This window comes from Haemaphysalis longicornis, unplaced genomic scaffold (genome assembly GCF_048455015.1).
Source record: "Haemaphysalis longicornis isolate Haplotype H1 unplaced genomic scaffold, Haemaphysalis longicornis Haplotype H1 scaffold_1, whole genome shotgun sequence".
In the NCBI taxonomy this organism is placed as follows: Eukaryota; Metazoa; Arthropoda; class Arachnida; order Ixodida; family Ixodidae; genus Haemaphysalis; species Haemaphysalis longicornis.
In genome coordinates, this window is record NW_027526203.1 from 235,286,572 (window position 1) to 235,355,635 (window position 69,064).

Below are 69,064 nucleotides of genomic sequence, written 5' to 3' on the forward strand. Positions count from 1 at the left end.
CGCCCAGGGCCATGCTATCGGTGCGATTTACTTTCCCAAGCTTTATTTTCTGTTTTTGCTGAAATCGCAATCTTCTCTCTGGAATCTCCAATAACTCTGAGCGTTAAACCCTTAGAGGTACGCCTGCGCAGCGGCGGGTCACTTCCGCACATTAGCAGGTGCAATCTTCTCTCTGGAATAGCCCATAAACCTGAACGTTAAACGCTTAGAGGTACGCCTGCGTAGCGGCGGGTCACTTCCACACATCAGCAGGGGACGTAAATACATAGCAGCCGTGTACATTTTTTTTCATCAGTTGTAACATAAGAACAAATACTGGACAGCCTTGTAAATGCTACCTACAAATTCGATTGTTTGGCTACCTAAGATTATTTTCGCGCAGTCACTTTCTTGATGGTGTGAGCCAAAATTTTGTTCGAAGTGAGCTTTAGTTAACGTCATTACTGCTCTCATCACTGGAATTCATTTTGTGATAGCTACTACAGTCTGCGCGTCACCATGGATACTACGTCTTCGTTCCGCCGAACCACAGCCTTTGTTCAGTCCACAGAGTTGTGGAATCTTTTACAGACTATGCTATTACAAACGGAAAGCGGGAGTGGACGCCTGAAGCACGAAGTGAATCTTTTGTGAAGACGCTCTTTAGTTTATCGACAACAGTACTTCCCTTTGGAACGTGTAGAAGGAGCAGCAGAGTAGCAAGTTAGACTAGTCAGTGAAAGTGTATCTCCTAAGAGGAATCAGTGCTGAAATAGACGAAACAACTGAACAAGCAGGAAAAATCAGCGCTGAGCAGATGGGAGAGCACAGGACGGGACTACCTTTCCGCACGTGTCATCTACTACAGTGGTGTTTGTTATTCATCCGAGACAGAACACGTAGTGCTTGCAAAGTTGGGGGATACAGTTTCTCGAGAAAGGACAAAGCGTGTACCATAGCTTGAGATAATTGAGATACGGCAAAATGTAGATAAAAAAGACTGGAAATACGCATGTAGAACCCGGTGTCACACTCAGTAGAATACGTACTCCAAAATGATTGAAAGACGTAAATTGCACACGACAACACGCTTTTGCGTCAGATGTGCTAACAACTCCCACGTGTCGAGGAAGCGTGCACAATACGCTTATTCTTTGCCCAAGCAACACAAGGGGCTGAAAGTGTCAAGCTAGTTAAATGGCACACGTGCACACGCTCTGCTTTCTTTTTCCTCGTCAGTGTGCGTCGTATGATGGCTGTTTCTACTGATGTTGGCGCACATATATACAGGAGTAAATAGTCAAAAGGGTAAGATTAATAACAGGGTAAGATTAAGAGTAAGAGTAATGAGTAAATAGAGTAAGAGTAAATAGTCAAACGGCAAGAGTAATAACAAGGATGTTTACTGCCGTACCGGAATGAGACTTGCCTTCATCAGAGTAAGGTTGACCTCAGTAATATGATGTAAACCTTACTTTGGTGAAGCCAAGTCCCTTTCATATGCGTGAGTTAACATCCGGATTATTGTTAAGCCGTGTGTGCAGCTATTTACTCATACAATTTTTAAGTTATTCCGAGGAAGAAAAAGTTAGGAGATGGCGCCTATCATGTAAAGTGAAATTAAAGCTGTCCCAGACGTCACTATACTACGAGACCCTGCCATGTGACAGCGCGCGGATGGATGTATTGGTCGCCGTACGCTGCTGACACACTGCTAGAGCTGAACGCGCATTCTGGTTTTTGGGACAGCGTACCTGATCGTGAATCACATTGGCCAGTAATCAAATCTCCTCTATGCTCGTTTGAGAACTAGGTATAATATATCGCAAATCGCGCGTGCGCCGGCAGGCACGCACGGGCGCCCAAGACACGAGCGCCGAGCACACGAGTAGATAGAGGTGTGCTTGAAGCTACCTCCTGCTAAACAACTACAGGCATTCCATACCCTCTGGCGGATTCATGGCCATGTGGTATGGAATCGCATGGAATCAATTACATGGTACGACGTCTAACGACTTGTAACGCTGGTGTAGTCGCTGGCCTTAGTGATTTGTCACTAAAAGGCGAACACGTTACTAAGTATTCACCGCGGCTCGTCGCCCAAGCAGCGAGACAGCGATTATCTTCTTTGACCTCTATAGCGCTCCTGCTGCGAGTTGCGTCCCGTTTCCTGCTCAGATCCCAAAGGTGACCATGGTGCTGCTGGAGTTCTTCATCAAGCGAGAGAGCAAGGTGTCCCTGTTCCGCGACCCCCTGTCGCACTTCTGCCAAGAACAGGTGGTGCTGGCCGCACAAGACTGCATGCAGAAGCTGAACCGACAGGTTATAACGTTCCAGGACATTCGCGACATGATCGAGAACCTCATCGGACTCCACAGCTTGGTGCGTAAGTTTGCCGAATAGGAGGCGGTGGTGACAGCTCGGTTGTGTTCCGCATTTTCTCGCTAAGCACTTTAATAACCAATCGTGTGGATATGTTCTGGATTCCGTTACATTCCCTTCTTTAACGCCTTCGGGCCTTAAGGTACAATAAAGTAAAACGAAATCAAATAAAACCACCAAACTAAAAATTACAAGGGCTCATATACATTGTCTTCACCAAAGTCAGCCTCACTACGTTAGACTAGACATTCACAAAACAAATTTTAGAGCATTTTATACAACTCACGTACAGCTCCAAAAGAGCATGTTTTCGTGCCACCTGTACATTTGGTCCCAAATAGCGTAAACAAGAAAGCGCTACTACGCAAAATATTTCGGCATGAACTGAGTAAAAATATAGAAGCTACACAAGAATAAACATATAGATATAGAATATAGAATATAGAATAAATATAGAAGGTCCGCAAGAACTTCTAATGTATGCGGATGACACTAACGTTTTCTTCACATCTGATATTATACTTAAACTTCACTCAATGGTAAATGTTTACATGGAACAATTATCAAATTGGTTATTAGATAATACATTGCAACTTATCGCTATAAAGACAACTTACATGATATTTAGGCCGTACAATAAAAATGTCGAGAAATAAATCCCCATTATATTCAACGGAACCAAGTTAAACCGAGTGACAGAACAGAAGTTTTTAGGTGTTTGGTTTCAAGAACAACTTTCGTGGAATACGCATATTGCTCACCTGTCCACCGAACTCTCTAAAAGTATAGGTATCATATATAGAATTGGCCATTTCATACCGCTATGGTTAAAACAAAACTTATACAATGCTCTCATTTATTCCAAACTATGCTACGGGATTTTGGTGTGGGGGACCACAACTAAAACTAATTAGAACAGGCTCATTGTATTGCAAAAAAGATTTTTGCCCATATATTTAGATTATCGTGGCTGTTACGCAGATTTCAGGACAAGTCCTTTATTTACTGAATATTCAATGCTTCGAGCTGACCAAATATACTACATGAAGGTTCTGCACACCATTTATAAGCAATAAACCCACAATCAAGTTAACAATAAATCTTCTGACTACCATCTCAGGCATACAATACGGCACACTCCAAAAGTAAGAACGAGCTATGGTGAGCAATCTTTCCTGTACCAGTCAACTGAAATATTAAATAAATTGGGAGAAAAATTAAACTTCCACGCCAGTGAACTTACGTTTAAAGAACAGGTCAAAGCAGTGTTACTTAAGCAAAACGCTTGCAGTACTGATATATAATTAACGGTTTGAAATATATGTCTACATGCCCCCCTAAAGGTAGAAATTAAAAAAATTACAAACAAAAATACATTAATGCGTAATTGCGACAAAGTAGTGTAACTGATGAAAGGTCATGCGTATGAACTGCGTTTATGTGTACATTGGGATACCTTTGTAAATTTGAGACCTATGCTTTGTATAATACATAAGAAATGTAGAAATGACTTTGCTTTGTGCTATTCCTCTATTACGATTGTGCTATCATGCTTAAATTTGTGAACAGACGTGTTGTTATGTACGCTGTAAATCGGGTGGCTGAGGCCTCTGTCAGGCCACGTTCGCCTTTAGTCTCCGCCTCCCCTTGCTTTTTGCCAATAAATAAAAAAAAATCAAATGAAATCAAAATATACTGTAAAAATTACGCAAGCACCTCGACTACCTGGCTCAGCTCGATCCAGGAGCTGTAAGAAGGCTCTGGCAGCTCAACGATGTATCTAAACTGTAAAGGTGGGCGAGGCGCAGAGTGAGGGCGGCCATATTCCCGTACCGTCTTAAAACTCTCGTCGTTCGACTCTCTCCTTTGCACCATTTAACAACACTCGCTTGACAAACAATAGGAAGGAATACTACGTTTATCGTTATCAGCCCAGCATTAGGCTATGCGAACAGTGCCTTCGCTGGTATCAAGATGTGCATGGGGTTATGTCTTGTTGGCGCGGTTAGCCCAGCGGCGAATGTAAAACCTGTGCCAGTAAGTTTCCGCTTCTGGTGACTGCTCGCGAATACGCATTCGACTCCCACACACAGGGTAAATGAAAACGGAAACACCGTCACGGTGTGCAAAAGCTTTGCAAGACCGGGTTCGGACTGTTGCCGCAACTGTGGTAATAAACTTTAAAAATTGACGTCATTTCACGTCTCAGCCAACCGAACTGCGTGACATGCCGTTTTTTTACGTGAATAGATCACAATATGGCTTTCATGTCGGTAATCTGAACATAGCCTAATACGACCTAATACACTCAAGCACGTGGGGCTGCGCTCAGCAAGTTCGGGCAGTGGCCCCGGTCTGTCCGATACGCCTGAACGAAACGAAAAGGTTTCTGCCGTCGTTTCTTTTGACTGCTACATAGTTCTGAACACGGCAATCCCACGTACAATCTCAGTCACGTAGAAGAAACATATTAATAAAATGAAGGAAGCTCAGCCTTATGCGCAAGGCTTGAAGGCAGCGAAGCTGTACGCAACGGTAGCGATTTTCCTCTTTTTCACCTCACAGCGTTGTTTAAGCCTCACCGCTGTACGAGGGACCACAGCTGGATGTTCGTCTTCCTCTGTCGCACATGGTTCTGTGCCGCACGTGGCCTCGTGGCCTGCCTTCGTGGCGCGTGGTTATCGCTGCTGCGGCAGCCTCCTCACCTAATCTCCGCCATGTCCCGCGCACGGGTCCCACGCAAGCCTCCTTTCCCTCCCCGCCTATCTCTGCCCTGCCGCCTATCTCTCTGGCGCCGCTGCTCCACGCCGGGCGCTTGCGGAAGGGGTGTGGTTTTACCTCCAGCGCTCAAGGGCAAAACTGGTCACCCCGTGAAGACTGCCCGAGGTAGCGTAGTGTAGCTTGCGCCACAAAACAGGATGCGCTACTTCGCTTAGCCTCTCCTAGACGGCAGCACTATCTGAATGAGTCATAGGTAAGGGCATAAGGCGCGTAGGTAAGGATATATGGCGTATAAATGTCCCATGCACTCTGTACACATGGTTAACCAGTGAAGCTCTGACGAGCGGCCGGTGTTTTATGTACGACGTATGGCCTACCTATTTCGAAGTAACGTGCGGCCAGTGTTTGCCTTGCCCCGTTGACGCGGCTCCACCCACACCACCGGCGCCCCTGCCCGCCGTTGTCGCTTGAACTGTGCTGCACGCAGTGGATCGCTGCGTGCACGCTGTGCTACTATAAACTCGGCCAAACTCCCTCCCCTTACTTCTAACTAATGTAGCGTTTTCGCACATGTGCATGGGGTTATGCCGGAGGCGTTGTCTGTGCACGCGGGACCGTCTGATTTTCTTTTTGCCTACCTGTATAAAGCACAGCTTTAATAGGCCCACGCAGGTGCTTCCCAAATGCGAGAAAGGTGTCCTATAGCTTTTATGTGGTCCTGAACATGACAATATGTCTCCGTTCGCTAAAACATCGCATTTCGTCCTCTACTGCAGGCAAAACGATGTTCGGTAACCGCATTGTTACGCCAATAACCTTTGCATGAACTGAGTACGTCTTGTAACGCAGTGCATGAAGCGGGCACCGGAGACGGCCAAGGAATTGGGCACTACGGTACGCAAGCTCACCATCATCATTGGCGAGCTCGCTACATCCCTTGAGAAGATCTGCGAAGTGAGCGTTACCGACTGGATGGCCATCGGCGACAGCGTTGTCAGCAAAACAGAAAGAGTGAGCACGTTCCTATTTTCAAGTAACCAGTGTCATGACAAATCGTATCCCGAAAATTCGAAGCCCAATGACGTCGTCCAGTATTGTCGTACTGGGATGAATTTGGTGGCGCCTATACTGGATCGAATAGGGGATCCCATTTGTAGCGCCAGGAACCTCACTAGAAACATTTTAATTCACATTTCGCTCCTTATTTACGACTTCCTTAGTCGTTCGACGTGCATATGGTCCCGTTCTTCACAAAGGACTTTATCGAGATCGGTATCGCTTTGTAAAAGTCATCGACCTTCTTTTTTATAAGGCGCCAGAGCGACATCGGAACTTGGTTTCGTGTTGTAATGAAACGTTTGTAATATAAAAACGGCACATTACACGGCCTTGTCACTCGATTGGAAACACGGAAGCAGTCCCGTAATTATGTGACTTCAAGATGTGCACGCTTAAAGCTCATTAATATACCCACAGCAACTGTATATTGAAAGCGTGTGCGTCTAGCCTACCCTGTTGTATCCCTGGTAGCTAGCTTCACCTGTCTGAGGAGAACAACATTCTGAATAAGAGTTTTTGTTTTTGTTTTTACGCTGTGGATTGCTTATTGGGTGGAACGTTCAGGTTTATTATCGCCATCAGTGCGGGTAAGCCGGCATTTGTCGGCAGAACGGCATCAGTGTTGTTGCAAAATACTGGAGCACCTGCAGACCCCAAATGTCTTTTCCAAATGATGAAAATCACTCATTTTATGATGGCTCTCAACAGACCTGCCGATTGAGCACCACCGCAACAGGTCTAGAAAGGTAACATGAGCAACGCGAGTGAATAATTGGATGCTTTAATATATCGTGGGTGCAGTGGAGCGTCTCTAAAAAGACGTGGCTTTAAGATGCTGAACTTTTTTTTCCAGATTAACCTGGAGAACATCCCTCCATACACCACTTTCATACCGAGAATGAAAGACTTCAAGTCGTTGAAGCTGCTGGGCGCTGGTGGATTTGGGTATGAAACAGTTCCGTCACAGTAAAATGCACGTTGCCTCCATACACCGTTGTCTACTACTACTAGAAGATTTGGTGAAATGCGCTGCGCCATGTTGCAGAAATAAGTGAGTGGACTGCGGTGAAACGACCCTCCGTTGAGGACCTGCGTCGTGGTAGCGTGACTGGGGAGCTTCTTGCAGACGAGTAGACTCCGTTCGGACGACGATGAGCGAGAGGCCAACCTAAAACTGTTCCTTACTTGATGATGAACACTATAATAAAGTTGCAACAGGATGGAAACAGGAAATGAAGATACTAACAGGCTGGAAAGCTGGGCGAGTTGGTGTTGATTCATCTTGAAAACAGCCGCGGAAAGACGTTGACCAAGGCGCGCGCCGTCCTGTCCTTTTCTCGGTCAACATCTTTCCACGCCTGTTTTCAAGATGACGATTCTAACATCAGTACTCAGTCCTACAGCCCAACAGAACTCCAGCACTGCTCAGCACACAAACTTTACACACGCACTGCATTTGCTTCAATAGGCATCAAACCATCATTCCTAAACTGCCAAGCGCGTTTTAACAGATTATCAGTAAAAACAAATCTATAGCTCCTAGGCAGTCGTGGTCAGTCAGCCACCGTTGAGAGGCCCACAGTCAGACGCCGTTTAGAAGCGCCGTGCATACGCAGAAGGTTCTCGGACGAATGCCGTTCTGGGATCGCAGCGGAAGTTTCAACGTCTAGGGACGAAACCACTCGGATTTCTCTATGAGGCACTTAGCAGCTGATCCGTAATGACTTCCGAATTGTGTGTGTGTGTTTTTTTTTCGCAGAGAGCCTGTCTGAATATCTCGGGGCAATGTACGAGTAGTTTTGCGTAGCCACAGCCTGGGTCCTCTTGTTGCGCTACTTCCGCTCAAAAATGTAATTCCGACTTCTCAGCTTGGATTCGGGGATCCTTTCGGGAAGCCTTCAACGCGACTAAGATCGCGTGCAGCGTACTGCCGCGGCACCGCTGACGGGCCCGGTCTCCCCTCTCTCAACGTTCTACACTCCATGGTAAATATATATTTGCACGCCCCTCGATCTCTCTCCTGACAAGACCGCTCGCTCTTCCTCTTCGTCGGACTCTATCCCCATGTGGTGGCCGTTAGGACATCCGGTGCGAGCAGGCGCGGCTTTTCTCGGAATGCGCGGCATTTGCAAGCGCCGCGCGACACGTTCTTTCCATTTCCACGCTGCTCTTACCAGGGACCGCACCAGTTAGTGCGTTGAAATGCCCGACACCTCAGCACACTTCAAAACGAGATCACTCAGACACTTAACCTCCTTCACCTGGCGGGCCTTCTTGAACTACTTGTGTCTCAGTCCCACCCAAGTCTCTACTCTCGCCGGCACTTCGTGCAAGCTGTACCGGCTCGTCTGTAGTGTCCCGCTCTCCCCTACCACTTCCCATCTTTTCAGCTTTATTTTCAGTTTCAGTTTATTGTTGCTATTGAAATGTTGCACAATAAATAACTCTAGGAGGTTCCATAGTCATACATTTGGGAGGGACCTCCTACAAATAAGTACATACAAAAAGTACATTTAATGCTGTTAACAGCAGTAACAATCCTAAAAAAACACCAACAAAGGACATGTTCACATGCAAAGAAGCCAACTATTGTTAATGATAGAATCAAATTATTGCACAAAACGGTAGATAAAGGTGATATTTATCCACATATGCAGGTATAATATTAACACTCATTTTACCAAAATGATATGTCAAAGCTGCCTCTTAAATAGATGAACTGAAGGATATGATTTAATGGTAGGGGGTATGGAATTCCAGAATGATGTCGGCAAAAAGTTCTAAGTTTGCCGTAGTTAGTCCTAGGTTTTGAGAAAAGATAGTTGTTATGGTGTGAAAATCGAGTGGCAGCGAAATGCGGGGGTTGGTTTCTTGATAATAACGAAATGGGTAAATTTCCTTGAAAAAATTCATACGTTAGGACGCAAAGAGAATATTTATTTAAATTACCTATTGACAAAATCTTAAATGTGCGAAGTAATGCAAACTCATTAGGTGAAAAACGGCTGTAGGAGATTATTCTTAAAGCTTTGTTTTGTGTCTGCTGTAAAGATGCCAAGTGAGTTCAATCTTGGGTTCTTCAAACCGCCAAGGAGAGTACAGCCACGCAACGCTAACCTCTCCTCAAACTCCTCGCCCCCCCGCCCGGGAACAATTCCACCTATTGCCGTTTTAGCGCGAGGCCCTAACAAACTTTTGCGTCCTACTGGACTCGCAATCCCCTACTCCGCACCCGGCTCTGCACACCCACCCACTCCGCGCCCAGCCTCCAACCCCTGTTCCCACGTCCTGTACCCTTTACACTGCTCCCTTGCTGTGCGCACCTAACGCGAAACGCCGCGTGCCTAGTACTCTAAACGCATAACTTTGATTTTCCTGTTATATTTTATCCCGGATCTACTGCCTGCCAGGTCATCCCTCAGGTACCACGGACTCCCCGTACGCTTCTCTCCCACATTTATAACAAGACCACGTCGCCCATCCCTCACAGCTTCCTTGCCCACCACATTTCCTATTATCAATGGCGGCGACCCCTCCAGCGAAAGTTGACTGCCACGCATTGCAGAAGACACCGTGCAAACCACCGTGTGGTCCAAGAGGCCATGAACGCCAGCTGCATGGAGGTGGGCTCGGGGGCGCCACGAACGTCCATGCAGATGTGGGCCGAGGCATCCAAGTTATGAAGCTTCCATCTCTTTCTCCCTCCGCAGTGCCGTATACAAGGCCCAGTTCGTGCCGGCAGCCTACACGTGCACAGTGAAGCTAGTGGCTATGGATCGCTTCACACGCCACAAGCAGGCCTGCATCGACAAGGTGGTCGCGTCAGTCATCCGCAGCCCGTTCCTTGTAAAATACTACTGCTGCTTCTGCGCGAAGGTGAGAATTAAGCTATGCCTTCAGGGCTCACTGTGTGCCGCAGTGAACTTTTTGAAAACCCTGGGCAACGTTTTTGAAAATTGCCGTCGAAACCTGCCAATCTTAAGCCCCGCTCTTGTTGGGTTCCATCCCTTCGATCTAGGTGGAACCACATCCTGAACATAACATTACACAAACCGCAAGCTTTAACCTTGCATACTGTAACATCAAAATCCATTTACAACGAACTGCAAGGTGCGCCTTGATTTGTTCGACATCGTAAGTTCTATAAAACGGAACAAGCATTTAGGAGACTTCTGTCCTGAATTCGGCATTTGCGGGATTATTCTGCAGCTGCGGTGTTTGCGGGAAACAAAAACGTTTTAAATAAAACACCCGAAATTGCAATGAACAGGACCAATAACACCTCGGGCACCACAGATGCCACTGCTTCCCAAGCGCTAAAATGTTATTGGCCACGTCTCAGTAAATCTACAGGAAAGCCTAGCCGCGGCGTCAAAGCATAGCGCGCCTTACACATTGATTGGTGCGGTTTCATTCTAACGGACGCGTTTTTCCCACTCCAGTAAAACAAAATCGTTAGAGCCCGTTTATGGCCACGGACGACGAAACCTGGGCTGATGTAACCCAACAATGGGCGCACGAATATCGAGACGATAGATGAGGCTGGGTTGCGCGTGCATCTTATAAGTGGGTGAAAAGGAAGCGAAACGTTCATGCTCACCTATTGGCCGGCGATCTAAAGGCTGTCCGAAAGCTCCTGCCCGTTGTGGCCTATCCGGAGAAAGGCGTAGTTGAAACGATACAGCCGGCTTATATTTCTGCGATGATGACCTGCAGAGAAGCCTGCCACCAAGGAACTTCAGACGTTCTGGCAACAGTCGTAGGCGCTCATGACTCAATGTACCCGAGTTGTACCTCGTCGTCAAGAATATGGTGCGCGTATATTTTAACGGGGAATTTCCTGAGTTCAATATATGGCGCTGTCTCTGAGTTCATAATGATCGGGTTTGACTCAGGGGGTGGGGAGGGGGGGAGAGAAGGGGAAGGGGGGTGCTATGCAATACATTCGAAAACATCCGTATACTTCGTTATTTTAGGCCACAGCCCAAAAAATAATACCACTCTCTCTCGCTTTCGTCTCTCCTAAACGTAACCTTTCACGTTCAGGAAACGTTTACGCACAGTATAAATTGCGCAGGAAAGCCATACATTACCCACCTCAGTACACTTTTACGCGAAAAGCCGTAAAAAGTAGCTGCTCATAGACTTACGCCCTCGTCGGCTTCCATCTCTCCGAAACTGAGGTGAGCCATTTCCGAAACACAGGGTTTCATCGGGCAGAGAGTTCGACTACCCGGTAAAACCAGGTAACAGAACGTTCGGGATAGATGCGCCCATAAATGTTCCGGGGGTCGTTCACAACCCAAGCGGCAGCGACTTCCCGACGCTGCTGTCAGTGCAGCATTGCGTTGTCTGTGTGCTCCGCGCAGGACTCGTACGTGACCATGATGGAGTACATCTCTGGCGTGGACCTGATGCGGGTGGTGACCAAGGCAGCGTACATGAACATTGACCACGTTCAGGTCATCATGGCGCAGCTCATCCTGGCGTTGGAGCACCTCCACCTGCGGGGCTTCCTGCATCGCGACGTCAAGGTGTCCAAGTAAGTCCGCTCACCGCAGCCCCGGGAGCTGTGGAGACACGTCTTAATAAAAAGTATTGCAGCATGCTCATCATTCCTGGCGGCCGAGTCAAGCTCATCGACTTCGACACCAACAAGGTCTGCCTCGGCCACTGTGAGTTCGCTTAGCAGCAGAGGGAACTGTAAGCCGCCGTTGTATACGCATAGTAAAAATAGAGTAACCGCTGCCGGAAACGCAAAACTGCAGTTACGTCAAGAAGCAGCTCGTTCTATTTTGACAAGAAATTTAATATTTCCCGTTCTAATATATACCGTTACGCCGTGATCTGACGGTATAAAATAAAAGATGTTGTGGAAAATATTGTTTATTTTAAAACTTGCTTCTATGGAATACTTTACGATCCACGTATCGTCGTAATCTGCAGAAGAAAAAGAGCGTGTGTTTTAACTACCAGTACTAATAAAACACTATTTTCTATAACGTATTTGCGTATATATCCGTTACGTGTTGACGGAAGGGAGTTGCAGGTCTAGGAAATGGTCAAGGTCATGAAATTGAATTTAAAAGAAAGCATGTTCACGTGTTCGTGCGTTTTACTCTCGGCCCCAGAAATTGTACACAGTTCGAATGTAGGTGGAGGAAAAAGGTGTTCGTGATAGAGAGATCTGTGGTAACATTAAGAAAACCCCGGCTGATCTAAGTCGTCATCGATGGTAGCCCTCACATGACAGTTACATCCGATCCCTATAAGCGGAAAGGCGAAGGCACGAATACTAAAAGGAAGAACAACATCTTGGTATACGTTATCCCTTACCCCTGCACGTGGCTAAACGAAGAATAGGACAAAGCATCTAATGAATCCTTTCCATTAGTGTCAATCATTAAAGCCGAAAAAGACGGCAAGCCTTCAAGAGAAGTGGCGCAGTTAAAATGCTAAACCAAAATGCCATGAATTACTAACATCTTATGTTTATTCTTCGATGTAGACAACCCGCCGCGGTGGCTCAGTGGCTAAGGCGTTGCGCTGCTGAGCACGAGGTCGCGGGCTCGATTCCCGGCCGTGGTGGCCGCTTTTCTGATGGAGGCGAAAAGCAAAAACGCCCGTGTGTACGAGATTTCGGCGCACGTTAAAGACCCCCAGGTGGTCAAAATTAATCTGGAGCCCTCCACTACGGCGCGCCTCATCGCCTGCGTTGCGTCGGCGCGTTAAACCCTACAATCAATCTTCGATGTAGACAAAACTTACGCTGAAACTTGTTTGTACGTAAAAGTTCCACTGTATAAATTTTCCGTTACTCTACATTGCAGCTGTATAACTGATCAGCGTTCGCGCTGAAAGTAAAACACCTAAAAGATTTCGGAGAAATAAAATTCCAATGCATTTTTGTGTCAAAATAGGCATGCCCAAGTCCTGTTCGCTTTAGACTCGGAAGACCATGCAGCAGCCTAGAATAACGCGCAAAAAGGTTGTTCATGACAAGAAAGCGTGTCGCTTGAACTCCGCAAAGGTAGCGATTCACCCTTGCGACTGTAGTATCATTGTTGCTCTTGGGAAGGGATGGAGAGCTTACATCGCCATTATTGACACACCGCGTTTTCTATTTGACAGTTTCGAAGCGCCTAGTAAAGGGATACTTCGCTCGGACAGCATTTGAATTCCACGACGGCGAATCTGCGGGCACAATTCCATACATGGCGCCTGAAATCCTTAAACGGAGGCCGTACGGTAAGTGCACGATCCGACCGCGCTTCGAGAATGCTGGCTGAACCGGTTTCGAACTCCCACTGCAGGACGGGCTTGCGACTGGTGGTCTTCCGGCATCGTCTTTTACAAGCTGATGACTGGCAGGGTACCGTTCAGAGGGAGGACAAAACAACTTCTGCGGGACAGGATCATCGGAGGTGACGCACGTCTACGCAGAGGCCACAGCCCCTGCCTGGGACGCGAACTGAGCGAAAAGTGATATTTTGCATTATCAGAAGCAAGCATGATCAATTGGCCTATATCGCAGACATTGGATCAAGGATAGGAGCAGCAGACTGTTGGATGATTAAAAAGTAGATGAAAAGTCAGATTCACGGTAATTCATCGTACAACTAATGCTACCTGTCGCTGTAAAATCTAATATCTTCGCATGCTTTCGCACAACGCAGTGCCGTGAATTCGCCACGTCCTCTTCTACGTAGACGAAGCATGAACGATCCGCAACGTATGCACGTAAAGCTCTAACGAAGCACCTATTAGTTTGACGGTTGGCTTGCGACAATTCCCACAATGCCATCTAACACCGCACACAAAAAATTATCAAAACGCCTCCACGTATGCATAAAATACTGGATAAACTTTTCCAAAAACAATTTTTTAGCTAAAATGGAGGTGGAAAACATAAATCGAGATCACGACGTTGACAGAACATGCTAGAGAACGGCAAGTGTTGCACTGAAACGCATCATGCTATCTCTGAAATTGTGAAGGCCAAGGCGCTTGAAATAGCAAACGCTTTCATTGTTCTGGAGGGGAATAAGCAAGTTTACTAAGCTTAAGATATTTTCGCTGCCACACTTGCATGCATCAAATAGAATGTTGTCTGCCTGATAAGTGATGCCGTGTCTGTGGCATCTGCGCGGTAGAATTGCGTCAAATTATTTGTACAAATTCGTTTTCCTAAAATTACCTGTGCGCTGCAATAGGTATACGTTATAATCTTGCACATACGGTATGCCGTGTAACGGCGTAGAAATTGATGTTGTTCCGGTTTTCGGGTGATGGAAGTTACCAAAATAGGACGGCGTGAGCTCACCTGGACCTTTAGTGCCTTCTCAGAAAACGTCGGCCGCGATTCGTACGCAATTTTTTTCGGCTCCAAAAGATGTCATACTGTTGCCAAACTCATTCGAGAGGTGTCACAGTGCTCCCGATGCTTGTAAAGTTGCTCGTAGCGTTCGCGTTTGATTCGGTCACAAAACTATTTATATGTTAGCCATCAGCCAGTCGTACCTATTAGGGCTATAGCATCACAAGTTAAGAGCGGAAAATGAGCATGTGCGTAGGCATCTTTTAAGGTTTTCTCATAATATAATCTATTTAATTGAATTAGAAGTTAGAAGTAGCCTCATTGTCAATCCGGCGAAGCAATAGCCTGATTACAGGCAAGTTGTCTTTTCATGGTCGGCATACCAGGAGATATCACATGAGGTTCGCTAGTAAATGCAAAGAATTTGAGTTATTCACAGACAATCTAGGAAAATTCAGCGCGATAAGGAAGCTATGCGTTTATTTAGATAAATAATTTTGACTGTCTCGCTCGCATAAAATTGTAAGATTTATTGGTTGATTGTGGTGTTTAATGCGACGAAGCTACACCTGGGCTGTGAGGCGTGCCGTAGTGCAGCTCTCCAGATTAATCTTGACCACCTGGGGATCTTTAACTTCCGACCTTCATCAGAAAAGCAGCCACCGCGGCCTAGATCGAACCCGCGTCCTTAGGATTAGCAGTAAAATAGGCAGACTTCTTTTTCCTCGAATATATTACCATTGCTTGTTTAGGTTTGCATATACACACCCTATACGAAAATTGCCCCTGACCAGAGCTTTAATGAGTGTTACTAGTTATTACTCAATTGTGCAATAATTATTTACACAAGTAATCGTGTGATTGCTTGATTAATTAGCTAAATTATTATGGTAAATAAATACAAAAAATTTCACCATCTTCCCGTAGGGCAACCCTGAGTAGTATGAGAAGCAGCCATGGGGTCTACTCAAGTTCCCATTAGTTTTCAGTTCGATCGCGGCGTTGCGAGAGGAGAATGAGGGGAGCGGAGCGTGCGCGCGCGCGCGTCATTTATACCGCGGAGCTACAGTGGCGCCCCCAGCGGAGTATGTAGCGGCTACCGTCGCGTCTCTAACCCTAAGCTGCTTCGCATTATCGCGCGCGGAGCGGCAGGTGTTGCCATTCTTTGCGCAATCCCGGAGAGGAGAGGAGCTTCGGAGAGGAGAGGAGTATCGGAGAGGAGAGGAGGAATGCCTCGCATACTACTCAGGGTTCCCCTACGGGAAGATGACGACGGTGGTTGAACGCGAAGCTATCTCGTGATGGATTCTTTGGTTGGCCAATCCCCAGGGGCATCCTGCCACAATCATCATCAGCGGTGCCAAGCCAGGCATGCGCAGTGGGTGTGCGGATGGCGGACAACAACGACATGGGAGGGAGGGGCACAGCCCCGAGCATGAGATGCTTCGCATCTAAAAAATTGCCGCAGCTTGCACTAGTCATGCAGGGCTGGAGAAACAGCAGAGCTGGCGGCCCCTCTCCCTTCGTTTGAGACCCGGCTGTTGCATCATCTTCAGCAGCAGCAGCAGCTGATGATGATGATGAACACTGCTGCTGATGAATGGGCACTAGGCCCACTGCAGGACGAAGGCCTCTCCCATCGACCTCCAACGGCTGCTGTCCCGCGCCGCTCGAGTCCATTCTTTGCCTCAAAATTTGCTCATTTCGTTCCTCCATCGAGTAATTGGCCTTCCTCTTTCTCTTTACCCGTCTCTCGTTGTCCACTCTGTCACCCTGGTAGTCCACCGATTGCCATTTCGCCTAATTATGTGACCAGCCCTAGTCCATTTCTTTTTCTTTATTTGAACTATGATATATTCTACTGTAGTTTGCTCCCGGATTGAGGAAGCTCGTTTGGTGTCTTTAAGTGTTACTCTGACCAATGCTCGTTCTGTGACCCGTTGAGCCATCTAAGTTTGCTTTCAAGTTGTTTAGTAAGGCGCCAAGTTTCCGCTATCTATGTCATCACCTCCCATTTATTTTGGAACTTGCCGCTGAAAGTTCTCCATGACTGGCAGGCACGGATCGGTTCGTCCGCAGGCTTTCACATCTCTCCCAAAGTGAACCGCGTTAGCACGCGCTAAACCGGCGGCCAAGTCCAAAGCCAACGTCCGCGCTACAAACCCAAAGGAAACGCTGTGCACTCGGGATGCGATAAATGTTTCGGGATTTTGGCACGGGAACTGGTAGGATTTTGGCACTGCAACCCCTCCTGTCTTTGAATTCATATAATGGACCACTGTACCAACAAAATATCTGGGGGTGCCGCTGGTGCATTGTAGGTATAAGGGGGACTATTGGAGTAACGAGACCGAAAAGTTGCCGGACAAAACAGGAAACTGGCAAGGGCGCAATTTTTCCATGTTTGCCCGTGCCACTATATGCAACTTCTTTTTTTGTTAACCAAGGTGTGGTACGTGCTGTAAGTGCTGTGTATGTCCCGTGCGAATGTCCAAAAAACCCACAGAGTATTTGCTGTTTTTATTTGCTCTTCCAGCTGGGCAATGACCAGTCGCTCTAATATTTTTCGGCAAGTGAAAAAGGGAGGACTTGGTCTTGGTCTTTGTCATTTATTTTCACGACTAGTTGCCGAAACCTTTTGTTTCGTTCAGGATCAAAAAAACGCTTTCTTGCGCACTGTAAATCGATTGAAAAACGTGCTACCTGACTTTGTTGTGTCCTCAAGTGATATTATTTGCAGGAAGTTTACAAGATATTTGAGAGAAGTGGCTCTGTCTGTTGAATTTTTGGAAAGTACGGTTTTCTTTCGACTACCTGTGTAGTGTTTCCAGGAAGCGCGTGTACAAAGACTTAGTGGATGTTTGTTTACCGATGCCACTGTATAGGACTTTACATGGTACAGGCACTGTAACTGACGTTTTAGGGAGGGTAAAAAGTATGCCGGTGAAACTTGCAATGAAGTGCTTTTTTTTTTCAAACTATACAGCGAAACCCTTGGTTGGAAAACAGCGTGGTTGGAAGAAAGAGGCATTTTTATGCCGTGGTCAACAAATTGCAGTCTGTGCAACAAGCCGGAAACTACCAATCATGTGTCTATCGACTGCTGGGACCCAGTGTTCCACTGGGACGTACGTTAAAGAAGTATTTACCCGTAAAAACTCACGGAAAGCGGTTCCTAGCAGTGAAACATGAGGGCGGTGTGCCGTACGATTTGATCATGGTCCTCAGTCTTCATAGTATATGGAGGACGAGAATGGCGGTGCGGAATGCGAACATAGATGCCCGACCTGTGAGGGAAAACTTTATCGAAAGGGTGCAGTATATAGGGACGGGCAGCTGGACGGGTGGCGCCACCACTCGGCGCTACCCTCGTTAGTGGAATGCGCGGGTGCATTGGACTACGCAGCCCCCCGCTGTTTTTGCCGTGTTTGCTTCGGTGCTTTGAATGTTTTGGTGGTGTTGTGAGCGAATATGTGCGGTGAAACGAAGTGTAGACAGATGTGGTGGGTTCTTAGATGCAATAACGGCTACTTAAACTTGTCGGACGTTTTTTTTCTAAAGTTGGGTATGGGCTACAATGACATCTGCGCTTTTTGCAGCGAGTTACGCTTGGCTGCACCAGTCCTGAGTACGAATAAAACTACTATTTATATTATTCATTACTTCTTACATGCATTAACGACTACGCAAACTTATTTGACTCTTCTAAGTTAGGGAATCGGCTACATTGACATGAGCGCTTTTTTGCCGCACTCTGCGCCTGGCTCCGCGCGATCTGAGTAGGAATAAAACTATTAATATATTAATATTAGTATTCATTTCTACCACTTCCAATCATTTTCACTGGTTTGAATGGCTACGGTTTCCATGACAGCCTTAACGCTGGGATGCCTCGATACGGGCAGTTAGAAGAGAAAGGCACCTACGTACGAGATCGATTACCGTGTGGCCGTGGAAACATCGTGCGTTTACACCTTCTTTCTGTACCTGTGAGCATTGTGGCTTCGGTTGTGGTGAGCGACACTGTGACAGCATGGGAACCTGAGAGCCGAAGCGGAACTGCCACGTTTGTAGTGGTCATTTTATCAAGAGGCAAAGTTATTCAGCCACCCAACAGCCCAAGCTACAAACACCCCCCCCCCCCTCCTCTTCCCATTTGACCAACTGCGTGAAATAAAGGCTTGAACCGATAGTTAAAAAGACGTGACAGTGTTAACGTCAGCATTTTTTTAATGCTTAAGTATCCTTTATACCGAGTGCCCCCAAAAATCGTCTAATGTCTTGTGAAGAAACCAAAAACGCGCGACTAGACTAGTTGCCTCAAACAGGGGTGCATCAACCCAAGTTCTCCAGCATTGACGCATTTACGCCACGCTGGAAGCAGTCAGGATTTGGGGAGGGGTGCATGGAAGGGCAAAATTAAACAGCAAAATCATGCAGCCCTCTGTTTATCGACGACTATGGTTGAACGCGAAGCTTTCGTCGTGCGAAATCGAATGTGACATGGTCAAAGACAAAGACGTTGCGATCAAAATACCAAACTGCGTGCTGGTCAAATTCAAAGCTAAACTAGTCAAAGTTTGTATCCAGAAGGCAACCGAATCCACATAAAACATCATCGTCGTTAGACGGAAGAGTGCATGATTTTTCAAGCGTAGGTCGCAGGTTGTAATACGGCCGCAGCATTCAGTTGTGAAACTGAGTACAGGTTTTCGGCACCCTCCTGTCTCTCGTCCTTCAGCCACGCAGGAATTGTTTTTTGAAAAACCATTAACCAACTACCCAGTAACCATTGAAATTCTTTAAACCAACGCTTTTCCAAAATATATAATCAATAACGTTCTACTATCATGCGGTATTTATTCTGTAAATGATTCCGTATTACTGTGGTAACCGTATTTCTGTGAAATTAAACACGTTTCTGCCGTAGTTAATGAAGTTATGGAAGCGTCGTTCTTCACAATTTCTGTTTTGAGGTAAATCTTAGAGAGCACCACCCAACTTTGTCTTTCGCTTGTGCACGACGCCGGTTCGTCATCAACCGCCAAATTCCAGCGCCGCAGCATTTCTGAATCGGCTGCACACACCGGGTTTGTAGGAGCATTTAGCTGCAATATATATTCGTCGATATGACAAACTACATGCAGGCATAAAAAAATTTGCACGAAGCAAAGGAGTTGCACTTGCATCTCGACTTCCAGCTTGGCGCATTGAGCGTCGTCTGCTATTTGCAATTACTGAGTATGGGCGTAAATCACACACATGGCATGCCTCGTAAAGGTCACCTCCACGCTCAAGATTTACCGATCTGAAAAAAAGTCCTGGTGGTTATCAACACTTTGCAAGCCGAACCGCTACAGAACGACAGAAAGCCATGCACAACAACGCTGCGAAGGAAAGTTTGACATCCACCTGAATGCAGCCATACGGCTACAAGAACATACAGTTTCTGAGGAAGCTGTATAGCTTTCCTTTGTAGCCGTATGGCTGCATTCAGGTGGATGTCAAACTTTCCTTCGCAGAAACTTACTCCTCCTTGGGGATTTCCCCTAAATCTGGTCGATTAACAATAACGCTGCGCTGACCGCCACTGGCATTCCACTGACGAGCGGTTCGCCATGGGTGGTGCTGTTGCTGAAGCACGGTGATACTGAAGCGACGGTGGTGCCATGCAACGGCCGCCCGGTCCCTATAGGGGAAGTGCTTTGTGCAGAGGATGAACCCCCTGAGTGGTTGCCTGTACTTGACGATTTAGTATGTCTTAGATAGTTTTAAAGGCACTGAGTCAGCCAAGTAGGGTTGACAGGTCTTAACAATATCAGATGGTGTGTGATGTTCCGCAAAAATGTCGAAGCAGGCAATAAACAAGAAAACACGCGATGATAGCTCAATCTCATAGACGCCAGTTTCATAAAGCGAGGGAGACGGGTTCGATTCCAAGCATGGAAGCCGTTTTTTTTTTCTTTCCAATTGGCTGCACATGTTATTGCTCTCCGCCGCTGCTAACCCGTACCCTTCGGGCCTTTTGGTGGCCCAGTGGTTGGGTTGCTGGTTTCACGGCATAAAAGTCCGGGTTCGATTCCCGGGACCTCTTTAACCACATTTTTTTCTTGAGGCTTCGGGGTTTTAAAGCAAAGCGTTCGTGTTCTCACTGATGGCGTCTGTAACGCGAGAACGCCTGGTGAAGGAAACAAAAAAAAAAGACGCTTCCTGTGGCCCGAATCGAGTCTGGGTCCCTCGCGATATGAATCCAGCCTCTATCCGATTGCTCCATTTCGACTTGGTCGAAACTCAGTCCAAACTCAGGTGATAACCAAACAATTCGTCACGAGAAAACTTCGCTTTCAAACATCGTCGTCGTTAGACGGAGGGGTGCATGATTTTTTTGGGTGCGATGGACCAATTTGTGTGTGAATCGGTAGTTTGTACATGAAACATCAGTGCTTTGTGCATGAATTTTTAAAATCAAGAAAATTCGCCATAAAAATCATTCCCTTCAATAAAATGCGCATTGCAACTTCCGTTTTTAATAGGGACGTTGTGTTTCACAGTAACAACCAAAAATTATTCGAGGTCGAAACAAGCCATTTCCGTTGCTTCAATGATTAAAAATGCGCCCTTTAAGAGAGAGAAGAAAACGTACCGTGCTAAAAGCGAGATGCCACCTTCTCGCGTTGTTTGCTGCCCCGAACGAAACAGCATTGCCGATTAACGAGATGCGAAAGTTTCTAAATCTCAGAAGTGTTGAATCGTGGTTGCCTTGCGGACGCAGCACCGCTCAAGTGGCCCAAGACAGAAGAGCATCCGCACTCGGCCACCCCCGAGGCGAAGGACATGGTGTTCAAGCTTCTGCGCAAGAATCCCATCGAGAGGCTCGCGTCTCGGCACTACCAGGACCTGAAGAACCACCCCTTCTTCAGCGGCTTTAACTGGAAGGCGCTCAGCGCGACCAAGTTCCTTATCGACATCCCGGCCATCGCTGAGGCCATGGGTGGCGGAGCCGCACCAACTGTCGTCGAAGAGGTGCCCGGTCGCGATGGCCCAATCAAAAAGCCCAAATCCTCCAAGCCGCCGTCCAGAGCGGAGTCCCCAGCCGAACGAAAGGAAGACCAGCTATGTGAGTCCAGTTCCACTCAAAACACATAAGCTTGCTTCGCAGAAGCAGAAATGAATGTGTGGTAACCCCGCATGGTAGCCAGAATCCTGAATATAGCAGTGCTCTGTACGTTCACGTATGTTAGAGATTGAAAACATTGCTGTAACATGATGCTGACAGCAGCTTGAGTGATAGTCAGACTTGCTAGCGCCACAGCCTGGCGTCCAAATAACGCTAAATACATATAATGCTAAAATCACCACGGGAAAATTATACTGAGAATTCAGGCAATGTTAAAGGAACTCTTCAACAATTGGGATACACGCTTTCACTCTTTCCTGCGCGTCTGGAAGCACTGTGAAATGTTTAGTTATCGCCAGCGCGGAGTGGCACTGCGTGATTTGCTCGTCACAGCGGATACGCCTTCCGTTCCTGATTTGCTTTTATGGCTTTCTTCTTAAAGTGGCTATAGAATGCGTTCTTTGCTGCGACTCAAGGAAAGCCGGTCAATCGCCGGTACACCTCTGTAATGACGTAATTCCAGCGGTCGAAGAACGCCAAGATCAGGAAAGAGAAAACAATCTTTTGAGCAAGTTTCTGAGTTATCTGATACGCATAGAGCAGTAATTTTGGGCTGAGGTACTTTGCGACTCCTTAACCTATGTACTGAATCTGTTGATTGACTACGTTCTGCAAGCATTTAATATTTAAAAAAAAAAGTTGAAAAAGTGTTGCAGGGTCCCTTAATGGTCATCTTTGCTCGCCTAACAGTAAGCGGCGGCACTGGCTGCCCGTGGCTGCTCTCGTTTGTTCAGCATTCTCAACACCTGTCGTGCTTCCAGTTCTACCCTATTTTGTCGCCTACTCGACTTTGCACTCGCTTCCGATTTCCTTTTACACTACGCATCAACGCGTGCAACAGGCGACGCGCTTAAACAAGCACGCGCTGTTGCAGTTGTTGTTCCTCGTACGCTCGTACCCGCATGGAATATTGGCCGGGAATCGGGCGGAAGGAGGGCCAATGCGCCCGATTAAAAAAACTGTGAATTAGAAACCGAACAATTTAAGTGGATAAATAGCGCATAATCAGAAAAAAAAAGAATTCGTAAAAATATTGGAGGTACAGGTTGGACGAGAAAAATGAGCTGTTTGTGCAGGAAAAGGAATACTCGTGAATAAAAGCTTAGACTCGGATACGTATGCTTGAATGGCTGTAGCCACCCCTCTATGACGTAATCCCAGGTATGTGGCCCCTAACAAAAACAGAGTGCGGGCATTGAAATAGGAAGTCCAAGTCGTTGTAATGGAGTAGCAATGTGACGTTTCCTCGTTAGAGAAAAACAGCGGCAATGCAAGGAGAAGTGATCTAATATCTCGTATTCCTCGCAAGCAAGCAGCACAAAGGGCGCAGGAGGTGAGACCAGCCCGTTGCATATAAAAGTTCAGCGGGAAAACTTTGCACAGGGAAGTGGTTAAGGGGACCTCGAATAGACGGGATTCACAAAACCAGGGCCCTGTAACTCTGTGGAGAAGGGTGACCAGCGAAGCTAATGTCAGAGTTGCTTGGCGGCAAATTGTCATATAATTTGCTCCCGCATAGTTCCGGTAAAACAAGTTACAGCCGTTTTCTGTACCCATACTCCCTCCGTAGGTGGACATGTATTGACAGCGGACAGTAATTGTGTACCGTTTGCAAATTTACTTTGAACTATTACGACAAGTAAATAAAACTTGGCACAAGGATACAGTCGTATTAGCGGCTAATTTTAATATAATTTCTTACGGCATAGTTTCATAAACACAAGAGTTAGCGCTATTTTCTGTAATCACAGTCCCTCCGTAGATGACCATGTTTCAGTGTGCAACACACGATGTGGAAAAGCCAGCTTACAAAGATGAAGCTTACACCGATCCCCTTAAAGACGGCTTCACGTCTAAACCCAGCTGCATTGCTGGGTAGATATTTTCCCGGGGGCTATTTCATCCGCCTCATATCAATATATGAAGGTCTTAGGGCCTTTATTGTATTTGTTATTAATTTTTTTTCCATACGCCGAATGTGTGGCGCAGTTTTCCTCGGGAATTTGAGTGGGCGCCGCCAGGCGGCGCTACGCTAGCCTGCGATTCTTGTCTATATCTTTTTCAGATAATTTGCTGCATCCTAGCCATAGACAGCTTCGCTGTAAAAACGGGACCCCCAATGAGCCACAGGCACGCGCTCCCACGCTCACTTACATGCGCCCACGGGCCCCCTCGACACCTGCGCCTGCCAAAGTGGCGCCCGGGGTGAAACGCGTCGCGTTCTCCTAGATCTGGTAATAGCATATATTGGGGCGCGCGCCGGGAGCTGTTTACCAGCAGCGACCAGTTAGACCCGCCGCAAGACATATTTCTGTTCCGTGAGCCGCGATGGACGTCGCCGTTGCTGGGTGAAAGATGCCCCGAAAGATCCGTCCGGCCACCACAGCCAGCAACGCCGCTGTGCTCTGTTTACTCCCAGTCCCTCCGCACAATTAACCGACGGAGTTGCTTCGTGAGCCGCAACGCCTCATTGGGTTTATGCCCTCCCTTGCGGCGAGCGCCATGAAACTTAGGGAGACGCGGCTCTCCGATCCCGCCACCCTGTGATCCTATAGTATTGCGTCGATGCTGCGGCGTTTCAGGGAAAAAAAGGTAAGCTATGAGGTAGGTTAGATCTGCCATAATATGGCAAAAAATGGCGGATTCCTGTAGTACAGGTGTGAACCGACTTAAAGCGGAGCAGTGGCGAGTGCATCCAGAAATACGTGACGTAACGAACAACGTTCATTAAATTCAATGCCCCTTCGCGGACACGCTGTCAATGACACCACACATTCTTGACGCGGGAACTGATTAGTGGGAAGGGTGCCAGGCTGAGAAGACGCATGTCTGGCACATCATCCCTGAAGGCCGGTAACCAAAAGATGGGCCGGCAGCCAAAAGAGACAGCTGCGTGCCGCCGCCTCAGCTTGGCATCAGCTATACGACGCGCGGCTGATTTTATGTAGCTATATTAAATCACTTGCTTTTGCATTAATAGCACTCCGCTTACCTCCCCCTCTTCATCATTTTCCCTTATTGTTTACATAAGAGCACGCCGGCCACGTTTTGATGACTTTACGTGTATTTTGCTTAGGCAATAAAAATACCAGTTACACACAAGACAAAAGGTTTTTTACAACTGTCAGACCACTCATCATGGGTTGGATATAGTATTCTGTAATATAGGCTAGCGACTTCCACAAAAAACTGTGTTGTGTTTTTTTTTCGTGATTACGTCCGCAGAGTAAAGAACAGCACAGAAAAATTGTCGCGTATCAACTCCCCCCCCCTGCCTGCGCAGATGTTTTAAAACCTGTTACCCTTTATAATCGTTTACACTGGTAGATGAATCCTTACAATACACAACTCCATGAGGATATAAAGAAAATGAGGGGGGGGGGGGGTATTTTCTTTTATATTGCTCCCACCTTTTTACTGGTACGGACCACGCTTGAGGCCCGTGTACACTCGCGACTGGAGCGACAAAAGCGAAGGATACAACTGGACCGACTGTATCACCCTCGGTGTTCACACCTACACGTGAAACAGGGGATGGAAGCGACGTTCGTTTTTTTTTTTTTTTTTTACAGAGAAGCTGTTAGCCTCTCGTTGGCCGGAAAATTTCGTGTCGTAAACAAAAAATCCAGGCAGTCCCCAGCATGCAGTTCACTCCCAAAACGCCGCACGCATGCGTCAGTCTAATCAGGCGTGCAGCACAGAGCTCTGTATTCGTGTAAAGAAAACACCACAAAACAAGCATCGATGGATAAGGCGCCGGTGAACAATGGGAAGCCACCCTCCCCCACCACAACCACCACCACCACATCATCATCATCATCATCATCATCATCATCATCATCATCATCCCCACCACCACCACCAGCCTATCTACGCCCACTGCAGGGCAAATGCCTCTCCCATTAATCTCCAATCACCCAGGTCCTGTGCTAAGTGCAACCAATTTAAACCGCAAACTTCTTGCTCATATCTGCCCATCTAACTATCTGCCGCCCCCTGCAACGCTTGCCTTCTCCAGGGATCCACTTTGTTACCCTTAATGACCAACGGTTATCTTGCCTTCGCATTACATGCCCTACCCACGTCCATTTTTTCTTCTTAATTTCTAGGCGGCCGCTTTTCTGATGGAGGCGAAAAGCAAAAACGCCCGTGTGTACGAGATTTCGGCGCACGATAAAGATCTCCAGGTGGTCAAAATTAATCCGGAGCCCTCCACTACGGCGCGCCTCATCGCCTGCGTTGCGTCGGCGCGTTAAACCCCAGAATCAATCAAATCTTCTTAATTTCTACTAATATGTCCATAAGACGCGTTTGTTCCCTGACCCACTCCGCTCTCTTCTTGTCCCTTATTGTTACACCTATCATCTTCGGTTCCATTGCTCGCTGAGTAGTCCTCAATTTAAGTTGGACCCTCTTAGTGAGCCTCCGAGTTTCTGCCCCGTAGGTGAGTACCTCCCATGAATACGCCAATTAACCCCCACGCATGTGTTCTGGTAAAGAATACATTTGCCGCTGTTCTAAAAAGGGGAAGTGGGTTGACGTCATTCGAGGGCTAGCGCATGCGTCAAGCTAGTCAGGACCCAGCAGTTCTCGCCAAAGACGCCGAGAGCATGCGTCAAGACCCAGGATTTGCCGCCAGAGATGTCAAGTGCAAGCGACAAGCCCGCCGAGACAACGATGAACATTTAATACCCTCACCCATCAGCATAAGTAGTGGTTTATAACAGCTTCGCTGGATACCCGCTTTCGCAGGGCGAGATGGCGCCATTTTTTTGCTTTTTGTTGACGCTTTTTCTCCATTACAATGAGCATAACAAAAATTTTGGTTTGAATTATAGCGGATCTGTGCTTCGTTTTCGTGGCACACGACACCTTCGTGTCACGCGCTGTCACAGAGACGCTTAATTTGAAGCTTCGCTTGGTTTCTGCCTGTTGCTAAAAGTCCCTGCCTACGCAACTGGTCCCCACCTAGCAAAGCGTTTCAGGCAGCAAGACTACAAAGCCTTCGACAACGTGATGCCAAAGCAGGGCATGTCAGGCATTCAGCTGGGCATTCATTCTTTCGCATTCACAGCCCATAAGAAGTGCTGATGTGTCCTCGGACTTCTTGTTCCAGAAATGTATGCAACCCAGTGAATCCCAAACAGCTTCGCTGGTAACCCTCTCCCTTTTAAGTCGTTGCGGCTTATTTTTTTTTTCAGATGAGCAGTCACTGTGTGTCATCAATCCGTAATACTCAGATTGCTTGGTGAGCGCACGAAGTTAAGAGTAACTTGTGGATAGACGAGTTTGCTTATGTTTCCTCTGAGCACCATTCACAGATGTCGCTTTGCTTTTTGCCACAGTTGGAAATGACGATCTGGAACAGTGGCTGTGTGTTCAGTCTAAATGCATTCCTAGTGTTAAAAGTGTACGTTGATAGGCGTAGTTCGTGAGTGTATAGAACGGATGTGCAGTGCGACGTCGTGGAAACTGCCCTCTGCTGTCGGAGTGTGCAGAGCGTTATTTTTTATATTGCTATTGTTGTTCGGTTACCTTCGGTTTGCCGTACTCTATTGTTATGTTTGTGGTTTCTCATAAGCGTTATGGTTTTTTGAACAGCAGTTACCGATGCCACCGCAATCTAATTTTTGTGACTCTGTGGTGTGAAGTAGGTTTATAGAAAAAAGCATCGCCCCAGGCGAGAAGAAAACTCCTGGCTTTTATATGCATAGGTAACCAGTGCTTCGTGACCCCGGTACTTCGGGCCTGCGTGGCCACTGCTGCGGAGCAAACTCTATATCTGCGCCGCGACGTCTATGCGCAGCTGCCGGCGCCACTACAAACACCAAGAAGCGGAAACTGCAGAAGATCGAAGACATGATCGACATGGAACCTGACCTCCAGAAGCCGCTCTATACGTACGCCTCGTCTAGCTTCAAGAAGCTCGTATTAACGGTAAGCACGACCCAAAGTCTCGCACGATCGAAACGCCTTCGGGCAGGATGGTGCATTGCGTTTTCGTGCACAGCATTCGCGCTGTTGGACAGCTGTTCGTAGGCGGCCCAGGCGAGCTAGTTCTCACAGCATAAAAAAAAAAAAAAAAACAGCAGCCACAGGCCGCAAGCATTAGCATAACAACGGTGTCGAGCTAGCTCTTTTCACTACGTTTCTCATCCGTGTCCACTGCAAAAGACACTGAATGCCAATTGCGGCGCGCGTGACGTAAAAGAGTGACGTAAAAGAGCCATTAGGAGCGCTCGACGACGAGGCGTCGCCAACAACGATTACCGTCCTATCCAACTCAGAACAGGCGCTACGCAGCAATGAGAAGGGCAGCATATCAGCCCCAGCGCTAAAACCTTTCTCCTAAGAAGACCTCCCGGCCATCCCGTGATGCTGCTGTGGACCCCGGCTCACACCGGCGTAGGAACCAACGAGGTGGCTAATCAGAAAGCCTGGGCTTTAATGCCCCGGGCAAGCACTTCTCTTGGTCTCACTTGAGGTCGCTTGATACGCCCCGACCAAATACCTAGACATCACGCAACAATATCGCCTCACCAGCAGTATACTTACCCCGCCCAACGCCAAACTTACGATAGAGGAAGCACAGATGTGGCGCAGTCTACAAATCCACTCCTTCCCACATCAAAAGCAGCTATAGCAGTCCCCCCAAACCTCTACCCCTCTACAGCGTGTCCGAGATGACACGCCCTTGACGCGTTCCCACTGTTGTGCGAGTGCCCCGCGGACCCTTACACCACCCCTTACCCCCCCCCCCCCCCCATCTCGGCAGGCCTTGGGTTGCTCTTGACTCGTGGACTAACGGACCCTGACGCAGCGGGCGCCACAGGTCGCTCGGCTGAAGCCACTCCCCCACCCCAACCTCAACCCGGTGTCTCCACAATAACGTCTCTCTCTCTCTCTCTCTCTCTCTCTCTCTCTCTCTCTCTCTCTCTCTCTCTCTCTCTCTCTCTCTCTCTCTCTCTCTCTCTCTCTCTCTCTCGCTCGCTCTTATCTTCACCACGTGATGTGAGCACGTCGCGCGATTGGTCATACATTGCGTTGGTTAAAGAGTGCGTGGAAAAAAATTTCTCACGAGATTCCCGTGTAGTTAATGCGGTTAATCGCATCGCTACAACTAATATGGCAGCGGCACTGCACCCGCTGTTTACTAAAGCGGCAGCACGCGAGTGATGGAGCACAGAAATGTGACCGCGGAATTAGTAATGGCAATCGGAAAGCCGCGTTGTCCAAATCCTTTGTGCACGCCTGGGAGTGAAGAAAAAAGGATGATTGGGATATGACGACGTAGGACGACTGGTGGCCCCGACCGATGCACATTTTCAGCGGCAGTTTCGGAACAATTCCTTTGCTGATGTCTCTATTGTGCGTGGCACCTTCTTGGCTGCGCCCCTGCCTTCGTGTGCCATGCCGTAGGTGGAAATCATGCTGATCATCATGAATTAATTTGTAGCATCGCTACATAGGTGCAAATCGCCGCATTACTTTCCAGCGACTACAGCTGACGTGGAACTTCGCATGAGTACCTTTGCGAAATGCTCCATGGAATTTTACATTTTAGGGAGCAAGGCACACACTGCTGCCTAAAAGAAGAAATTTACTTTGTATGTACATACACTATGGCGTCCTGATCTTGAGTAGTGAGCCCTGGGGAACCCTCAACCTGAACGAGTATTCTTTGAGGCGGAGTACTTAAGATAAATTGCGCAGCTCCCTACCACATCTCCACTCAAGGCTGCTTTGGGCAACCAACAACGTTCGCCTTCTTCGTTTCCTTGGCGTCCCCACAAAACTGCACGCATACGCATACCCTGTTTCTTGCTTGCTTTCTGGTTCTTTTTCTGGCTCGCTTTCTTGTTAATTTCGTGAAAACGTTCACCATCGCATTTCATGCACTCGGCAACATTACGAGGGAAAGTTCTGCTGCCATTTTAGCCCGGAATGTGACGTATGACTAGCTCCAGCAGAAATTTGTCAGCGCGTTCGTCCTTCCATACCCACGTCCTGAAGACCATCCATCGAGTTTTATCCTGCTAGATGTATAGACAACTGCTGCGCAGCCGACACGGCCACAAAAACCTTTAGGACTATACCAGCGTTATGGCGCTACTGCACAAGCTTCTCACGAATCTCTGTTTCGCATACGCTATAGACGCTACCTGGTGTGGAGGGCTTTATTTTCGAATACTAGGTGTACGCGGCCCCAAGGGAAGGTTGCTGTGTAGATGAGTGCGTCCCGACGCGTCATCATCGCCACCATAATGACTGTTCTTTTTTGGTATCCGGGGGACGACCTACCCCCGACTAAGTTATGCCGATGCGAAATAGTGAGCGGAGTCGAAATCACACTACCAAGGCTCGGTTACCGTCATCCGCACCTCACTGACGCGGGGAAGGGGCAGAAAGTGTGTGGACGGCATAGGCCGGCCAAATAGAAAGAACTAACTCAAACTCATTCACAATATTTTGTCTTTGCGCTTTACTCACTCAAACTCAGACTCAAAAAGCTCCTTTGTACTCAAAATCACTCGTACTCACTCACCGCATACTCATTTATAATCGTACTCGTCTTAACATAAAATGCTAATAATGGCGACGATGGCGACGGGTTGACACGCATGCATGTACGTAACATGCAGACTAATCGTCAGAACCAGCCGTTTTTCTTTGTCTACAAATGCAACCGTGATCATTAAAGGGACCCTGCAACACTTACCGTCGGCTACTTGGAATGTATTTTAAGGTAAAGTCTATCGTCCCAGCAATCTCCTCCTGCAAGAATTATGAAAATTCATTCACTATCACCGAAACTACGCGCGATGAAAAATCGCGCATAATTGTTTCCTCTCAACTCGACCGCGGACAACGCGACGAAGGCTGCGCGCTCTCTCCCGGAGATGGGGGCGGCTCGCGGCGCCTTCTCCGGCGGCCCTCGATCACTGATCTCCACCAGAGTTGCTGGATGGCGCTTCGAGCTCTCCGGCGCACGGCCGCCGGAAGTTCGAGCGCTCGTCCCAGAAGTCGGGCCGTTCCAGCATAGCGCATGCTACGCATGGGCTGGTTTCGCCCGCATTCTGCCAAAAATGCCTGCTTGTTGCGCCGTCAACTGCACAAGCAGACCAGAGAAGTCGTCTGGGAAGACGTTCTACTTGGAAGTATTACAATATTCTGAACGACGTGCGTGATACGCAGCGAAACGCAAATGTCATATCAGTGTCGTTTTTAAGCTGGGGCTCTTGTTACGCAGATTCCCTCGCTCTAAGCCGGATTTATACCGGCGTTGGGTGGCAAACTTATACCCTAGTTACACGGCGAAAGGAACCGCAGTTAAGTTTAACCGTGGTTACTAAACTTTAACCGCGGTTATCGCCAACTGCGGTTTTGGATGTTGCACGCGAAATTGCAAGTTTGATAACCGCAGTCACTTGATTATGAGCGCAACAAAAATAAATTACCACCCTTTTAACTTCACGATAAAAAAAAGAGAAGCAGTGTATACAAAAAGAAATATCTAAAGCATTCGCTTCTGACACAAACGCAACGCACTCGTGCGCGGCGAGAAGAGGGGCTTCCCCAACAGCTCGCAACTGGCTTGGTTTGCTTAGGTCTGTTCGGTGTTGGGAACTTTCATCTTAGCATCGCGGTAGATATTTGACCACCGCTATCTCTACAACTGCGAATTACAATCCATAGCACAATTTTTCACCGCACTAACATCCATTTTCTCGAATGCGGAAGTTCTTTTCCGCGATCAGATTGATTTCGAAGAGCGGCGATGCGATAAGCTGTTGCTGCCGTGGTCTGGGACGGTTCGGGCCGCAAGCAGTGCCGTGCGGGCAGGCGCGCCGGCGTGTTTACAGGCACGGCCGACGCGCGCACCGATCGTTTCCGTGTGCTGAAAACGCTTCAAGATTGCCTGCTATATCCATTTTTGGTGGACGACGCGCGGAATTTACAAATTTAGCACAGCTTTTGTTGTAGTTGATCGGGCGGATCGGGAAACGAGCCGCTGCTGACGGGCCGTCGCGCTGATTGCGAGAGCGATGCAAAGAATGCAAGCGCGTCGTGGGGACAGCTTTGGGGCACCCGGTATTTAAGAACCTTTGTCTCTTCCGAACGCCAGGTGATTTTTTTTTTCGCCTCCGCTGATGCGCCGCCACTTGCGTCCGAACTGAATTGTGCGATTTTGAGCACTGCGGCTGCAGAAAGTGCGGTTAGCGTGACCGAACTGAGGTGCCAAGCTCAGTTTGCGCTAACAATGGTTAGCGACGTAACCGCAGTTTCGTCTGTCGTGTAACGCAGCAAACTGCGGTTTTGTCTAACCGCGGTTTGCTTAACCGTGGTTAACTGTGCCCGTGTAACTAGCTCTCCATCCCCAGGCAGCAGGCTCTGCAGTGACCACTTTACTGACAACTGTTTTGACAGAACGGGCGCACGAACTCGGCTACAGCCTGTCGCCGTGCACACGTTGTTTTCTTTCTAGCATAAATCCCTAGCATAAATTTCTAGCATAAATCCCGTTAGAGCTGCGTCGTCTCTCAAACCAAGACCCAAGTGACATTTTCGTTCTCCTTTGCAATTAAATTGTGCTTCATATTAACGTGGCATATTTCGGTATAGCATATGTTGCGATCTGAACGCGATGTGTACAGCCAAAATGCAATAAAGTGAGAACAAAATGCCAAAATACACCAATTGGGACGCTTATCAGCGGTAGAGCACTGCACGGGCCTGATTTTAAGGCCCGGGCCCGGCCCGAGCCCGCTTTGTGAAGCCCGAGCCCGACCCGGGCCCGTAACACCGAGCCCGGGCCCGGCCCGGGCCCGGGCATTCATAAGTGAGCCTAGCCCGGGCCCGGCCCAGGCCCATCATCTCAAGCCCAGGCCCGGCCCGGGCCCGTCGTCTCAATCCCACGCCCGGCCCGGGCCCGTCGTCTCAAGCCCACGCCCAGCCCGGGCACGGTCTTTTTTTTTTAGCCTATGGAGGGCCCGCATGTGTGTGACCAGGCCTGGTTTTAGACGTTGAAGAAAATTAGTTTATTATATTTGGTCGAGTGTCTTCGTAGCGGGAAATCAGACGGAGCATCTAGTCTGTACAAGCACGCCCTGAATTGTAACGCAAAAAAAGGGTTGAAAAGTACACGTAGTTTAGCTCACACCGTCTGCAGTTCACGCCACATGGGCGTAATAATAGCTCGTATTCTTACACGAGAGACACCATCACCTTTGATGACCAGACTCTTGGCAACTTCATGTGGTTGTTTCGGTCACAAGTTGGTATTAATGAAATTTCTTGCTCTCCATTTGAATCCACGAGTACGTGCGTGCGTTGAAATATTTTCCCTGGAGTGGTTGTTAAGCGGTGGCGCTTCTCTAGCACGCAAGTTATATTTCCAGCCACGGCAGCCGCATTTAGATTGGTTCGACATCTAAAACACACGTATATAGACATAGGTGCACAGCTCCAGGGTGGCTTAATTAATTCCTTCCCCTCTAGGGCATTCCTTGTAAACGTATCTTTGATATGTTATACACCAAAATATAAAATCTTGATGCAGTACATGAAATGTCATTAAAGTTACAGTATAGTGACTGTCAGCCCTAGCAAAACACGTTTTTAAAACAATGTGTACAACTAACACCAAGAAGCGCGTAAAAGTATACTCAGAATATTCAATTTTATGCTCTTTTCTACACTTCACGTCGGAACTATTAACGGCCGGGCCTATGAATTCAAGCCCGAGCCCGGCCCGGGCCCGTGGCGTCGAGCCCGAGCCCGGCCCGGGCCCGCCGATAATCGACTTCGGGCGGCCCGGCCCGGCCTGCGGGCCGGGTCGGGCCCGGGCTTTCGGGCCGGCCCGGGCCCGTGCAGTGCTCTAATCAGCGGGTGAGAAGCGTAGCAGACGCCTGACTTCCGGGACGAGCCGTTGAACTTCCGGTGGCCGTGCGCGCGCCCGGCCGCGACAGCGGCGAAGCGCCATCCAGCAACTAAGTGGAGATCAGTGCCCTCGATATATGACATGCCGGGGAGTTTTACCCTTTTCTCCGAAACGTGGAGGGGTCTATTTCCGGTTCGGTGCCACAAAAAGGCAGGCAAGGTTGCCTGCTCGCAAGCGCGCGCTCGGGCTGTTAGGGCGTCTTTGAAGCAATAAACGGTTGTTTTCGAGTGGTGTGGTTGAAAGGTAAGTATTGAGCTCATCACTCAAACTCCGCGCGCACTAAAAACACAAAAGGAACGGCAAAACTGTGCCTGCAGGTTCAGGAATAGAAGAGGGTCGCACACAGCGCCGACGGCAGCGGATCGTCACAGAGAATGGGAGAAATTAGCCGCGAAGTTGACCAGCGACAGCCGATTGGACAGCCATGGCGCGAATGACGTCGTATAGGCCATGCCAGGGGTGCATAACGAGGAAAACCGAAGAGAGTGCGATCGCACGTCTTTCACAGTGATTTGCGCACTCACCGCTTCACGTGCACGTGTAATATTTGGCTCAGGTATTCCTGGCAGTGTAATCTAAACGTCGCACAGGTTTACTTGCACTGCTCAAAGAGTGTTGTCACCGGGATTGTCACCCACCAAAGTGCGGTGGATGACAATCCCGCAAAATCTCGTGAACGACTGTGGCGGTTCTCACGAGCAGCCGAATGAGGAGCTGCTTTCGACCCTCTCCACATGAGAGACAGCTTCGCGCGCTCACACAGGCACCTCAGACGTTGGGGGATGTGGTTTCGCAACGCATACAGCATTCCAACATCATGGCTTGAGATTCTGCGCTCTACCCCATTCATTTTAAAGAGAAAGGCTTTACTGCGCTTTAACGAGTGACAAGACTATGGTTATGGCTCGTCTGACACACAACGACTCATGAGACGAGATGACACCACGATGTTAGCACAACGATGTTTTGCGCAACATTTTCTTATGCGTAAGCATCCTTTAACCAGTACCCCACAGAAAAATCGTGATGTTTTTAGAGTGACGACTTATATCTGCAAAGTAAATACGTGATTGGTCAAGTTAACGCAGCATAGTTGTTATTACAGTGCAATGTAGACTATTGCTAACTTCAGAATCAACAATAAATACAGTATAACCCCGATTATACGACTTTCTCCGGACCATGGAAAAGCGTCGTAAAATGCGGGCGCCGTAAAATCTGAACAACAGCAATTACGTCTATAAATACAGCTTCGCGCCACAGGTTTTCAGGAAATTTCAATGTAAACTACAAACTAATGCTTTCCAGGGCTCAGGAATCCAAATCACTAAAAAAAGTAAAATGTGAAAAGAATAATGCAGTGCAAGTGACAATCACACTGTAATAAAGGAAACCTTGTACCGCAGTCCACTGCCGCGATTCCCGCCAGCCAGTGCGAATCATAGCACACGCGATCACGACAAACACATGTAGACAAAGCCTGTCAGCGTAACCTCATTGGCAATTCACTGCTGAATGGGAGAAATTAACAGCTGCAGACTGCCTCTGCGACCACTGCGCAACAAGACAAGAGACTAAGCGCTAAGTTGGGCGAGTTGGTTACTGACTAAGGAATTCATCGTACTAGCGAACATTAAGACAGGGACAAAGCTAAAGAGAAGACGAACCACAGCGTGTGGTTCGTCTTCTCTTTAGCTTTGTCTCTGTCTTGTGTTTCGTCTTCTCTTTAGCTTTGTCCCTGTCTTAATGTTCGCTAGTATGATGAATTCCTAAGACAAGAGGCGCCAGCGAGTAGAGGGGGGAAACCGATTGTGCAGAGGAGCGAGCCGCTGCTGGAGGGGTGAGAGACGTAGGTTGAAGCGAAGGAAAAAACTATTCTGGAGAGCACCGATTGAGCGGGCTCAAGGTCCGCGGAACAGGCACGCGGCACTTTCATTTCGTCCGCCGATCGGTCTCGCGCTTCGCGTGGGTCGTCGGATAACGCTGGCCAAGCATGAAAGCGCGTCGGATGATCGAGGTTCTTAATGCATTGTTTATAGGCGGAATTCGCTGGGACTCGACGTTTCTGCCAGAAAACTTGGGTTGTCTTAAAACCCGGGGACGTATAATCGGGGTTCTACAGTATTTTGAGTAGATGCTTAAGACAATTCCTAGCAAACTAATGCACTCGAGTACAGTAGTGAAGCCGATTTAAAACAGACGTGGTGTACAGCGCTCAGTACGGATCGGTGCGAAAGCATGGCTTTAATGCTTCCAGTCGAAACACATCACAGTAACTGAGTCCCTTTCGGGGTACGGACACGGACGTTTCTGTAGTGGATGCCTACTTAGCACAACTGCATGCTCGCAAGGTTACCTTCTCGCCTGCCGCCGCTCGCGAGGCTCCAGTTACCATAACCGGCGCCTGTACCGTCTTCTTACCAGCGCCGACGCTCCTCTTGAGAAGCGGCGCCACACCGTTTGGCCACAGAAGCCTGCATGGGGCTTCATACTGTGATACAATCTTCTGCTTCCTTGCCCGCGGTAAAATGTCTTCCTAACAATGCACTTTTGTATAGTACTGAAGATGACCTTAAAGAGGCCATGCAGAAAAATACAAGCGTGTTTTATTCGAAAAATGTAGTATTTTATTGGGCTCTAAGCGCTTGTTCGGCCGCAAATGATGCTTTATTCACCGAGAAATTAAATATTTTTAATTCGAAATTGCAATTATCTTGCTAAATCATGTTTTTCCGTGACGTCAACAATGACGTATTAGGAGCAGGGCCTTAAAATTAAATATAGCCTGCTGACCAGGACTGCTCCCATCTCACAGGCGCCCGTTTGATCGTGGCCTCCGCGATCGGCTACCGGCGGCGCGCCGTTGCTCACAACGCGCCGCCGGCAGCAAATCGCGGAGGCCACGGTTTGATTATCTTGTTTAACGCCCACTTTCATAGATGGCGCTGCAATAGTGCTGAAGTGTCAGTGTTTGCACTTTGCTTCTGGCCAGTCTTCTACACCTGCCGTATGTTTCTTACGGTTCGTACTAATCGTTTCCTCAAACTTAAGCTATGACTCGACAAACATAGTGACGTAAGTGACCATGCCGCTTGTGTCAGTTGGTTTCAGACTAGTCCAGCGTGTCCGACGGCTGTGTTAGCGGTCAGCCGGCAAAGCACCGCACAAACTGCTTCGGTGTTTCCTTGTTAGTTCATAACTTTAATTGTTTACCCCACAGTTGTTACTGCTATAAAAACAATGTGCTCTACATTTAGGCACAAAGAGATCGTTCGGCAAGCTTATAAGCCCTGCCTTATTTCCGTTTGCTTTTGCCGGCCTCAGTCAATCGCACAGCAGGGCTTATGATATTTTAGGTTCTATTGCGGGAAATGAGATAGTGGGTAGCATGGCCATTCCTTTCTTTCCTAATTATGTAGCTTATTTGAGCGAATTTTATGTTAAAAGTGGTGTCAGTATGATTATAATGAGGCAATCTTTCAAATGAACCAAACTTGTGTTTTGTCTGCATGGCCCCTTTAAAGGGGCTTGGTACATATTAGGTTTGCTGAAAAGAATGCTCACGCATTAGTAGACAATTCTCAGAGTCTGTAACAGTTTAAAAATATATTTCGTGCAGATAAAGTCAAAAAAGGCAATCGAAGTGGATGACAACTTCATGAATACATCAGGCATGGAGTCCTCTGAAATCGACTATCGCAAAGTTTCAGTCGGTGACAGTATGATTGGAGGTGGGGCAATGTCAGGTGAGTCGCCAAGTATACCTGCCTTGCTTTTCCAGCAGTCACGATTGCCAGACAGCCCGAATCAAGAACCTTCGGCGGGGCCTTCCACTTTGTCCCGAAAATCGCCGCGGCGCAATAATTTTGTCCTGTATAGCTCTAAAGCGTTTGGTAACGTATATACTCGTAAAACATCCAATATTAATTGACCACCTTATCCAGCATACTTTAGTCTAAAAATTAACAACATTACCTGTCCTCACCCAGCCAATTTTTTAATGGATGGAGATGTTTATTCGGCGCTAGCGTATTCGAATATGACTATAGAGTGAAGCCCGATTTTTTTTTTGTGTGTGGATTAAAGGAAGGGAATACGGAAGCGCTCTTAGATAAAAGTCCTGTGTACCATAGGTTGCAAGGAAAAAGTGCAACCATCTAGGCTCTAGCGAACTTTAGCAAAACGCTTTTGTTGGCTCTTTAATGTACGTAAAGAAAAGGCGAATAGATTCAGGAGTGCATCTGCAGGTCACCATGTACACACGACATTTCGACATTTCGACATTTCGGGCATTGCTCAACGAACATTGCCAGAGGGAAAGCAAGGAATGTTTCAACTTCCCTTTCTACCCTATTGGCAAAACTTCAGGCCTCATGGAGAGATGTGCCATACCTTAGTTTGAGGTAAGGTCAGCACACTCGCTTGCAATGCCAGCGTATTTTTCAGTTGCCCGTCCTAGAATCCATGAAAAAATAACCAGTGACAAAATTCATGGCGAGTCCTCCTGATTTAACGCGCTATTTTCGGGAAAAAAGTTCAGTCTGTGCTTAAATAAACGCCGCGAGGTCCTTTATAATATACTCAACAAATTTTTACCACAATTTTTAAAAAAGGTTACAGATCACGGACCACATCAGTATACATTTGTGGGGGGGGGGGGGGGTCGATCGGGTATTATATAAACGGTTGCTTTTGCCCTCTGCCACCTGCAGCTATAGAGCCACTGCCTATACCACGCTCGAGGACAATGGTTTCCTCTGCGTTCACGCTTGGAATATTTGTCTCTAACCTTATTTTCACCTCGTTCTTTGTAACTTGAGCAGTAAACGCATGGCCTACAGGAGGGGAAAAGTCCGTCCGTATGAACTCTCGGGTGGGCCAGCTGTGCGAGCTATTATATGATACGCTGACGGAGCCGACAACGGGTTCTTTGTTCGCATTGTAAGCAGGTGCATGAGGCCAAAAGCGCCCCCAAAATACTAATAGCGCTTCTTATAATGCTGGCCTGCAATAATTCCCGTGGCAACTCCTTTAACGATAGCAAACGATCAAGGAAACCTGCAGTGCCGTCATTGGTAAGTAACGCGCGTGGTGTCGTCGGGCCGTGCTGCAGTGAACCCTACAAACGATTATTCATTCAGTCCCCATTCATGCAGCACCATCTTGTCTTTTTCCTTTCCTCGTGTCATCTACTAAAGACGCCCCTGAGATGTTAAACTGATACCAACTTCTCAAATGTCGATTCTTTTGCAGATCACTATAAATTTCATATAGGCAAAAAAAGTTCGCAAAAAGAAATCCGGCTGCCTATCATTCGTTGACCTGTATACGGCTGCGGGAGGTGCATTCACACAGTATGCTTCGGCAGCGCGCGAATACTGCTGCCGCCTCATGGGGGTCAAAAAGATATAGGCCATCGTTATTGCATTAATGTGTTATCTATGCGGTGTAGCCACAATTAAGGAAAGTGGCATATGTCGGCACCATGAGGTACAATTATCGTCCTAGTTTTGCAGGGCGAGGCACGACAGGAAACATACTCTTCATTTAAAAAAAGCAGGTATGGCTGCCTTCCCAGGTGTACAGCGGAGGGTTGTTTACAAGAATATTTTGTTAACGCTTGGTAAGAATGAAATAAAAGTCAACAATGAAATGAACTAGTTTATTCACATGTTAACATAGCTGACAAAGGAAACAAATACAAACAGTAAGACCCACCAGTAAAGACCTGTGGTAAGATGTAGCAGTCCAAAGGCATGGTCGGTACATCAATTTATCAGCGAAGGCGAGGTATGTTGTTGGGCTCCTAAGTGTTGTCCGCTGTGCCTACCCACGTTCCCTGTGCCTCCTTACCGTCTCACGTAGAAACATGAGGGGAAAGGGGCTGAGGTGCCGCTTACACCGATATGCGTAGCTTGTATTTCCCCTCGGCATTTGCGCTCATATGCGACATCATCGTTGCAAAACACCGTTTTCTTGGAATTCATTTCCGGAATATCCATCGCTCTACAAATATTCGTGTTCGAGTAACCCAATCTCGATTAAGTCTATCGTTTGTCACCTAACCCACCCGGCTCACTCATCGGAGTCGCGAGTTGCTTCGCGCGCAAGTCGTGCTGGGCGCGACCCGTCCACCGCGAACCCTTCAGTAGCGGCGTCTACTCAGGGCCAGAAACGCTACAAAGCCTTAAAAATGCCAATTTTCGTCCCGGGTGATAGCCCTTCAATTCGATTCAAATCAGTAGTTTCCGAATTTTGTCGTTGAAATACGTCCACCTGCAAACGTTCCATGTTTGTATAAGGATTGGTTCCGTACCTCTTAGTGGATTATTCACATCAAAAGAAAGAAAAACACTGTTCAGACGAATACGAGCAGCGGCAGCGTTTTATCACATTTTCATGCACCTAATTTAAGGTCCTCAAATGGCAGGCAGGGTATTTACCGTACATAAACATGCACTAACCCCTTGTGCTTCTTCAAACATCATTATAGTTGTGAGGTGGACGCTAGAAGTAGTGATGCGGAAAGAAACGTAGGGTGAATGCCGATGGTTTGGCTACAAAACATGTAAAACTTCAGGAGATCTCAATGCTGGATGTATACAGGGTATGGTATAGATTAGATATAAAAACAGCGTGCAATGAAGCCTGCTGAGTTGCTCAGGGGCTAAGCTGTTGCGCAGCTGACCACGCGGTCACGGGTTTGCTTCCAGGATGCGGCTGCCGTCTTTCTAATAGGCATGAAAAACAAGAACACTGACGTGTTGAGTTTTGGGCATACGTTAAGGCTTCATTGGTGGTTTTATTTTGAACCACAGCTATACACCATGTACGCATAACAGCCAAGCGGCGTTCCATTTCCGTTTCGGAGTTTTGTTTTGGTTTCCGAATAGTTTCGTTTCCTAGTAAGTGCAGGCACGGCGCGTCGAGTTGCACCTATCGCCGTCCACTGGTTAGCTTCGAAAACTGTCGCAATCTTCTTGATCAACTGCTAAAAGTAGCGGGCTTTTCGGCCTCTGTGGTATTGCGAATGACGTTGCGGCTTCTAACGCACAAATCCGCGGTTGGAGCCCCAGCAATTCCACCTGTTTTTTTTTGTGTATTTCCGGGATATTTTTATGGGGAAATGCGCCCCGAAACCAATTGTACACATTCTTTTCATAAATAAGGGCGGTTTAGTATCTTTTAGGTCCGTTTAGGTGCAGAGAGGAGCCTACCACCACGTTTAACTCAAGCTGCACACCACCACAAGTGCCCGTCCTGCCCTGACTAGGAAGCGGAATGTCTCCACTCCTAGGTGGTTCTTTAGCCATAATTCTACACTATGGCGCTCCTCACAGTCAAAGTGCTGCTAGTTTTGCGTGTTAGGTACAAATTTGATGATTCGGGACGTTTAATATTTGTTTTTTTATGCCCCTAAACTAGGATTTCATAATCGTTATAATTTAGTTGTCACAACGGTGTGAATGAAATAAGTTGTTAGAAGAAAATTAAAAAAGAAAAAAAAACAAAAAAAACAGGAAAGGTAAAAATATAACGATGAACTAACGATATCAAAAGTATCTATCTTATAGTCTGCCCCGAAAAGCCAAAACGTGAATATGAAATGAAGTAATGATATCAAAAATGTCTAGTTACACCGCCCGCATGCAACCAAGGCAATAATAAACGGCCCTAAAAATTAACCGAAACGCGAATTAAAATATGAAGAAGCACCAACCATGCCACGCTCGGCAGCTGCACAAAAATGCATTAACTAGCCAAGAAACACATTTGATTTTTAGGAAGTGTAAGTGTACACATTTGGTCATTAGTAGATTACTTGTTGAGGAGAAAAAAACGTAAAACAATTAGAAGAGTAGTAAGATTGTCAACGCGCCACCGGACAATTCTGGAAATTTCCGCTCATTTACGGTGTATTATAACTAGGTTGACGTTTTTCCATGCCTGTAGTAGCTTTAAAGTATTCAGACAGTGTGAGAATGTTTTTGCATGAAATCATGGAACCGCGGATTCTCCTTCTTAGATACGTCGACACTGAAATCATGACCAGATGATAACCGGCTCGGGGTAGGGCTTCCGTGCGGTGCGAGTGAATTGCACTAGGGGGCATGCACACGTAGGCACTGTTGTCCAGAGTCAAGTGTACCATGTACCATGCCGCCATCCCGATCGACAGACTAAGCAATGCCGGCAGCATAATTAGAGCGTGCTAGAAACAGTTTGCACGTGTCGGTGTTCGCGTTGCTTGTGTGGAACTATTCATTCCTCGTATGGGTGCTTTTTTTTTCCTTTTTGTGATCAGGACTGAGCGAAACTCAGACGGCACGATCGTCTGAAAAACTGGACGTCATTCTTTTCCGGAGGAGAAGCCTCGGCAAGTTCTGGAGTTTCGGTGTAAACCTGGAGAGAGTCCGGGGGGAAGGCGACAAGTTCTACTACATGGTTGAGGTAGCCACCATTTTCGCATCATCGCTTAATTAAATCGTGGCGCTGCATAATGGGACACGACTTAAAAAGTAAATAGAACTTTTCCGCTAGCCTAAATAGATATGATTCAATTTAATTAAATTGAATTTGATATCTAGGCTTTGTACAAGACACATGACTGGTAAAAACACAATAGGAGGTCTCAAGGTCAAAACCGCAGGCAGGACCTCCAACATCCCGTAGGGGAATTATTGCGTAGAATGGCGAGTGTTTTCCTGGCAGCAAAGGTGTGAAAATACGGTACGCATATCAATACGCTCATATGCTTCTCTGTGATCGTCAGCAGAACTAGTAGTTGTCAGAAGAAATTCACTACACATTTAATGATTTCAATGTCATTATAAATGGGATGGGGACATTGTTGCTGCAGCTTCAGCCGACGGAAAGTGGTGCGTAAAAACAGCGGCTGTCACTCCGCCCACTCCACCGCCTTCACGTCAGTGATCAATGAAAGGTTGGCATAGATAAAACGGAGAAGGATGGGGTGGGGCTTACGAAACAGTTTGTACCGCATTCATTTAATTTCATTCGCCACAGACATTTAAAGGGGCACTGGAGCTCCAAATTGTGGCGATTCCCGTACCAGCTTCACAAATAACAATTTTCAGTATGCTGGAGCGCCCGCAAGCTAGAGCGTTAATGCCACCGGAAACAAATCAGTGCATGCCTTGGCGCGTGCTCACAAACCACAGGGCTCCAAGCAAGATATTGCGACGCTGCTCATTCCTTCATTCTTTGCTTGCGTTAACCCGGCACTGCGCTTCGTTATTATGTAAGCGCTGATGTGCGTGAGGTTTAATTTTGGTTTCGCCTCTAGATCCTGAAAATCAAAGCCATGGTTGCCAGCAACTGCAGATTTTTACATATTTTTTTGAGTAACTCACAAGACCCGCAGCTGCCTTAAGGACAGTGCTCATTCTTGCTATAGATCCATCATTAATGGTCACACAGTAGAGTGTTATTGCAGGACATAATACAGGGTAGCGCCATTTCGTTGACCAATGTCCCTCTTGCACATTTTAAACAACCAGCCAACTATGGTCTTAACTTTTCTTTCACGTGTCTTTCTTTCTGATTTCTGAGATCAAAACAACCGTAATGGGCGCCCGGGCAAAATGCCCGTAGCGAAGCTCCACAGTCGTCCATCGGTAGCATTTCTATCGGCCAAATGCAGCGACTTTATACACAGTCTAGGGGAAGTGCTGGACCGTTGATATTATTCATGCCGGTGCTTTCCGTTACTTGCGGTTATGTTCTCGCAGATAAAAGAGGTTGCGGCGTGTACTTGATTGTGGGCGTCTGACCGGTTATAACAGCTTACAAACAGTGAGGGTGTCAAAAGTACTCCTAAAAAGAGTAAGCATTCGTAGTATGAAATGTAGTGCACATTGTTACACTAATGTTTCTGTCGGGCCAAGTTCCATAGCACTTGCTTTTAGGTTCTGCGTGAACTGTAATACAGATCAAGATATCTAGAAGCGCCAATTCTGGCCTTCAAAAATCATTTGCGGATTCCAATACTACTCACCCCGCGGAGGTATCACTCTGCCCTCTTTCCCAGTCGCGTCCCTCTCTCGTCATCTGCTAGTTTGTTGTCTTTTTGCTGCTCGTTTGCTTTCACAGTGCCATCTACCTCAAAACATGTACAGCTGTGTGAGAAATCAGGATTATACCACGGCACCTCCGTCATCGCGGAGCTCTGCCGCATACGCAATGATCGCTCATTCCCTCTCGGAGCACTGGAAACATAAACAAGGCCGGGTGCGGTATATCGACGCAACCCCGGAGATCCAAGTGCACTTGCACGACAGTTAGTTCTGAAGAACCAAACAAAGAATTTTCGCAAGAAAGGTCACGCAGCCGACATCGCAATGGGTACCAGGCGTGGTCGTCTGCGTGTGAGCGCGGTAAAATAACAAAGCGGAGATGTGACCCCTTGTTTTGTTCCGTTGCCCACCGCCAATCCTGCGGTGTGCTCTTACAGCACGTATGTTGAGCGTAAACACAATGTTTACGAAGGTCGCCTGTGGAGCTTTGGCTTTGCCACAATGATGCACGCCGCTTTCGACATTTTCGTTTGGTGCACGCCGCCTTGGAATGTACTTGGAAAGGCACCATCAGCGGGGTAACGGAGTGCACGAATATCAATCGGAAATCTCATCTTACCTGCATCCACTTTTCAATTATCCCGGGGGGTTTGGGCAATGCTGTTGATAATGTGCGCCCGCGCCAAGTAAACTGCTGCGCGACAGGTACTCCAGCGCCAAATAAATAGTCACTGAATCAGACGACCAAACTGGCGCTATATAGACCACCGGCCATGCCGGAGGGAGGGTATGCAAAAGCGCTGAAATGACTCCGCATGGTAGTGCGCGTACGAGGGTGATAACGTTTGGCTCTTGGAAATTATTAATTTTTTTAACCTAGGTAATTAGTTAGCCGCCTTTGACTAATAATTATTATTTATCTATTCAACTATTCCGAAGGTATGCAATTTAACCCACTTAATCACACAAATAAACATGGAGTAAATTTAACTAGTGAACAAGTAAAGTTGTAGATGGGCGGATGTGTGTGGTCATGCAACGATGGAGGTGCCTAGATCAGTAAAGAGAGCAGAAGAGTGGGCACAATGGCGACAACAATGCCCATTTGCAGCGCAGTATACATTGACCTCCGAGAGTAAGGTCTGTTATGAACGGTGCGTCAAACCGGAAAAAAAAATACCGGTTCGGTTACGGTTCGGGTTCGGGTAAATACATTTCGTTCGGTTCAGTTCCGGTTAGGATAAATTATACATCGAACTGTTTCGCGAACCGGTTTAGAGGTTAATTATGAACTAAGTGCGAAAAAGAGTTTGCAGTTAAACGTTAACATAAAACTCAGATACAATTTTTGTTCATTCAAAGTACTGCTGTATTCAATAAACGTGGTGCAATATTAAAATCAACTTCAAACAATTAGGCCAGCTATTATAGAAAACGTACCAGCCACTTTTTCACCCAGCCCTTATGTCGTCCTAAGGAGTACATAAAGCCACCGCCAAAAGACATGAAGCGAATTTATTAATGCCTCTTGTTCAGTTTTGTTGTACCACTTGAATGCTCACAAGGAGTTAGCGAAGTTTTATATTTCCTCATTACTTCACTGCTGGCGTTGGGTAGCGGTCATTTTTTATCTTCCTTATCTTTTCTGGTGAAAAAAACTTCTTTGAGGCCATAATGGAGTTGAGCGACTTAACAAAGGCTAATTGTTTCAACTAAGACAAGGTTGGGCTTTGTTTTCACAGCACATTTAACGTCCTAAGCCAAGCGTGTAAGAAGACGCAGCACAAGAATAGCGCCGACCAGTGGCTGCGGCACCGTCGGTATCGGGCTTGTTCTCACGCCAACCAAAGGGCAGTGCCACCTGCATCCCTGTACGAAAACAATGCATAAAAACTTCTCCGCGAAAGGCCCACGCATGCACAACAGGGCATTCCATCCGTCTGTCGAGAGCACCTCTTCCTCTACAAGAGACTTTAGTCAGAAAGACTGGTGAAATAAGGGAACTAGAAATTCTACTGCCCAACGCTGGACCCACTTCACAATTCGAATGGATACAGTCTCTCGAATTTCGATCTGACACTTGAAATTTTTCATTGGCAAGTGCCTTCTGTTATCCCGCTGTTGTATGTTTTAGAAACTTACTTATGCGATACTCCCTTCACCATCTTTTTCTCACTTTCCTGTTGCATGGGGTTGGCCTCGCGTGCATAAAGGCGATGCCCCGAACCAATAAGAACTTATGTTTCCTCTACTCAGCGCAAGTGTGTTTCCCTTTCTTACTGTGTCCCGTCCGTCACGCTGTTGTTTTCATTCTTGCGACTACGTAGCAGCAGGGAAAGTTTCACCGCTATTGAGGTGCTACAAGTAGGCACATTTAGGGTTTGAGCCTTGCTTGTGCGCAACGCAACAATCTTGCTGCCTGGTGGCCCTGCACATTCCCAGCGAGGGAAGGGCAAAGCAGGTGCTTCGAACCCCCGGCGGGCAGCCGAGGGTGTGAGATTTCTTTTGCCCATCCCTGCACCCTGCTTGCTCGACCAGCAGCTACATACCATTGGAATATTGGTGCACGATCTTCCCCCGTGTTACGGACACGTACAGAGTTTTCGTAGAGTTTTGATTTATCTGAAGGACAAAATTTCGTGAGAGATTCCGATGATGCGAGGAAGAGAAAAGTCCCAAATCACACTGACCAACCCTCATCAACAATGGACGGCCGAACCATTTTGTCGTGAACCGGTAACCGTTATTTCTCCTTTCGGTTCAGTTCGGGTTCGGGTTCAGCCTCGTCAAAATAACGGTTTCGGTTCGGGTTCAGTTCCGGCAAAAATAACGGTTCGGTTTCGGTTCGACACTCTGGTTATGAACCAATCAGAAAGCGGCGTTGCGATTCTCCCAGGTCTAGAAAAGCCCCGTTTAATCTCACCGCCTGCAGTGACACACAAATGAAGTATCGCTACACAGCGCAGAACGCAGTGGCTGTCGAGGGCATTTGGCGCTCGGTCGAATCAACTAGTTTTGGTAGACTCAATAGCATAATTCTAAATATTCGAAAAAAAGAAGACAAAGATGACATAAAGATGTCTCATTGGGAGTCTACGTTGTCCGGGGAATAGGGGTCGACAGAATTTAGAGTTAAACAACAGAGCTCCAAGCAAACTACAAGCGAAATTCGTACTATTTTTCGTTCGGGGAAATGGAATAACTCAAAAGAGCTACCTAAATAAATCCAACACTGAGGTGATTCGACAGTAGACAATAATGAAGACTGACCCCGTAACTATCACCCCCTCCCACCTCCGTAACTATCCACGTAACTATCGACTTCTCAAAAGAAAATTGTTTCTACGAATACCTCATCTAAAAAGTCAGATTACTGTTTTGAAACGAAAGCAAATGCTGAGTGATGAGGCTTTGCCACATTCGCTTTGAGGCTAATTCTTCAGATGTCGCGACTTGTATTTAAGAGGGCAGCAAGCAAACATGCATACAGAAACTGCTACACAGCGTGCTAAAACGTCTCCCCACGGCTAAGGTACCGAGGAACCACGTGAATGCAGAAGGACCGGTTATAGAGCGCGAAAATGAACTACCCGTACACGCACGAAGAGCCGAACTGCAGAGACGTCGTGGGCCAAATGCTTAATTGTAGCGCAGTGAAGCAGAACAGCGATGCGGTTCAGTAAACGTTCTAACGGCGTCACTTAAGCGGTTCAGCTGCCGCGGTGTTGTGGATTATCGGTTCGTATAATCGTGTGCCTCCTTTTCCGGGCAAGCGCAGAGCGTGAAGCGCGGCAGCCCCGCGCAGCGGTCTCAGCTGCTCCAGGGAGACGTGGTGATCGCCGTGAACTCGACGGTCATCAGCAAGATGCCTCTACCGCAGGTCAAGAAGCTCCTCAACGCGTCCGGCGACCAGGTCATCATCACCGTGCTCTCCTCGAGCGCCTTCAGGATACTCAACACTCGGTAAGCGGGCCCCCCTGTACAACTGTTTCTTACAAAGCTACGCTACACGCTTCATTAACGTTGTGCAGCAGTGCAGAAGGTAGTTGAGTCGTGAAAACGCTCAAAGAAAAAAAAAAAAAAATTGTCCCAGTGCGGCTTCCCCACAACGCTTCAGAACGGGAAATCAAAGTGAAGTAAGATGGCAAGTCGGGCTAGTTGGTGCAGATTCTGATTCATGGTGAAAAACCCTGTGTTCCTTGCGCTCTTTTTCACCACGAATCTGAAATCAAAGTGACCAAATGCGCGAACTAAGCGAATCACGAGGCCCAGAGCGCGATTTTAACACATAATCCAGTATGCGCAGACACAACCATGCAAGGCGTGCATTGGCGCTGTTGTCCATGCGAAGATTACATTTGAGTATTTGATTTGATTTTATTTCTTGGCAAAACCAAGGGGAGGCTGAGACTAAAGCCGAACGTGGCCTGACAGAGGCCTCAGCCACCCGATTGACACAGTACATAATAACACGTCTGTTCACAAATTTAAGCATAATAGCACAATCGTAATAGAGAAATAGCACAAAGCAAAGTCATTACTACATTTCCTATGTATTATACAAAGCATAGGTCTAAAATTCACAGATGATCACAGTGTACACATAAACGCAGTAATTCGTACGCATTCACTTTCATCAGTTTCACTACTTTTTCACAATTACGTATTAATGTATTTTTGTTTGTAATTTTTTTAATTTCTACCTTTAGGGGAGCATGTAGACGTATATTTCAAACCCTTCAATATATATCAGTATTGCAAGCGTTTTGCTTAAGTAACACTTCTTTGACCTGTTTTTTAAACGTAAGTTCACTGGCGTCGAAGTTTAATTTTTCTCCCAATTTATTTAATATTTCAGTTGACTGGTACAGGAAAGATTGCTCACCATAGTTTGTTCTTACTTTTGGAGTGTGCCGTATTGTATGCCTGAGATGGTAGCCAGAAGATTTATTGTTAACTTGATTGTGGGTCCTTTGCTTATAAATGGCGTGCAGAACCTTCATGTAATAGATTTGTCAGCTCGTAGCATTGAATATTCAGTAAATAAAGGACTTGTCCTCAAATATGCGTAACAGCCATGATAATCGAAATATATGCGCAGAATTCTTTTTCCAATACAATGAGCCTGTTATAATTAGTTTTAGTTGTGGTCCCCCACACCAAAATCCCGTAGCATAGTTTCGAATAAATGAGAGCATTGTATAAGTTTTGTTTCAACCATAGTGGTAACAAATGGCCGATTCTATATATGAGATCTATACTTTTAGAGAGTTCGGTGGACAGGTGAGCAATATGCCTATTCCACGAAAGTTGTTCTTGAAACCAAACACGGAAGAACTTCTGTTCTGTCACTCGGTTTAACTTGGTTCCGTTGAATATAATCGACATTTCTTTCTCGACATTTTTATTGTACGGGCTAAATATCATGTAAGTTGTCTTTGTAGCGTTAAGTTGCAAGTTATTATCTAATAACCAATTTGATAATTGTTCCAAATAAACATTTACCATTGAGTGAAGTTTAATTGTATTATCAGATGTGAAGAATACGTTAGTGTCATCCCCATACATTACAAGTTATCGCGGACCTTCTATATTTATGATGTCATTTACATAAACTATAAGCAGTAACGGGCCTAACTTGGAGACTTGCGGGACACCTTGTTTTAGGTCTAATATGTCTGATGCAATGGAGTTTAGTTGAACAAACTGCTTTCTTTGAGTCAAATAACTTTTTAAAAGGTTACCTGCCACGCCACGTATTCCATATCTCTCCAATTTATTTAGCAAAATATTATGATCTATCGAATAAAAGGCTTTTTTAAGGTCTAAAAACAGTCCAATTGTGAACTGCCTGTTTTAAATGTTCGCAATTATTTTATCTTTAATGTACAGTAATGCTTTCTCTGTTGATTTATATTTTTGGAAACCATATTGATACTTCGAAATTACATTGTTTTTAAGAAAGAAAGTCGATAGTCTATTATAAATTACTCCCTAAAATACCTTGGAAAAAACTGTCAGGACAGATCTTGGCCCCTAATTGGATACATTGCCGTGTGCTCCCCCTTTATGAATCGGCGTCACTCTAGCAACTTTAAGTTCTTTAGGAAAAACACCGGTGGGCAGACATAGATTAATAATGTACGCTAACACGTCACTTACTTCTAGTGCCACGCGCTTATTCGCACTCGATAAAAACCCGTCAACTCCTGCCGCTGCATAATTATTTATTTTGCCGATAAGGTCCCGTACTTCGGTATCGTTCGTAGGTTCGAAAAAGATAGAGCTGGACAATCGTGGATTGCCAGTCGCGCCGCGGCGTTACTCACATCCCACACTTATGCTCATTCTTCGCCCAATTCGAACATTTGGTCGCGCTGATTTCTCGTTTGGAAGCGTTGCGGTGAAGCCGATCTGCTGTCACTATTGTTTGAAGGCACAGCCTACAACGCGCGGAATAAAGGATTCCCGTTCATTTCATCAGCCAAGCCATCTGCCTTCTCTTGATGGAAGCAGAAGCAACACCGTCTGAAAGAAAAAAAAATTACTTCAGTGCTTTCTTTTCTCCAAACGGCCAACATCCCGCCCAAGCCGTCACAAGGCATGGTAATATTGACTACTATGGTACAGGAAAGCGAAGAAAAGGGCAGTTTATATAAGTGTTTCCGGAGCAATATCGGTGAAATTATAAAAACTGTAAGGAATTTCTCCCCTCCTTTTACAGTGATGTGCGCTTGCCATATAACATATGCCAGTAACCATGATGTGTAGAAGCTCATTTATTACAATATATAGACGTTTATAACTAATGTGGATGTTTAAAAACATTCCGGTAGCTGCACCGCGTTCAGGAAAATCGGCTTTAGTTTCTCTGCGCTTCTTAATTCAAAAGAGGGCCACGTTGACGTTTAAGCATGCAAGATTGTAGTTTGTCCTCTCTTAACTCTATGGTCATGATAACGAGTACAAACGACAGCGCCACAGTCATCTCAGCCACTGCTAAGGGAACCTACCATGCTCTACTATGAACACATCATGGGGCCTCGGTTGTCCTTTAAAAGCCCTTAATAGAAAAAAGCCCGATTTCCAGGACTCAATCCATGTTTGCGTCAGCATTTCGCCGTCATTGCTAGGGAGAGCAACGTACACCATTTTATTCCCTTTGCATAAACATTTCAACCGCGTTTGGTGAACATGATACCGCTGTCGCTGGCCCTTAACGGCACAGAGGATTACTTGGATCGTTGTCCGAAAACCCCTACGTCACGGAAGGCTGCGGCAGGAAAGCCCTGGCAAGCAAAGGACACGACGATTCTTATTGGCTGCGACGTGCAATGCGACTCCGTTGGCTTCTGCTTTGCGGGTGATTCACTAGATGGCGCAAGCATGGCCTAAGGCGCCTAGTGTCGCACACGTCTACATCTTGAGGAGGACAGCCGGAGGTGCCAGTTCACTCTGCACCGACGAAGTACGAGGCCATCGCAAGACAGCGAAACTTGCTAAGCGACCTGCTGAAACAAAACAACCTACACCCACGATGTTCCCGACTATGCTGAAGGGAGCACGAGTGGCTGCGAAGCGAGCACCGCGAACTGCAGCGCGGCAACGTGCAACCATCAAGACCCCGAAGAGCAGGCAAGAGGCGAGGAAAGGGGTGCAGCGAGCGACGTGGATCAGCAACCAGAAGGTATACGTCAGCGAGAAGCAGCGGAAATGCGGCAGCAGATGCAGCGAGAAGCAACAGCAAACTCGAGCACACCTCGCCACAACACAAACTCAGTGACATAACTCAGCGAAGCACTCAGCGACAAGTAATGATCCACATTTACGCATCTTGAGTTGCTTAGATACCCGTATAGTTTTGTTGCTCGTTTAGGCTAGAGTATCGGTCAATTTTTAGTTTTATGGCAAAGGTGTACTGATCTTATTGGGAGGTGGGGAGCTCGAAACGGAGTTTTTTTATTTGAAAAAGACGGTTTTAGAATGGTGCGAAGGGGGGGCGGGGCGGTAATAATTTTGTGATTTTACTCCACCATGATGTGAAGTGAAAACTGGTGTCGAATGCCAATAACACTGTGTAGATTAAAACTAAACGAACTATTCGAGGCTGCGTCGTAGAAGTAACAAATGCTTTTTCACGGAAAATAATCACTGGTATTAATTCCATACATCGCTCTGTCTAATTTCAGTTTGTCACTCTGTCTACCTACTCCTAATTTCAGGCGATATGATTCCAATACGCTTTGTTTATCATCTAGATAAGGCAAGTTTCATCGCAATACACTTAGCCAGCATTGTCTTGAAACAGTATTGTTAATAAGTGACCTAATCTGCTTCACTTTCGCTCCTCTAACCGTGGCATGCAATTAAGCTATCACAGTGACATCTCTTTCCGATGGATATTGAGGGCTATATTTCCCAGAAATACATCTAATTTTAACGCTGACTGAAAACGTTTCATTAGCCTTGGGCGCGGACTTAATCGCCTTTTGGGACAACGGGCCTCGTCTCCTCTCACAGGAGAGATATCCAGGCCATTCTTAACTCGTGTCGGCGTGACACGATCGTACTACGAGCCGTGCGCGGAGGGTGCACGGGCACTACCAACGGGTACGGCTTCAAGACGATGGAGGTGAAGACGTACAACGAGCAGCAGAAGAGCCACACCAGGTACCACATTGTCCAGGTAACTGGCTCGCCTCGCTCAATATGCTTGGCGCAAACGCTGTGACACAGAAACTGTAGATCCTACCATATTAAATAATCGCACAATTCTCGCTTGCTTTGGCGTAGCTTGCACTGAGGTGGCGTATTCACTTCAACACTCCGTGCTGATTCTCGATATGACACTATTTCACGAGCACTAGCAATACTGCCACGCCACTACCCACAATAGTGCCGAGGCTCATCAGTATTACTCCCGGACTAGTCGTTTTTGATAACACGTGTTAAGCCGAAAGAAGGCAAGGCAACCGATATAAGACTTACTTAGGTTAGTTGGCCACTTGATACTATACCTCAGCTAGAGGAAAGGGGGTGGCAAAAAAGAACAACACGGACAGCATTAAATATACGATGACAGTGTGTTTTCAGAAACAAAATCGAAAAAATAACCCATGGCGCACGCTCATACCCACACCAAAGATCCTTACTTGAATGAGAAGATTTGCCGCATCGAAAATGATTATCTACCGCTTCGCTTGACAGATTCACACAAGGGAAGTTTACCAAGCTATTTCTTTTTTAATAAAAATGGCCCAAAATTTGTCGTTTTGGCTTGCAAGGAGAAACAGAGCAGGACATGAGTGCTAACATTTATTTCCCGCGTGCACAAGCCCCGGCCAGAATGGCCCACCACATGGCCCTCCACCTGCCAGCGCCTGAATGGCCGCCTGGGGCTCTCGCAACCTCTCGCTAACACATCGTCTCGTTTGGCCAACGCATTATTTCCGCAGAACCAGACTTCCACGTTACAGTCAATGAAGCGCGTTTTGTGTATTTCCAGGGGAGCAACCGGAGAGCAGGGCTGTTTACAGTTGTACAGAATCGTGAGTTTCGGGGCTGGGAACACCACTGGAATTCGCCGCAACTGACGACCGCTTTCTTTTGGCGGTGTGATAGGCAATAAATGTACGGCGCTGCCGCAGGTATCCCCTTAGATAGACTCTGTGATGTTCGGTCGGATGGCACCCTGACTTGAACTCTTTGATAAGCTCTCGACTACCTACTCAACTGTGTCGACAGAGAACACAGCGCTGCCAAAGGGTTCAGCATGGCGTCCCACGCGAAATGACGGTGTGAACGTCCCTCCTGTTAGCTTATGATTCAATAAGGTAGATTACCCTTACATTAACATTACCCTTACCCTTACCTTAGTGCGGCGAATTAGGTCTCTTCAATGAAGGAATGGCCTCAGGGGCTCACGAACATTCCCGCTGAGTTTTACAGCAAAGCTGTACATGGCTAGGGCCCCATGTGCTTTTCTGGTCCGTCAACAAAAACTCCCTCGGCCTCTATCCAAGGAAGAAGACGTCATAGACAGCCTTGGCTCCCTCGGTTCTTCGTAACTGTGGAGAGCTTTGGCAGTACGTATAATCTTTGAAACTGCCCGTGATTTCGATGACGACCGCGCAGTTAGGGCACACGCCGGGATGTTTGTACACCTCACGGAAGGAGGTCAGTACACGCCCCCGAACGCGTCTAGAAAGCAATTCTGCCATTGATGCTACTTAACTAACATGATGAAGTGGTCCCAGTGCGGGACCGCATAGCCCAGGGTTTCGTGTATTTTGGCTCAGCGGGTGCAAAAACACCTTGCGGCAAAGCCAACTTTGTCGAGAATGTTCAGCAGAAAATGACTCTTACTCTTTTGATATTAAAAATTTATTATTACATTTGGCCGCTAAGACGACTCTAGTATCACGGTGGACATCATTTACTTGCTGTAGGTGGGTAGCTCGTCAGAGTGAAGTTGCAAAGGTTGTGGAATTCCCGTCTCCTGCCAGTGCGTGGCCTTGGGCGGGAGGGGCGCGGACAGCCCCATGTTTGTCTACTGAGACAAAACGCTAGTCCTTTTAAGTTTCATGAAGTAACCGCAAAGCCATACGTATTTCCTATCGTTATCAAATTATAGGATAAGTAAATACGTGTGCACTCTCAACCATTTCTGGGATGTCTATTTTATACAACTTCGCTGGTCGTCCATCTTCCCGAAATGGTATGGTTCCCGATTTATGTGTGTCCTCGGTATACCAGCCATTTGTGTGTTTAGCTCAGGTGACGAGCGTAGGTGCATCTAGGAGTGCCTTTGTGCCCCGATATACCTGTATGCTTTTCTGGGTCTTGTAGAACTCTAGTGCTGCAGCCGTTCGAAATAGTTTGCCTCTCCTGCTTTCTTGTATTCCTGTGGTGCAGAAGGTAGCCAACTTAAACCTGGCCACTCCAGGGAAGACCATCTACCCGGGGGACATAGTCACGCATGTGGACGACATCCCGGTTGAGTCGTTCACGCAGGCCACGATGAAGACAACGCTGTCGAAATCCAAGGCCGAGGTGAAGATCACCATCGCGGCCATCTCTCCGCTGCGCAAGCGGCGGCCCTCGTACACGCGCCTGCACGAGACGGTCATGACGGACACCAACGTCGAGACACCCTCATCGGACGCCTTCGTAAATGAGGGCAAGACTGAGTGACTCTGTCCTGCCCTCGACCCATCTGTATATGTTGCTCATTATACTGTTTATTGTCATAGCATCGCTGTCGAATATGGTTCAGGGACAAGGCGCCTACTGCTCATGCAAGATATTGGGAAGTAATACAAGGATAATGACGGGAAGATTTTCTTTCAGTCTCCGCTGCTATCTAGTCGGCTGACAGCTTACCTGACCCCCGCAGCTCATACGTTCCCATTCGCCGCCCAGGGTCAACGAATGTCGCACCTCTGTAAGTAAGAAGCTCCTATCGGCTGCGAGTTAAGTTTTCAGCGCGTCAGTCTGGTGATTTGGGGCAAGTTTTATCTTCAATCGTTATGCCGGTAACGCGACAAGCATTGCTGCATAACACGCCCAGGACCGCGTGTAGCCGTTAAAATTAATAAAGATGTTATTAAAGCGACGCCTTCAATATGTCTCCGATGGCGTTTGACCCGTCAAACACGCACGACAGGAAAGCCAACTTTATCTTGTGGGGATGATGATCATGGGTGAAGTGAACGAAAAAACGCTTCCCGTGGTCGGAATCGGACCTGGGTCCCTGACGTTATGATGCCGACGTCTCTCTGATTGCGCCATTCTTACAGATCCGAAGTAGTTTGGATGTGAAGAGGGGTGCATGACGTGCAAAATTAGACAACAAAATCCGAAACCCCGCCGTATAACGACGGCGATGACTGAACGCGAAGATTTTTTCGTGCGAAATTAAATGGTGAAGGGTCAAAGTCAAAGCCGCTGGGATGAAAAGTCCAAACTGCTTGAGAGTCAAAGTCCAAGCTCAGGTGGCAACCAAAGAATCCCTCGCAAGAAAGGTACGCTTCAGTCACCGTCGTCGTTAGACGGAGGAGTGCATAATTTTTTTTTACGGCCTGTGTTGTTACAACCTTCCCTTTATTGCCGGTCCCTTACTCTGTTTACCCCACATGGTTAGAGCCAGACATTCCTTCTTAAGTGCTCCTTAAGGGCACAGGGTTACCCCCAAACTTCGCATGCATATCTGGCCATATTGGGGTAGATTTCTCTCAGCATCTAATAAAGGTATCTACATAATGTAGACATCAATTTGTCTCAAATCTTGTCCTCGTTCAACTGTAGTAGAATTAGGAACATCCCCCAAATTCAATTTTTTATGAATTTTTGTCTGTTAGTACCTGAATTTTGGCATTATTTTAGTATTAAATGTTGTGTAACCAGAAAAAACGGTTGCGTGCATATTTTCAATTCTGGTACAGTAGGTGTGGCAAGTTATGTAGATGACAGGGGAAAAAATCAGCTCGTTGTTCCGGAAGATACAAGAAATAATGGTACCTATGTAATAAAAAACATTGTTTTGAGATAATTGAGTTTAAAGTAAAAAAAGAGGAGAAAAACTACTTTTTTGCCAAAAACGTACACCACTGGAGCCATTTAAGTAAACAGCAGCAGGTTCGTAATCACCATCGAAGTCATTTCTTTTGCTTTTCAGCCTGTCGCCTGTCCTTCCTTGCTTATTTTGTGCACAATCGTACAGCTCTGCTCGCAAAGTATTTTCGCTTGTGGCCACCTCTTTGAGCCACTTGATGGTGGTGTTGCGCTCAGGTTTTGATCGAAATGATTTCAAAATGCTGGCTCGTGCGTTGCTATCATCATTGAATGAAAGAACAGCATCCAATGTTGCAATTTTGGGAGTGTGAAGCCCAAAAAAGACGTTGTTTTGTGCGCGGCTTCGAAGGAAAAATGTGGAAAAAACGTGCAACAGCATCTTTGGAATGCCCTCGCTGAAAAATCAGCTGTGCAATGGTTGCCAAGCAATTTCTTAATACAGCTGGTTCCACGAAATCGTTTTGATGTGGCACTGGAAGTTTCTTGATTGAAAAAATGACAATAAACATGGAGAAAATTCTCAAAGAGGATCTGGTCACTTGCTACTTGTTTATGTAAAAACTGTTTTTGAGCGTGAAGTACGACTTTCTAAGAAAAGTGTGAATGTTGAAAATGTGCTGGACTTCCCTAATTGCGAAGAAAAAAAAGTCATTTTTTTTAAATTTCGCCTTACCCTATGCCCTTCAGGCGATTGTTTGGTGAGTACCACAGTAACCTATCAAGTACTCTTTACAACGCAGACTTCCCTTGTATACTGATCCGTAACACGTTTAAATCGTAGAACGTGGATCTTCGGGGGCTTCGGGCCTAAAACTGAACACGGCCTTGCAACCCATAAACAAATTAGTATTAAGAAAAAAAAATTAAATGAGCGAAGAAGCAGCTATAAGACAACAGACAAAACTCCTTGAATGGCAGTGTAGTCGACCAAGACACGATTACGATCACTGATTACGACTTTCTGTGGTACATGGCGTAGCAAAATGTGTCGGAGCAGGAAGAGCGGTGTTTATATAGCAGTCTCAGTCACAGCTTACATATCGCAAGAGGTAATCTACGCATAAAATAATCCAGCGATTTCCACCTGATGAGGACGGGAAGGGTCCTAACAAGTCTATGCCAACTTTTCAAAAGGACGATATGCTGGATCCACAAGCTGAAGTAGGCCTGCCGAAGCACTTGTGGGATTTTGGTACCTTTGACATCGGGTGCAAAGCAAGTGGCGACATAGCGCTGAGTAGTTTTACGCATGTTGGGCCAATCAAAGCGTTCTTGGCTGCGTTGCAGAGTGAGCGCGATCGCCGTGAAACCGGGAGTTACGTCGTCGTCAATAATGACCAAGACAGTTTTGCGAAGGCTGTCGGGTACCACAACAAGAAGACGAGAACTGACGGCAGAATAGTTCACCTCGAAGTGCCAGTGGTTATGGAGGCAGAAACGGGTAGCAGGGCTTGGTTCGGCTGAAGAAAAAAGGCCCATCTCCCCGCGAGGGGGACTCGAGTAAATGCGTCGCATAGGGGGTGGGTGTATTGCGTTAACGTTTAGTGTTTGGGGAGTTGGTGGTAGTGAATGCGTTGTATCAGCAGCTTGTTGACGTAGTTTGAATGAGTCAAGGATATAAGGCGCGTTCGTAGCCTTTGATTCTGTGTCAGTTTTGTGGCGCAGTGGGAAGAGCACCATGCACCTCGCGTTCCGCCCACAGGTAGTGAATGCGTTGTATCAGCAGCTTCTTGACGTAGTTTGAATGAGTCAAGGATATAAGGCGCGTTCGTAGCCTTTCATTCCGTGTCGGCTTTGTGGCGCAGTGGGTAGAGCACCATGTACCTTGCGTTCCGCCCGCAGGGTTGTGGGATCGAAACCAGGCGCCGGTAACTGTTATTTCTCTTTATAGTGTAGGGGGAGGGGTGTGGACCTGTTGTTGAGAGCGAGGAGGGTAGCGTGATGCGGGAGAGGAGGAGTGGGGGAGAGGGCGCACCTGCGCGCTGAGCTGTTGCCGACGGACGGCGGACGCTACATGTGAGTTAAAGAAATGCTCTGCATTTAAAAAGTGACTACTGGGGGACAATCTACTACACCCGCGCGTGTAGTGTAGTGAAAAGAATAAAGCTCTCCCGCCCCGCGCCTCGCGCCGTGCCCTTGACGTCATGCGCGTGGTGCCGGGCAAGCATTCCTTCCAACATGGTGTCAGAAGTGGGATGTGCTGACCGCTGGTCTCCGCCGGAACGACACGTCAGCACACCCAACCAACCCTCGTTCTGAAGCCGCTTCTGCCTCGTCTACGGGACTTCCCTCGACTACAGACCTGCCTGCGACCTTCGCGAGCGACTAATCCTCGACGGCCAACAAGAGCGGCAGCGCTGCCTCGTTCCAGATCACGGCACCTGACCCGTTCACCTTATCACCGTCAGATTGGCCACAATGGAAGAGACGTTTCCTCAGCTACCGGGCTGCTTCAGGGCTCAGCGATCGACCCAAAGAATGCCAGGTGGATGCACTGGTCTACCTCATGGGACCCCAGGCAGAGGACATCTTTAATACCTCCAAGCTGACCATTGACGAGCAGAACTTCGCCGCAGTGCTTAAGGGCTTCGAGGACTACTTCATACCTCGGCGAAACATCATCTACGAGCGGCCGAAATTCAACACCCCAGTCCAGCTGGATGGCGAGTCTGTCGAAGATTTCGCAACAGCCCTACACGCACTAGCAGATTCTTGTAACTACGGGGAGCTACGCGAAGAGTTAATTCGAGACGGACTAGTCGTGGGCCTCAAGGACCATAAACTGTCGCAAACTCTGCAGCTTGACCCCAGCCTAGACCTAACGAAGGCTTTAACCATCGCTCGTCAGAATGAAGCAGTCCAACAACAGCAGGCAGAACTCTTATCGAGCACGCCAAAGGAAGCAGTCAACCTCGACGCTCTGAAAGCACGGCGAAGTAGACCCGCTAAAGACCCAGTTGCAACGCCACCCCCAACCACACACCACCCGAGGGGCTTCAAGAAATCATGCGGCTGGTGTGGCAAAGAGCGTCACGCGAGGGTCATCTGTCCTGCCAAAGACTGCGTCTGCCAGAAGTGCGGGAAAAATGGCCATTTCCAAACCGTCTGCGGCTCAGCAAATGCTCTTCGGAACATCGAGCAGGAGCCAGGTTTCCTGGGCCTCATGGAGACGACGGCTTCATCCAAGTGGGAAGTCTCTTACCTCGTCGAGTCACAGACCCTGGTCTTCAAAATCGACACGGGAGCGGACGAGACTGTTATCCCGGAGCGACAATTCCGACAGCTCTTCAAGCACGTCGTTCTGACTTCCCCGGACCGGAGGCCTCAGGGTCCAGATGGAAAGACTCTGCGCATCTCGGGACTGGCAAGGCTTCGTTTCAAGCTCAACGGCCGAGAAAGCGTGGAACAAGTCTACATCTTACCTGGTCTACGCACAGCACCACTTGGAAAACCAGCCATCACCAACCTTGGTTTGTTCACGTCAGTGAACAATGTGTTGGTACCACTTCCACTGTACGAGCAGATCAGGGCAGAGCTTCAGCGAATGTGCTTGGAAACCTTCTCAGAGCTGGTTAGAGAGCGCTATCTGAGTCCCGAAGAAATGAGCTACACCTACGGTGGCAACCCACCTTCGAAGCAGGACATCGAGGACAGCCCTCCCGAGTACATCCCGGACCCGATTCTGTTACGGCTATCGACGCCACCCGGGACTCCCCGTGGCGACCCCCTCCTACCCTCGCGGCAAGCAACGCCCGAGCGCTGGAAATTTCCGCAACCTCCCCCAGCAGCTTCCGTGCCACCACCGGCGCAGCGCCCGCACCATCCGCGTGGCAGCCCTGCTGACAGGCGCCCGCGGCACCCTCGCGGGGAGGCGAGTGAGCCGGGGTACAACAATTTCGCCAACAGGGGTGAATTGCTGCTCGAACCTTCGGTCTCCTGGCTGCCTGACGGCGAGTTCTTTCGAACCACCAGCGCGCTGGAGCGGCCACCCCCGGCGGATACGGAGACGATGCTGGAAAATAGTGAAGAGGCCCGTGCCGCCGTGCGAGGGGCATCCATAGCGCAGCAGCACAGACCATCAGAACAGCAGCACAGACCATCACGTATGAGGCAGTTTTCAGACTACACCCCGAGCAACGAGTCGCTGTCCGCATCGACCGAGGTTCTCCTGCCGGACCCCACAGCGACGGCCAAGAAGCAGAAGCGAGAGGACGCTCGCAGAAAAAGCAACGACGACGCGAGCGGAGGCGACAGCTTTCACCAGGGCGACACGGACGAAAAGCGGATCGACCCCAAGTCTATACCATCGCTGCGGTAGATCCGGCCGAGCTGGAACCGTACAGCGGTGAGCCGGTCCAGAGAGGCGGCTCCACCGGACTCCAAGCTGTAACCTTCCTTGAAAGGGGAGGATGTGGGACAATCTACTACGCCCGCGCGTGTAGTGTAGTGAAAAGAATAAAGCTCTCCCTCCCCGCGCCTCGCGCCATGCCCTTGACGTCATGCGCGTGGTGCCGGGCAAGCATTCCTTCCAACAACTACAAACTCTTGTCCTGCGTTGCTCTCGTTTGAATACAGGCGTCAGGGAACGACGTCCACACCGAGGGAAGGCACACATCGAAATTATCCGCGGCAGAGTCCGTTGATTCTAGTGGAAGCCGAGGAAGGCAGTCGGCATCGGCATCGGCATACTTGCGGACACTTTTTTTATGACACATTGAGTTCGTACTCTTTTAAACAGAGAGCCCAGCACGTCAGTCGCTCCCACGGATCGCGAAGGTAGATGAGCCCGCATAGGTAATGGCGGTCTGCCAGTATGGTGAAGGTATGCCCATATAGGTGAGGGCGAAATCATTGTGCGGAAAAAACGACCGGGAGGCACTGTTGTTCTGTGACTGTGTAGTTCCGCTCTGACTTTCTGAGGGTACGACTGACATAAGAAATGACATGCTCACCGTCGCCGTGGCACTGATTAAGTACGGCCCAACACTACTATAGGAACGGTGTGCACTTCAGTTGGTGCTTCGGTATCAAAGCGACGAATACCCGCCACGGTGTCTCGGTGGCTAAGGCGTTCTGCTGCTGAGCATGAGGTCGCGGGTTCAATTCCCAGCCTCGCGTTCTATACTCGGTGACAACTTAAGAACGGCACCGGAAGTTGCCGCTGAGCCTTATCACCGTAGCCAGATGTTTCTCCACGCGGCGCAAGTAGGACGTTACTGGGAATATTTTGAACATGGCTTGAGCCGTTACCATGACTTTTTGGACTTAATATGCTTATACACGACTCGAGTGACGACAAACAAACCGCGTGAGATAAGACAGACGATATCACGCATTCATAGCAAACACCTTTCAAAACGCGCGCGCACTGACGTCACGGGTCCGGCGCTTTGGCGGAGTTAAACACTACATGAGGTGGTGCCGTTCTTGAGTTGTAACCGAGTATAGGGATGAGCAGCACAATGCCTTAGCCACTGAGCCACCGCGGCGGGTCTATTTACAGCTTTTCAATCGTATTTTGCAAAATGGCTTAGGCACACACTGAAGCTCATTAAAGCAGGTTTTTTTTATTTCTTGTGCACTTTACAGAAAGCGTGATCATCACAGGTACATGTCTCACTAGCATTGATTTTCTTTATTTTCCAAATCCAGAAGGTTACTTAATTGAATGCACGACTATATTAACCGCGCACGTTCGCACGATAGTAGAGTGCTATTGATAAGAAAACTACGCGCAGGAGGTTATTCAATCACATTCGCAACCTCGTTCACTGCGCACGTTCGTAGGCGAGCAGCCGGCTATTGATGAGAAAATCCCGTGGACGAAGAACGCCGGAGAGCATTGCGGTGCGTCAAAGACTTCTACGAAACAGCGCTACCGTGAAACGTCAGAGTATCCATGTAGGGCCAGATGCAAATGAAATATATTAAACAAGAGTGCCTTGATTTTTGACGGTAACTCTCTGAGCAATACTCTGCATTTAAATTAGTGCAGAAAAACAATTTGCGGCCAACATATTTACAAACATGGGATTTCGCGCAGTCAAGCGACCACAGGACCACCACAACTACGAGCGAAAATATTCGCATATCTGCTAAACAAGCGCGTACGCTATGCTCAGTATAACCGGACGGCAGGTGCTACGGCGAATTTTCCCATTACATCACGCACAAACGGCGGGCAAGTGTGCACGTATAACGTTATAATACAAGTAATGTCCTGGAGACCCAAAACAAACAGAGAATTTCAGCACTTACAGATGAAAGCTGATCCCTGACGTCTTCGTCGCGGGATTAGCGCTGCCGAACGCGACGCACGAGCAGACCATTTCTGCTCTCTACGCCTTTAGAGCATCCACCCGCGAACGACGATCGAACGAACACGAGTTCTGCTCTTTGGCAAGAGAGAACTCGGAAGAACGACACATTGGGCAGAAAAAAAAATGTCATTTTGTCTTCTGTTTATTGTTGTTGTTTGCGCCCAAGAATGCAAATAATTAGCAGATGTGTGTGACCACCGGCGCACGCACAAGAGACGCGCGTAGCGCTTAATTACAAACACGAAGAGGGGAGCATAACCGAAACCACATGCGTCGAGATGAAAGCGCGCAAAAAAAGGTGGGTGGGCTTGAAGCTAGCCGCATGAGAGAACCAACTTGCAAAACAAAAGAAAACAAAAAAGAACGGAAGCAAAAATATAACGTAACCCGCCGCAAAAAAAGAGAAACAAAAAAACAAGTACATGTTGTGACGGGTGCAATGCGCCTGCTACGACAGAACGAGTTTTCTGCCCATGGCAAGATGGCGGCTGTCGGCGTCAGTTTTCGAACGCCATCTCCACTCCAGAAGTTTTATACAACCACCTTGGTTAAACCCTACAATCAGCAAAGCGACGAATGACCGGCACGGGCGTCAAGGGATGATGCAGGTGGCGAAAAGCGATGTCGCAGTCGGAACTCCATTTGAAGGGGCCGCTCTTCTGAAGCAGGCATGTCAGGGGGTAGGCCGTGTCGGCAAATGCGGAAATAAAAAAAATAGCCCCGTATGTGCACCTTTCGTTGCAAATCTCGACGAAAGACGATGGTCGACTGGCGCCCCTACCAAGTAAATGCCTCCCTTCTCTTTTCCGCTCACCTCTCATGCTGTTCCTCTCCCGTCTCGTTCCTACCAAGATAACCCGCTAGAGGTTTGTTCAAGTGAATTTAAATTTACCGCGTTCACTGCTCCAAGTCGGGTGCCTCGATGCCAGCGCTGCATTACGCCGGAGACGCGCGTGAATGAGGCGACGTTTATATAACCACATTGCCCTACTCCACGAGCGTTCCAAGCGGAACGTAGAACCTATCTAGTGGAACCTGTCGCTGCTGTTACTGTTTGATTTCTTAAATGCCGTCAGGAGCAAATGTGGCCCATGCAACAGCAGGCGACAGTTTTCTGCAGTTGATGTAGTATTTCGTTGGCTATCGCAAAAACCAAGCATACATGAAATTTGTTATTAAAGGAACACTGCAAATATTCCTTATGTATTGATTTTCTGCCTTATATTTGTGCAATGTCTTCTTCTTGTTCAATAATGTTGACAAGTATGAACATTGACACAGGACTTAGACGTTTACATTTGGACGTGGACATATAAGACTATTGCGCAGCTTCTGTTTCGGCTGAATCGAGTCACAAACAGACAGAAAGAACAAACTTTCTGCGTTTAAGTAGCCCAAGAAAGAAAGAAAGCATAGTCTTAAAAAGCTGCGAAATTCCTTGACCGAACTCGGTTCTTTGAAGCAGCTGTCGGCTGGAATATTTTGTGAATCCTGTCGGACGCCATCTTTTTCGACAACGAGCCCGAGTGCAAGTGTCTGCCTTACTCCAAATCGGCATTTCTTAGAGTTTAGGATGAGACCAGCCTTTTCTAAACAGTCCGAAACAGTGGCTGTGCGCGCGTTGTGCTCTTGAAAAGAGTGACCGAAAATCACGATGTTGTCAAGGTAGCACCTGAACACTTCCTATTTAAGTCCCCGAAGTACAGTGTTGATGAAGCGCTGAAACGTGGCCAAAGGGCATGACATTAACTTGGAAAAGTCCATCAGGCGTGACAAAAGCGGTTTATCCTTTTTCGTCAGGGTTCACAAGAATTTGCGAGTAGCTTGATCGTAAGTAACCTGAGGAGGAGTACGAAGCCGAATGAAGACAGTCTATTGCTTCGTCTACGCGGGGTAGTGGACATACGTCCTCCTTGGTATTTTCTCTGAGTCGCTGGTAGTCGACGCACTAGCGCCATGACCCGTCTTTCTTTTTAACCAAAATCACAGGCGCCGCCCAAGGATTCGCGCAGCCCATGGCAATATATGGTAGCCACAAGCAGCGACAGCGACGATTAACGCAAAAAACGAAACTCAATGTGTATGCAGAAAACAGATAGACTGCGCGACAGCGACTAGCGAAAAAATGAATTAATACACTGCCGCCAAAGTCTTCCGTCCCTGACGCTCGCTGCGGCTTGCTTCTAGCCTGTCAAATGCTTCTGGCTTGCACATGGCTTATGGCTTGCAAGTTTGCAGGTGCTTGCACATGACGTCCCCGTTGCCCTTTGTTGTGCAGGGCTTTCAGCTTTATCAACGCTGCTCGAAATAACAGCGGCAGGTAAGTTCACAGCCTTCCGCCGTGGCACAGTGCACCAACATGGCAGCTACGGTGAAGCCAGTGCAAGCTGCCTCAAGAACCTTTACAAGCCCCCAGCACGCCGTCTAGCTCGCCTGCTAGGAAGGGAGCAACCCATGCGGGCACGCTCGTTTGGGTATGGCAGGAAGTCGGCACGCTGTTAAGTGGTACGCTAAAAAGCGACCACGGTGCTGTGCGGCCTCGCTTGTGAAAAAAGTAATTCTGCTCTCGCAGGTCATGAAACCGGCGTGACAATCGTTGTACACTGACGTAGCCAACCATATCAACAAGAGAGCAATGGTGATGATTGTGACTTGCGAAAGTGAGCACATAGTTAACGTTAGAGCCCCATGATCCACGACGTGAGAGTCCTCAGAGCTGGCCGCAACTCTAGCGCGAACGCAAAAAGGGGCCTCCACTGTGATCACGGACTCTCAAGGAACTTGCCGAAGTTTCCCGTCGGTTCTAGTGGCACCGGCTGCAGTTCGCATCCTGCGAAGGAAACCCCCGAACCGGAAGGTCGAGATTTTCCGTACCCCGGCCAACTGCTCCATGAAGGGCAATGAATTCACCCTCGCCGACCAGGCCACGGAAGGAGAACCGGAGCCGACACCCTGACGACGTATCGTGAAATCACAGACCATTATAAGCTAAGGAGGAATACTATCCAAGCCCCGCGTCCACATTTGACAAAAAAGCAGGAAACCACTCTCAGGTTGTTTCGAATGGATACCCCCCCACACACACACCCACACGTCAAGTATTTCCCAACCAGTGTGATTCACTACGCAAATTTTGTGGACAGCCAGGCGCACTCACTCACATCATCTGGGAGTGCAAGGACAACCCAAATCTAACACCACCCCACCCACTTCCCCTATACTCGAGCAGTGGGAGATCATGCTGTCTAGCTCGCACCTTCCCGACCAGGCTCTTCTGGTGGAGAGAGCTGCGTTGGCGAAGATGGCACCTGAACTGAGGAGCCACTCCGGCCGAACCCCACGTTACACAAAAAGCTTTCCTCCTGCCCTCGCTCACTGCCCGAACGAAGCTCCTGCAGCGCTGTCTCGGGGCCTGAACCTGTGTGTCTACGCTGTAGGCGCGATCGTTCTGCGGGTAGACTGTGCTTCTTCTGTTCGAAATTGATTTTACTAGAGGCGAATCAACACTGTATTGGGTACATGCAGCGTGCGCGACTAAAAGCACTCTCGCTTGAGCCAGAGGGAAGTGGCTTGCTCTTAGACGACCCGCAAATCGCAAGAAGTCAGCTCTACTTTTAAGATGACAAGGAAGCAATCGATCGCCTCTTAATCTTGCGATTCGCTTTCGGAGCACGTGCCGTGATGTTGCGTTTGTAGAAACACGCCTCTAGATTGCTTTTATTTTTAATCAAATGTAGGCGTCAAACCTGGTATTTTCGTTCAGGCTGCTGTGTGTGATTGCACAAAAGAAGTGCCACGGGCCCTGGATGCTTCTACTATACTTGGGTGACAGTACATTCGTACCCTGTTATGCACGTTTTACAGTTAACACTAACGCGAAGGTATTTGTTTGCGCTGGTTCGTATTGCCCCGAAAAATTCCAGGAACTCGCCTGGCCAGATGGATGAGCAGAGATATGAGAGATGCGTAGACCCGGGAGATAGTGGGAGCTTTTCATATGCGTATTAGGGGCTATGACGCCTGCGGGAGCCGGTCGTCTGTGGCGGTCACTGAGAGCGAGAGAAGATACCTTGCTGCTTCGTGGTCTGGCACGCAATTATGATCAGGGGAGAGGGTGTTGAATGTTCAGACGGATGAGTCGCTTCGCATTTCATTCAACCGGTACCGCATAAGGTATGAATGGGCGCTTTGCATTTGGCACGACAGGTGGTACGGTAAGCTTGAGCGTATCGCTATTGGTCGGCGACTTTTGGGTAAAACTGTGTTAATTCGGGCTTGTTGGTACATACTTAGTTTGATAACAGCGCTTGGACAGGACACAGAGAAGGCGACACAGTCTCGTGTCGCCTTCTCTGTGTCCTGTCCTAGCGCTGTTATCAAACTAAGACTTTTGGGTAGTTTCGCTTTCAGATATACCAGCGGTAGGGCGTCAATTTCACGTTCCCTCAAGATTTCTCTCTCCGTCTCTCGGGGACAGTGGCTCGGGAGGGGGGGGGGGGTGGCGACCCGCCAACAGAGGTCGGCAAACTCACTCATGAGTCCACTCACTCAGACTCATTTGGACTCAAACTCACGCATGAGTTTGAGTTTGAGTGAGCGCGAGGCTAGTGTGGCATGGTGAGTTTGAGCTTGAGTGAGTTTGAGCCGAGTGATCACGACTGAGTTTGAGTCCGATTGAGTTTGAGTCCATTTTGAGTTCTGAGTACATTTTGAGTTTGAGTCCATTTTGAGTTCTGAGTACATTTTGAGTTTGAGTCCATTTTGAGTTCTGAGTACATTTTGAGTTTGAGTCCATTTTGAGTTCTGAGTACATTTTGAGTTTGAGTCCATTTTGAGTTCTGAGTACATTTTGAGTTTGAGTCCATTTTGAGTTCTGAGTACAATTTGAGTTTGAGTCCATTTTGAGTTTTGAGTACATTTTGAGTTTGAGTCCATTTTGAGTTCTGAGTACATTTTGAGTTTGAGTCCATTTTGAGTTTGAGTTCATTTTGAGTTCTGAGTACAATTTGAGTTTGAGCTCATTTTGAGTTCTGAGTACATTTTGAGTTTGAGTCCATTTTGAGTTTGAGTCCATTTTGAGTTCTGAGTACATTTTGAGTTTGAGTCCATTTTGAGTTCTGAGTACATTTTGAGTTTCAGCACATTTTGAGTTTGATTACATATTGCGTTTTGAGTAAATAGGAGTTTTAAGTCCATTTGGAGTTTGAGTACATATGAGTAGCCTAGCAGGCAGCTATGGTTGGCTGTTAAGTTTCATGCGTCACTGTGGGCTCGGAATTCAAGTTACCTGCAGGTATGGCAAAAATCGCGATCTGCATGATCGGTTGGGAGGGAGGTGGTGTCTGATTTTTTTTTGTTTCTTGTAGAATTTTTATGGCCATAAGCACTTGCTGTATACCTAATTTTCGCGGCTGGGCGCGTGAGTGATAATTGACTGGTGAGGTCATAAAAAAGGGTTGTCTTAACTTTTCCTCCTGACGGATCCACTAAGAGCGTGGGAAAGGGTGGTGGGAAAGCACATGGCGGCGCTGGCGTGCTGGTTGTTCGCCTGCTACTGTTAACGGCTTGATATACTAGGGGTCACAAAGGAAGAGGTGAGAGCCGGGGGGAAATGGGGGCGGGGGCTGTCCTTTCTACTGTTTCAAATGAATTAGCTGAATTGACTGGGCAGCGCCCCTTAAGACAGAATAATGAACACGTTAGATTGGGTGAAAAGTGAAACTGATGAGGCTAAGGCGTGTAAGGTATCAAATGAAAGGTCCGGATTAACGGAATCACGCGGGGTAAATAAAAAAATGCTTCCTGATTGTAGTCATCAGGCAGTCATAATGAGTCATAGATTGGGTTAAAATTCAAAATGACGCTGCGAGGGCATGTGGGGAATCAAATTCAAGGTCTCGATGTGGGGAATTATTCGGGACGAACATGAGATATGGATATATCATGACGTAGTCATGGTAAATCAAAGATTCGGTTAAAATTCAGGTTCATGACGCTAGGGCGTATCAAATTAAAGGTCTCGATGAGGGTAATCACGTGCTTCCTGATTATTATCATGACAGTCAAAATGGGTCATAAATTAGGTTAAAATTCACAATGATGCCACTGGGTGTCCGGGGTATCAAATTGAAGGTTCCGATAAGGAAAATCACGTGGGACAAAAATGTGGTAGGGCTATATCATGAGATAGTCATGGTTAGTCATTGATTGGTTCAACGTTCAAATTGATTCCGCTAGGATGTGATGGGTATCAAATCAATGGTCTTGATGAGCCGAATCACGTGGGAGAAATACAAAAATGCTTCCTGGTTATAACCATTAGATTGTCATGGCGAGTCTTATATTGGGGTAAAATTCGAAGTGACCCCGCTAGGGAGTGTAGGGTATCAAATTTACGGTCTTGAAGAGGGGAATCACGTGGTACAAATAAAAAAAAGGCTTCGTAGTTCGAATCATGACATGGTCATTATGAGTCATAGATGGGGTTAAATTCAAGGTGAGGCCGCTGAAGCATGTGGGGCGTCAAATTGAAGGTTCCAGTTAGGGGAATCATGTCGG

General features: G+C 47.5%; 1 protein-coding gene across 1 annotated transcript; it reads left to right on the plus strand.

Annotated features, from left to right (window-relative positions):
- Window positions 1-1,397: 1,397 nt before the first annotated feature.
- LOC144158228 (microtubule-associated serine/threonine-protein kinase 2-like) lies at window positions 1,398-55,220 on the plus strand. Its single transcript, XM_077688939.1, has 16 exons — window positions 1,398-1,418; window positions 2,158-2,361; window positions 5,932-6,093; window positions 6,995-7,086; window positions 9,852-10,017; window positions 11,511-11,683; window positions 11,746-11,816; window positions 13,273-13,389; window positions 13,455-13,565; window positions 21,231-21,575; window positions 27,442-27,572; window positions 37,196-37,322; window positions 41,882-42,027; window positions 47,392-47,576; window positions 52,134-52,299; window positions 54,528-55,220. The coding sequence occupies exons 1-16, from the start codon at window positions 1,398-1,400 to the stop codon at window positions 54,804-54,806; spliced, it is 2,496 nt and encodes an 831-aa protein (XP_077545065.1). The 3' UTR covers window positions 54,807-55,220.
- The last annotated feature ends 13,844 nt before the right edge of the window (window positions 55,221-69,064 follow it).

Excerpts from the sequence above, each read along its gene's own strand:
- LOC144158228 (XM_077688939.1), top strand. The coding sequence starts at position 1,398 with ATGAGACTTGCCTTCATCAGA. Across the intron at positions 21,576-27,441 it reads ACGAAAGGAAGACCAGCTAT|CTGCCGGCGCCACTACAAAC; the intron begins GTGAGTCCAGTT and ends GTCTATGCGCAG. Across the intron at positions 47,577-52,133 it reads TTCAGGATACTCAACACTCG|GAGAGATATCCAGGCCATTC; the intron begins GTAAGCGGGCCC and ends CTCCTCTCACAG.